Source organism: Lichenostomus cassidix, chromosome 18 (assembly GCF_008360975.1).
Source record: "Lichenostomus cassidix isolate B80296 chromosome 18, HeHo_3.0, whole genome shotgun sequence".
Classification (NCBI taxonomy): domain Eukaryota; kingdom Metazoa; phylum Chordata; class Aves; order Passeriformes; family Meliphagidae; genus Lichenostomus; species Lichenostomus cassidix.
In genome coordinates this window covers 4,668,252-4,740,340 of record NC_139498.1, presented here as the reverse complement: position 1 = coordinate 4,740,340, position 72,089 = coordinate 4,668,252, and the positions used below count along the sequence as shown (strand labels likewise).

The following is a 72,089-nucleotide window of genomic DNA, read 5'->3' as shown; positions in this document are numbered from 1 at the left end:
CTCCGTTTCATAAGGTGCAACACGCAAAGGCAAATTATTGATTCAAAGAATTAGGTAATGGCACTGGCAGTAATGCCATTGGACAGCCATGCAAAATCACATCTAATTTGTTGTGTCACAGCCTAATTTACAGATCAGTGTGGGCTGAGGCACAGACAGAGGTGTCTCCTGCTGCAGAGTGTCAGCAGATGTTGTTTTGGTGTCACACCAGCCACGCTGCATCCCCACCAGGGACAGCCAGCAGAGGATTGTCCCTGAATTCTGCCTCTGCGTTGCCCCAGAGCAGCTGCAGAACCTCTGCCAGCCCCATCCTGAGCCCAGGGAACCCCAAAATTTCAGCACAGGCACAGGAGATGGTTTGGGAGGACAGGCAGGGAGCAAAACCCTCGTGGGTCTCACTGAGCATCTGCTGCAAGGCAGAACCAAAACCCAGGGCTGAGTCCTACCAGGCCAGCAGAGCTGAATCCTTCCCAGCCAGCCCCAGAGGGCTGCACCACACCAGGGATCTGCTGCAGGGATTTTCAGACCAGCTCTTTCAAGAAAGAGAATTCCAAAGCACCAGGCTGGAGGAGTAGGGAGAGTTCCTTTAACTCTTCTCTCATTGCCCTCATTTGATTATCTCTGTTATTTCTCTCTTCCTTTAATGGAGAATCCAGAATTCAAACAGGAAAGATGATAATATAGCAGTAATGAAATACAGGGACTGTGGAGTGTGTCAGACTCTGTGTCTGATTAGACTTTCTGATTCGTGGGCTGGCACTCAAGGGAACAGCAACTGTCTCTTTTACTGCCTTGTCTATGAAAACAGCAGAAGGCTATGTATGCTCATTACTATTTTATGTGATTCTGAACATTAGAAGAGGAGTGCAGGGAGCAGAGCTATGGAAAGATATTTTTAATAATTGTAATGGAATGCCGTGTTTAATTCTTATATAAGCAAACTCTGGATAAGCAATTACTCTCAGTAAAAATATTTGATACTGGGAAGTGAAGCAACAGAGTTCCCTTCTTTTTAAGCCATAAGCTGTAATATAAGGCTGCAGAATTGTGAGAAGCATAGGGAAAGGGAACACATTGCCTATAGACCCTGCTGTGAAAATAGCACTGAAATATGTGCTAAACATGCAGCTTACACTTGGAGTTCACTGGGGTACATAAATGCTCTCTTCAACAGCCACAGCACATTCCTAACCTGAGGATGTAAAGTTGGGCTGCTGTGTAACCCAGCAGGCTTTCCATCCTGAGAGTAAATACTGTCTTCTCCTCCATGGATCTGTACATAAACAGACTTCTCCAAACCTCCATTCAGCTGTAAAGGCTGCAGCATGAAATATTCATGTGAAAAATCTCGGATTAAAATCTACAGCCTTTCACATGTTGTTCTCCACAGTGATGTAAACTTGATTCTGATTTCCTCAGCTCCAGCCTCCCTTTTCAGCTCTCTCCACAGAGCAGCACCAGCTGGAAGGTAACAGCAGCTGTGGTTCTAAGGGCTGTGCTGAACTCCTGTGCTTTCCAAAGAGAGAGAAAAATAAATGTTGTAGGGACGAGTAACACAGACTTCATCAATAAACAGGGTCTGGAAATCTCACTGTTCCCTGACTGGGGAGGGAAAAGGATTGTGTGCAATGAGAGCTCTGAGTCTGGGCAGTGCTGGAGGGGCTGGGGATGCAGAGAGGCACCAAACCCCACAGGGACAGATTTGACTTTTGTTCACAAAAGCACTGAAAAATTCCTGTTAAAAAAAAACAGTTTCAAGGGTGAAGAACTGAGAGATCCAGAGGTGCCTACAAGGATCTATGGGGTGCCAAGGACAGGGGCTCTGCTCTCCCACCCTGAGATGCCTGCAGGAGAGGACTCCAGGTCTGCAGCAGGCAGAGAATAAAAGCTGCCAGGTTTTTGGTAAAACCCAGGGGATGTTGGAGCTTGTGTCACTGAAATTCAGAGGGCACTGTGCTGTTAATTCCCCACACGTCCCCTTGGGAGTCAAGTGCTCTGTATTTATTTATTGTCTCTGAACTTGCATCCCTCTAAAAGGCAAAAGCAGGGAGTGAGTGATAGCAGGTTCTGAAAGCTCAGCACTAGCACTGAGCAGGCAGTGCCAACACGAGTGCAGGGCAGTAATTTATTATCCATTAGGTCTCTGTCAGTCAAAAAGGACTAACAGAGCAATAAAGTCTGCAGTGATCAGCTGGGCTCAGCCCATCCCACTAGCTGGCTATAGAAAGGTCAGGGTGGGAGATGGATGCTTTCCTCTCCTCCAGACACTCCATCTTCCCTGGTGACACATGCAGCTCTCTCAGCAGGGAGATTGGCACATATCTCCTGTGGGTGAAGCCACTGCCAACCCAACCGCAAATTTTACCATTTCAGAGGAAAGAGTACAAAAGTTTTTACATTTTGCTGAAGCATTTTCAGGTGAGGACAAGAAGCTCCTGTTCTGGTGGTGTTGTAAATCCTCCTGGCAAGGCTGATGCTCTGCAGGCTCTGGGGCAGCAGCCAGGTGCTGGTGAGGGAAGTTTCAGAGAGACTTTCAGGGAAGTTTTTCTCTGTTTTTCTGCTATAATCAGTGCACCAGGGCCTGGATGTGAGTCTCCTTGCTCAGGACTCAAGAGGTGCAGCCTTGTTTCTTGTCTTTCACCTGATCCATCAGCCTGTGGGCTCCTCCAGGACGAGGCTCTGATCATCCTGCAGGAAGGATCCTGAAATTCTGGATTCACAAACCAGACATTCCAAGAGTCCATCCCTGGGAAAATGAGAAAACTTAGATTTTGGTCCAAAACTGTCAAGTGTTTAATCCCTGACTTGTTCCCAGTAAAACAAACATTCCTGGAGGCAGCAGGTAATGGGTGTTTGAAAGGCTCCTCTGCAGCAGGTGCAGCTTTCCCAGCTCACTGCCCTAACACATTAATATTTCCAACAGACTTCCCTGAACTCCAGGCAGACAGTCTCGCTCCTGGGTGGCCAAGGAAACTCATTTCTCAGTCAGACTCATTGCACAGCTCTCTCCAAACTCTGCCCACAGCAGCCTGGAGCGCCTTGGTGATGGGGAATTCATCCACTCTGCCACTCTCCATCCTTCCTTCCTCACTCCTCACTGCACTGACACTTTTTACCAGGCTCTGCCTTGCAGCCACAAGTGTAACCAAACTTCCAAGCCCCAGGGAGGGAATTGGAGATGGTTCCAGCATCAGATTCCAGCCCAAAATGCACTTCTGGCATTCCCCATCCTCGCTGTCACTGTGATATTGCACCCATGTTTGTTTGTCGTGCTCTAACAAGCTGTGTGTGAAGAGCTCCTTTTTCTCAGAGGATAGATTAGAGCAGACAGTTTCCTCCTGGAATAAGTGGAAGTTGAATTATTTATTTCCTTTGCTTCATAAGAAGCTTATAGCGCGCTGGATCAAAAGTCAGAAATAATTAAGAAAAAATGCTCTGCATTGAGGGAGAAGAAGCAGAGAGCAGCTGGGAAATGCTGGTCACAGCTGGTCTGAGTGGGGCTTGGGAGGGGAAGGGAATCTCTCTGGTGTTGCAGGATTCAGCCTGGAAGGATGCAGTGATTCTGTGGATGTCTGATATTTTACCTGGAATAATTTCTCCTGTTCACTTTCAGCAGTAAATTCCTGGGTGAGGCTTTTTCCCTCAGTGGAAATGTTCCGCCAAAGAGGTGAAACTCAGGGTAGGAGTTTTAGAAAAGGGGATACTGAGGCACAGAGAAGGAATGACATTTAGGGGCTTGGGATATTTTATCCCTTTTAAATATGGCTCTTTATTTTTAATACATGATTTCTGTTATCTTCTACACAGAGATAAAATTTGGAAATACTCCTTCTCTCTATAAATGCAGCTTCTTCCTTTTTAAAACACCAATTCCTCCCTCAGAGAAGAAAGTCTGCCCTTATGAGTTTCTGTTCATTCATCCCATGCTTGAAGTTGGAATTCTGAATAAAAGACAATATTTCCTGACAATGGAAATGAGATCTGGTTTATAAGGAGTGAACTAACATCCCTTTAAATTAAAAAAAAAACCCAAAACTCCTGTCACTTTGCTGAGATTGAGTTGATTTTACATTGCCCAAATACAGGTTAGATGTGCCAGCCTGGGAGTATTACAAACACTGACAAGTCCTGTAGTTATGATTCTGATCATACATGGAATAGCATTTTCTGAGAGAGATTTAAGGAAAAAGTAAATTTCAGGGACTAAATCCTCAGTAACCCCAATTTCTGGAATTCCATGTGGGAATAAACAGCTCGATATGCTCACTTTGGTTTAAGATAGAAATACATTAGTGTAAAGGTATTTTGAATGAAAAAAATAATCTCCTTTCCCATTTCAGCCCAAGCTGAGTCTGTCCCACCTAATCATACTTTTTTACTACACACAGATCCGTGATTGCTCATAAAACCAGATTCTTTAGGTTTAAAGCCAACTGCTGCTCATGTTTAAGTGAAACAGCACTTTTACCTGAGGTGTGGCAGAAAATATTCCTCTCAACCTATTCCAAATCCTCCAGAGTTTAATTGATGGCTGTGAGTGCTCAGAGATCATCAGGAAAAGGTGAATAAATCTGTGATGATGACTGCCTTGGCTTACCTGTTGTTACTCAGTGTCCTACAGACTCCTCAGCAGCCAATCAGATGAAGAACCTACCCTTGGATTTGGATATTTTTGGGATATTTTTGAGGCTAAAATCCTATAGAAAATACTTGAAAGAGATGTATTTTGCCACAGCTGAGCAGAATGCAGCTGTTCAGAGAGACAGGGATTTTCCAGGCACCCTGAGCCTGTTGGGTACCCAACCTCTATTTAACCTCCCCACAAACTAGCCCTGACTTTCTTGGAGTCCTTTGAAAATCCTGGATCAGGCAAAAACTGATGTAAGCAAGTTTTTTAGATTCTCAGGAAACAGCAAAGCATAGTCTGGATGCTTCAAATGGCATCCATTTACAGCAGGGACAGATTCTGCTGGTTTTTCTCTTCCAGGTAAATCTTTCTGTATATATTCCAGGCTCCAGAATTTATCATTTGTGAACCCCATAAACTACCATTCTAAAATTCCCTGAGTGCTTCCCAGGGCAATATTCTCTGACACCTTCCTGGGTACCCTTGGGCTGGTGGGTTCCCCAAGTTCTGTTAAAGTAGGGCAGTGAAATGTCCTCTCTGCTGATGTTTTTTTGGTTTTTTATCCTTTGAATCAACCTCTCCAGAACAGCCTCAAGCTGCATTGTGAAATCCATCCAGGACATAATGTATGGCAGTAGATGGGATACAAGATTCATTGACTTAGTTGGGTTTAAAAAACTAATCCTTGTTCCCTAAATCTTTGATGAAACGTTATTTTAGCTTGAAATGTTGTGTTGTGTGGCATGTAGTAATTCTTCCTGGGGTATAAAATTTTATTTCTGCTTCAAGCCTGTTTTGGAAACCTTGGCACTTTCAGCTCACTGCAGTCAACTGCCAAGGTCTGAAAAGTCCTTTGTGATATTGGGAAAGCAAGGTGCCCCAGTGCTGTGTGAGGTGAAAACTCATTTAATTACAGACAGGAACAATATATGATAATTTCAGAATTAAAACATTATCAGTGCTGGAAGCACAGGGGTAAATCCTCTGCTGAATGCAATATTCAGAGCAGAGGAGTGAGTGACAGATTCAGAGGATTGCTCTAATCCCAGGTTGCTGGGAAATCAGGCCATGCACAGGTTAGAGGAGCCACCGAGCCCTGGTGTGACCTGCAGGGAGGATTCAGGGCCAGGCTGAGCTCTGAGAGCTCTGTCAGTCTGTCCCACCCAGGGCAGACCCTCCACCCAGCACTGGGGCAGCTCAGCAGCAGGAGAGAGCCTGGCTATTGTCAGGAACCCAACCTTGTTTTATCTGAGCAGCCTCTGAACAGTTGGATCTGCTAATCTGCTTACAGCAGATCGTATTTCCCTCCCTTTGAAAGTACAGTCAAAAAAATAAAATTGTCAGAAGTCTACAAGCTGAATATTTTGGGAACTTTTTAAAGCTAATGCTGTTCTAAATGCAAGGTTGGAGATTTGGAGAACTCTCCTTTCTTGTTTCTGTTTTATTTCCCCCTGAATCGTTCAGCATCACCTGTTTTTGAATTTACAGGCAGATGTCCTAAGCTCCAGGACAGGTATTATCCTTATTACCTTTGCACATTCTTGTTTAATTATTTTTAAACATCCTGACCCATTATAGATTAAAAGTCATGAATGAGGTTAATGTATAATTAATGAGCAAGGGTGTTCATGGTGACAGCTCAGAATAATGATGAATGAGCTGAACAAGAGATCTGACGAGCTGTCCAAGGTCAAATTGCACGTGGGAGTGTTAATGTTGCCTGACACAGCTTTATTTCTTTCTGATTCCCTATTTTAAACAGATTTGTTGTTCTTGCAGAGCTGTTAAGCCATTTAAGGGGATGGGAAGTTGTCCTCTGACCTCTAAGTAAGGAGTGCTCCTTGCTGCTAGTGCTTTATACCATCTGCCACCAAGTATCAGATCCAAAAGCCACTCTTTTCTCTGGAAAATATCCATTAAATTCAGAGGGCAGTTGATCAGGGGGAGAGGAGGGGAGGAGGTAAAAAAAACCCACCTGAAAAAGGTCTTAATTTTTGACTCAAAGTCTTTGATCCATTTCCATACAGCAAATACTACATCTACTGAAATAGTTATTTAGTGACTGTGCAAACAGCATTTCTGACTGATTTTTGTCAAAAACTTTGCCAAAATTTTGGGGGTTTCTGATACCATGAGAGTCTTGCTGTTGTCTCCAGAGAAATCATGACCAAAATCTGTGTGGAATAGTAGCTGACTGGTGAGAATGGTATAGAAATGATACATTGATTTTTGTAATTTGTGGAGCTGAGTTGTCCTGTGATCCAAAATCCTCTCCTGCAATCCAAATCCCAACAAACACTGCAAAAAAAGAAGTTTTGCAGCAGCAGCAATTAATTCTGCCCTTTCTCCTCAGTTAAAGGTGTGTTTCTCCACCAGTAGCTTTCCCTGGAAAACAAGGATGATGGATAGATTGTGTGTCAGCATTGCTGGGAAAACCATTTGTGCCTGCTGACTGCAGGCTTTGTGCCACTGGACCATGGAGCCAGCCTGGTGAGTGCCCTGGAAATGGGCAATTTGTCTCCTTGCCATGTTTTCCACCCAGTCTTAATTTACAGTTGCCTGGGGGAGGCAGGAAAGGTTTTCTGTCTCTCCAGTCATTTGCTGTGGACGTTGTGTGCCACTTAATTTGTTTTCCTTGGTCACTGTTGTCCAAGCCTGTGCTCCTCTCTCAATCATGCTCAGAGTTAACTGAGTGCACTCCCTGTCTTTCTGCCCTCAGCATTCTGCTCTGTCTGAAGGAAATTGCACAAAAGTGATGAAGATTTTACCTTTTTTTGTTCCTGGCCAGTAGAGATTCTGAAAATATTAAGACATTTCGAGCCATTCAGGAACATAAACATGAGCTTCCCCCGGTGTTAAAAATGCAAGAGAAATCCCACAAGCTGTATCAGATGTATCCCACATATCAAATGTGTTAAAGATTGTGCTAAACTGCTAAGAAAAAAAAAATTACCACGATGTATGAATTGCACAAATTTGGAAATTGCTTTTATTTTGTCACATTTGTTAAGTTCAGCGTTTGCATAGATGAAGATGTATTTAGCAGAATATTTATCTGCTGGTTATTGCCCACAAATAGGATTAAGGCAAGCTAGAAACAAACAAAAAAACCCTTTCATTCCCCTAACTATGCTGCATGCACAGTGTGTAAATCACTGCACTCTGTACCTGTGTAATTCTTTTAAAGGCTAAAAAAGAACTGGAAATGGGTAAAACCAGAAAAATACAGCACAGCTGTGGCATTATGCATGTTATATAAAAAGAGGAACCTGTTCAGGTCAATCAGAGCAGGTGAGTTCTGCCCCAGCCTGGAGCTTTTTGAGCATTATGTCCCTCCAGGGCAGGAGTTCCCCAGGTCTGTGTGAGAGGATCAGAGCACACCAGAGCTGCCCCAGCCCCTGGTTTTGAGTTCAGGACCTTCCTTGGGCAGAGAAGCACAGCTGTGCCTTCACTCCATGGATGAGATCCTGGAACACTCCTGCTCTTCCCGTGTCACACATCCCAGCAGGATCCTGAGCTCTGCTGTTTCTGCTGGAAGCCACAGAGTCCCTCTGCTGCCTGGATGAATCCTCAGGCAGCTGCAGTCTTGTCTGGCTCCTGCAGCTTCCCTGGCCATCCAGCAAATCCAGGGAATTCTCTGCTTTGTGCCCCAGTGGAGAGCAGAGCACTGATCCCACCTGGCTGTGCAGCCAGGAGGAGATGAGGGCAGCAAGGAAATGAGTTTACTGTGCTTTCCCAGCACTTTCTGTCTCTCTAATAACCTCATAGATATGAAACTTTGCCTGGAATAAAACACAACCATGTCACACATCTGACATCAGGGGCTAAGTGTCCGAAATATATTTATTATTTTCTCCTGCTGGATTTTCCCTTCTGCTTCCTATATTTTCTTTCAGCTGCTAGGATTGAGATTGACTCAGTATTCAGGTTAGATAAACTTCACATGTTCTTCTTTGAAGGGGTAGTGCTTTATTCATGTTTATTGTTTTCTTGCAGTACTGTTTCCACTACCTTTTTTTTGACCCTTTTTTGCCATGAAGCCTGCTGAAACAGAATCTTAAAAACAAGGAAGACAAGATAAGATACTCCCTTTCTAAGAAAAAATATCCATGAATTCTGGCAAATTTTGAAATGTGAGTTTAAAGAGCAAAGATTTTTCTTATTTCTGAGCAGAGGCTTTCCCACCCATTTGGGAAAGGGCACTTCCTCTGACATGATTTATTGTCATTTCTAGGTGTCCTTCAGTAATTTGCTGATCCAACAGCACCTCCAGGCACCGGATTTTCCCTTGCTTGGGATGAATTGCCAGCAAGCACATGTTTTTCGGAGAAAAAAGAGAGCACCTGTCCCACAGGTACAACCTCACCTGGCACTGTGGGAGTCAAGAACTGATTTTTGTGAGCAGAAACAAAAGTGTCTGACTGGGTGAAAAAGCTGAGTTCTGGGGCTGGGTGGGACTGGTTTAGTTTCCTTTGCTTTCCTTTTCGAAGGGAGTAGAATCAAGGGAGCCACAGTGGAAACCACAATGAGCAAAGGAAGCTCTTTGGAAAGGGAAGGTGGGTGGGCCATGTGGTGTGTATTGGTTGCTAATTCCTTAATTCTGAGCAGAGTTTGAAAAGCTGCTTTGAAGCCTGAATGGCTGATGTGTGCTCATCCTTCTCTTCTGTGCTGCCTCATGGCAAGAAACGTTGATTTTCACTATTCTTTATTGCATGTGAACTTTTCCTTTACTTTTTGTGTTAGAATTAAAAATTCCCTGTGTCACCAGAATTTATCAGTTTGATGCCTGAGCAGGGCTTACCTGAAACAGAGGCTAGACAAAGTTAGGAGAATAAAAAGCAGATTAATCTATTAAAGTCCTTTAAGGTGAGTTTAGGGCAGACAGAGCCTACTTGAGAGGCTATACCCAAAATGGACGACAAGTCACGAGATCTTCACATTTTATAAGTTCTGTCTATTGACATATTGAGCCTCAATTCTCCAGTTACACCTTCAGGTGATGATGTTAATTACCCCAAGTTTGCTCCCCCAATTCACTGTTGGTTACACATTTTGGGGCTCTGAGGCAGTGAAGTGTCCTTGGATTTTCCAACTGAGCAGAGCTGTTTTGTCTCAAATGCTGGGAACAGAGGTTTTTAGCACTTTACATGGAGTCCATACACCAAAATTACAGATACATGAAGAATATTGAAGCTAAAAATCTGAAGGCATCAAGTGCAGTCCCAGGGCCACTGCAGGAGCTCTCTGCTGGGGTTGGAAAAGCTCTGCTCATCCCTCCCACCATCCCAGCCAGCACCAGCCCTGAATAATCCTTCCCCACCCATCTGAGCAAGTTTCAGTCGGGCAAACACTCCTGTTGCTAATTCAGGGGCTGGAAGGCGTCGCTGTCTCTTCCAGCTCAGTACCTGGCGTGTTAATCCGAGAAGTAATTAACAGGATGGAGTGTGACGCTAATGGAGCGAGCGCCGTGCCAGGGCTTGGAAGCACCCAGGAGGGAGGAGAACATGATGCTGGCGTGTTTTCCCTCTCAGCATATGTGCCACAGCCTGGGCTCTGCCTCGGCACTGGAAGCTTGCCTTCCAAGTAACACTTCAGGGTATTATTGTCATCGATGCTGGGAATATCTGCAGCAGCCAAGATAATTTGGAAAGCCCGTGTTGGTTAGTTACCATGGTCACCTAATGTGCAGTGCCTTTGGGAAGGTTTTGGTTGAGGTGTAAGGGAGGTTTTACTGTGCCTTCCGCTGGGAAATAGGGATGGAAAACATCTTTCAAGTAGTATTTGTAGCTCTGCAAATAAAATTCCCAAAATCCAGACCCAATGTTGGGATTTCAAGGAGTTGAGACAGAGATGCAGACGAAGCTGGGATTGCTTGTCAGGGAAATGGCTTCACGTTAGAAAACAAGAGTGGATGTTTTCTCCTTCTCTTGATACTCAGTTTGGAGATAAAAGGCTTAATGTTCAAATTAGACAAGTCAAGTACTCTGTTTGTGTTTGTCATCCTCGGCATTGAGGCTCAGAAGCTGTAGAACATGTGCAGACATATTTTTGCATCACAATTTGTTAAAAACATGTTGGTTTTTGTTGGGGGTTTTTTTGGGTTTGTTTGGTTTTGGGGGGTTTTTTTTACAAGAGAAAAACTAGAGCCCACTTGTTCAGCAAGAGAATCAGCCAATTTTAAGGAGTGGAGGGCAGCTGGAAATGGCTTTGAAATATCCTGCATGGGATGCTGGGAAAGGTAGAAAAAGGGAAATGAAGCCATATTGCTGGTTGGGGTGGTGAGAATGTTCTCAGTGTTGTTTAACATGATTTTCCCAAATCATCCCCTTGATGGTAATTCTTTTTCCATATCTAGTAAACATTCCCATGTGGTTTGTTTCCAAAAAAAAAAAAAAAAACCAGAAAAAGCCCCCACAAAAATATATTTGAAAAGTTCCACAATTCAGTATGGAAGAAAAACCCCCAAATTTTAGCTTGCAGAACAGAACAGTCATTTCTGGGCCAGCTGTACTTGGCAGTTTCTGTTGGAGTCGGGGGAGGCTGAGCTGGTGGGCAGAGCTTGGCAGAGTGAGGCACAAAGCCTGTCTGCAACACCCTCGTTATTGTCCCTGCTCTGTTCTCTCACTAATTCCATCTATTAAACAAATAAATGAGTGATTATGCCAGATGAGTTTTTTTCGTGTGAGAGGATCTCCTCCCAGCATTGCCATCTTTTAGTGGTAATTATGCAGTCATACAGCTGTTGCTTGCAGGCAGGTTTGGAATAATATTTTGATAAGCTGTATAAATCAGGCTGTAAAAATAAATGACGAGACAAGTGTCTAGTCAGAAGACAACAGAGGAAAGAAAAAAAAAGCTGAGGATCTGGAATATGGAATACCTGGAGAGAATGCAGCCAGTGCTGGCTATAACTGAGCTGTGAAGTTATATGATTATAAAATAGAATTATAGAATGGTTTGGATTGGAAGGGACCTTCCTGCCATGGCAGGGACACCTCAGGCTGCTCCAAGCCCCATCCAACCTGGCCTTGTGTGGCAAGCACAGACCTTTCCCATGAGAATTCTTTTCTCTCTTCTTCCTGTGTTTTATAAACAAAGATAAAGTTTGGATGTTATTAAAAACAGTTTCTCAGGATGTGGACAGTTCAGGCCTGGCCAATCAGGCCTAGGGGGAGGCTTCGAGCTGACCAATCTGGGTGACCTTTGAAAAGTCTATATAAGTTGGAATTAAATAATAAAAGCTTCTTCTTGATGCTACACTTTGAACCTGGACCTTCTTTCTCTGCTAGCGGCTCAACAGCGACAGCCTTGGACATTTCCAGGGATCCAGGGGCAGCCACAGCTTCTCTGGGCACCCTGTGCCAGGGCCTCCTCACCCTCACAATGCAGATTTTCCTCTGTAAATCTAACCTGAATTTCCCCTCTTTTAATCCGAAGCCATTCCCTGTTTTTCTGTCACTGCAGCTCCTGATGAAGAGCTCCTCTCCAGTTCCCTGCATTCCCTTCAGACCCTGGGAGGTGTTCTGAGGTCTCTACACAACCTCCTCTTCTCCAGGCTGAAGAGCCCCAAATTCCTCAGCCTGTCAAGCCTAAACCAACCAATTAAAGCTTAAAAAAGGAATTGCACAGCTGCTGAAGTGTCCACACCACAGGCAAGTCAAGTATTTTTAATTTCTCTGCTCAGCCCCACAGTGAAAAGTGGGGGGAAAAAAATTCCTGCTGCAGAAAGTCAAGTAGATGTGTGATGTTTTGGAGGACAAAAGCAGAGCAGCATGAAAATTGAGAATCCCAGACCTCCAACAGTCCCAAACTCACGAACTCCACAGGCAACACTTTGCTAAAGCATTGACTCATCCATTTGGATGGAACTCCTTCCCAACATATGGTCTGAAATGGGTCTCTCCTGTAAATTTCATGGAGTTATTTTCTTTATGGCTTTATTCTCCTGAAGCCCAGTAAAAATGCCTGTTCTCTGTTTATTCTGGCTATTTAGCCTGGCAATTATGTAATGTTCATGAAACAGAAGCAGCACATAATTTTTATGGTTGGTAATATCTCTCCTCAGCAAAAAGCTGCCCACTTGGAGGAATTTTCTTCTCCCAGGATGCTTTTTTGGTGATGACTCTTTGGCAAAACCAAAGTGCTGCAGCCTGGAGGGAGTAATTTTGGAATTGATTGAATGTTCTCTTCTTGCTTATGAGCATTCACAGCTTCCACTGCTTCTCTCCCCTGTCTCTCCTTTCTTGTCCCTGAGGTAAATGGGAGATAAATGTCTAATTTTGGCTTTTAAAGCTGCCATGTTTCTGGATGGTTTGGGGTTTTTGGTGTTGCTTTTTCTGGGGTTTTGTTTTGGATTTTTTTTTTTTTGGTGGGTGTTCTTCTTTTCAAGAGATAATTGAAGAGACCGCAGGTGGGGAAAAAAAATAAAAGAATTTTGTGTCAGTTTAGCATTTAGAGGTATGGAAAGTTCATGGAAATTTTCCATGTCGTGGGTTACAGTGCAGATGTGTCTGTACCATACAGCTGTGATTAGAATATCATGATGTTTTTGTTTAAAACCATGGGGCACTAATAGAAGGATGCAATCCCAGACTTGTCTCATTTTCATGTAAACTCACAGCAGCTCCATTGAAGCCAAAGAATAAGCACCAGTGAAAAGAAAAAAAAGACAAAGGAAAATTAGGAGACTTTCTAATGAGAAAAATTTACATCGGAATTTTAAGAAAATATAAATTAAGCGGAGGAAACAGTTGAAAAATCCCAATTATTAGGCTTGTGTATGGAAAACAGACATGGATGAAGAGGCAACCTTTTTTTGAATGAGTATGGAGGTTACAGGGATAAATATTTATAGGAAAGGTGTGAATTATTTATATGTGTTCCAAGATAGCAGAGTATAATAGCATCCTTCCCCTGGATTTGCTGCCCTGTGAGCTGTGGGGATTGCAGGCTCAGTGATATGATATCTGCTATCAGAGGATTTGTGTTTGACACCAGGAGATTGCAGTGCAGGGAGGCAACAGCCCCGTGGTGGAGTTCCTGTTTGGAATTCCTGCAAAGGCCAACAGAAGCTCCCAGCTCTGAGTGAAGAACATCCAGAGCCCCATAAATCATCCATCTATCGTTATTGTGCTGCAGTGGCAAATTATGCTGGGTTTGTCTCTGCAGTTAGACAGTGCAACAGATGGCAGAGATTTGCACAAAATTCTTGGCAAAGCACAGGTTTGGAGTTTGTAGCTGAAGAGTTGGTTGGGATGCACTGGAATATTGGTACCAAATGGGGGGGAAAAGAGCCCAACTTTTTTTATAACCTCTCTTCCACTTAAAAAAATATAATTTGACACATTTGCCTAACAAGCAGCGCTGTTCCACCAGCAGGTCCCATTCATGTTTGCACTGTGCTGGAGAAAACTGCCAGCCTCAAATTACCCAGGAAGATCTTTCCAAAGGGGAAATGCAGAGCAGGGAGGAATTAGCCCTGTTAGGACGATTCAGGAAATTGGTAATGGGACAGACACATGGTGTTTGGCTGCACCAGGCTGGCTCTGCTCTGCTTTGCAGATTGGTGATTCCCAAATCTGCCACTCTGAGCCCAGCAGGTGCAAAGGGAAGTTAAACCATTGTTGACCCATAAGGGGAATTATTGTGGAGATGTCTAGTCTAAACACAGACTGGTCCAAAAAGCTTATTTCTCATCTTTAATTCATCGCTGTGTTGCAGTCACACTTCACACTACAAAGGCTGTAATTACGTTGGCGTTTAGGTAAAAATTACAACTCTTTTTCAGTGCATTTTAATACATAATTATCTGTTAGTTAATAAAGCTGAACAGTTACGTGCTTAGAGGCCTTTTTACTCCAAAGGAGTAATTCTGAATATGTGCACCAGTAAAATCCAGGTTGTACAACAAACCCCTGCTGCTCCCATGCTCATTCCCTGTTATCCAGTGAGGGGAATTGGGGCTAATTTTCCAAGTCAGTGCAAACTGTTTACCAGCAGTGCAGTTTCCAGTGATCTTCCAGGGTCTGGAATATAATTTAGTAGGGAAAAAAAAGTAATTTTTAATCTCAACTAGAATTTTATATTCACTTTTAGCAGTGAATTAAAATGATACTTTTCCTAGCATATAGCTGCAAAATGAAACATTTTACCTTTGCAGTCGAAAATATTCAAAATAATGTATTCAGAGTAATGGAAAATAAAATAATTTTAGGATGATTACAAGAATCCTTAAAGCTTCCTGGGGCAAATGTGCAACTGGAATTCTCCTCTTTTAGCTGAGAGTTTAAAACCATTCTGCTGTTTGTAACACAGTGAAGTCCCTCAATAAAAATCCATCTGTCAAAGGCAGGACAGACACTGCCCATCATCCCCTTCTCCACCTTCCCTGCATGTTGGACTTCTTTTTTTGGTTGTTATTGCCAGAGGCTGGAATAATTCAATTTGATGGCATCACAGGAGTTTCTGAGGTTCATATGGAATCATCTGGTCTAATATGATCCAGCTCGATTTCCAAGGGAAAAAAACCTAATCCTCAGACTTCCCTTGTTCCATTTTTATCACCAACTTGCTGGGTAAGGCATTTCTCAGCAAGCTGGCTCATTTTCCCCTTTATCTGGTAAAGGAACATCTTGACATGTTCATAGGAACAACTGGGGGAGGACAAAAACCCCAAAATGCAGAAGGTGACTCAGCTGGGTGATGTTTTCCAGTATTGTCATGAACTCCATTAGGCACAGCTGATTTCTCCAAGGATTTGTATTCCATTTAATTTGAGTTCTTGCCCAAATGTTCAGTACTGTAGTTGAGGTTTATGTTAGGGACAGGGGGAAAACAACAAAAAATCCCAAATGTGTGCACAGCAGATATCTAAATGAGCAGATATTCCATGACAAAAACACTTCTTTTTGATAAAGTAATTTTAGCAAGAAACTATTAAAACTGCATTCTTGTGCAATTCAAGGCATAGCACTGAAAATTGTTCTTTTGTAGGGTTGGCTTCTCTAAATCTGTGTTGGTGCTTAAACCAGTCTGATTTTTGGTTGGAAAAGTGGGACATCCTTCCTGTTTTCTGCTGCTTTTTAACTTGAAAAAGCTGCAAACCACCCTTCCTTCGAGCAGCTCCTAAAAAATGCGACAGAAACGAATCCTTGTTTTCCTTCAGAATGAGTCAGTTGGGAGAGAAAGATTAAACAGAAATCCTCAACCCTCTCCTCTGCCATAAGTGGGTAACCAGATCAAATTAAACAGTGTGACACAGGAGGGTTTGGGGAATAAATTTGGGTCAGCAGATGAATCCTGATGCTGAAGAGAGCACAGAGGACTGCAGGGCCACAGCTTTCCCACAGCTTTGGGGCTGGCAGAGGGTGCTCTGGATTTTACTCTTCAAAGGTTTCTTTGATGGGTTTCCTTCTAGGAAATCAGATTCTGCCAGACCAGTGGGTTCTGGTGCTGCTTTAATGACTGTTTAATTTTCCTGGCAAGTGCTCCAAATGTGACCCTGGGAGGGAGGGAGGGGGGAAGAGAAAGGGAGGGAGGTGAAGAAGATCAATGAGTTTTAATTTTCTCTGACGTGTCTTGGGATAAAAAATTAAATCTCCTGGAACTGAATTTGTTAAAATAGGAATTGATACTGCTATTCTTCATCCTGCAAGGCTTTATTTACTACAAGAGTAGAAAATCTATTTCTTCCTATTATGGCAAGGGTTCCATTTTTAACCTTATTTCCTAAAGGACCAATCCTTGTCTCTTCCTTCATCCTCCACTCCTCTCCTCCCTGATTTGAGTACATTGAGCCCAGCCCAGCTGACTCTCAGGTACTTTGTGCTTTCCTCAACTCCTCTAAATAGTGTTTTCCACAGTAGAAAACTTCCTGAGGGTACCAAAATCCCCACTAACCAAGGGGTTTGCTCAGCTAAGGTTGAATTTGGGGGTGCTCAGGACTTTCCTGGCAGGAATTGTTCTGTTCTAGTCCTGTCCCTAAGGAAAGAGGGATGAGAAAAGCTCTGCTGCTCTTCTCTCCACTGCATGGAGGCTGCAGGGGCTGAATCCCTCCAGCCAGAGCTGGATAAAAGCTGGAATACATTGTCCAGTTCTTCCCCAAGCCAAAAAGGAAATAAATCTGTTGTAAGTGGGTAAAATTCTCTGAGATGAGTGCCTGGGAAGGAATAAACTAATAAAAGTGGCTACCCTGAGGAAGAATACTTATCATTTCTGAGGCTGAAATGCTTTCCATGCTTTAAAGGATGGGGCATTTTGAACAACACTTAAGCTAAATTGCCTGGTTTATAATATGAGATGGTAAATCCCATCTTCCTCACAAATTAAGTCCATGCCCTGAGATATGTGAAGCAGTTAGCTTTTGAGTTGGGTCTTGTTAGGTCAATAATCAAATAATATCTTCATATCTTTTTTTCATGTTCCAGGATAATTATGCTCATAAGCATAAATATTAATTTCTGCTCAATATGTATGCACTCTGGAGTCTCTAGGTGTGAATAACAATATCTAATTGCAAAAGCTAGAATATTAATGAATTCTTTCAGATAATTTTGAGCTGGGTGTGCTACAAGTCAGCCATGCCAGCAGGAGGGTTTTCTGCAGAGCTGTGAAATGCTTTTGGAAGTTTCCCTCTGGCCAGGAGGATATCTCAATGTTCAGCTGCTGGCATGAAGGAAGAGAAATAGCAAAGGGCTTTGTGTGACCAGGAAGGCTTTATATTACTGAACCAGATGTGTTCTGTGCAGTTAATTCCACCTCCCTAACAACTTGATCAGTATCTTAAAAGCAGTAATTTTCAGAATCATTACAAGCTGAGCAACGCTGAGATAATAATGTTTATGTTCTGGTAAATCAGTGCTGTTCTGACAGTGATGAAATGTGGATTCTGCTCCTTTCTGTCATCACCCTGAATCTCCAGAAACTTTGCATTCTGTGGAAAACAGCAAGGAGAGCAGTGGACATGATTATATTCACTCATTTGCTTCGTAGCAACTGATAAAACTGCTCACGTCAGTTTGGGGAGAGGATCCTGAAACTAAACCTGCAGGTTTTAAAAACCTTCAGATGCCACCCCATCCAGGGTCAGCTCTGGGTGTTACTGCTCGCCTTTGTGTTTCTAGAAATATGCAACTCATTAATTTGCTAATGAGCAATGCATCTGCATAATTAATAGCCCCAGCATGTGTTTGGTCTCTCTCTTCCCCGAGTTCAGCTTCCCACGTAGAAAAACTCGTGAGGAATCCTACAGATTCAGGCACTCTGTAACCTCTGGTTTTGAACTTGTGAGGCTTTTTTCTGAAGCTCTGCAGGATCCTCCCTGACTGAACTCCCAGTATGTTCATCCTGGCTGAGTGTTTGAAATCCCAGAACAGCAAAAAGGTGTTTGTGATTTGGTAAATGCAACCCAGGCCAGGCAGAGATCCCAATCCCAATCCCAATCCCACACCACTCCCTGGCTGCTCCCTGCTTGGCACTCCTGCCCACATTTGTTGGGCTGATGCATCTTTAAACGAGATTCATGGATACATCATTTATCTGCTTTTTCTGCTGGAAGAAACATTAGGGGAAAAAAGAGATTCCTGTGCTGTATGTAACCAGAAATAGATTAGTTTGAGACAGAGTGAGCAGAGTGCAGAGAGTTTTACAGAGAACATCTGCTAGTTTGGGATTTTTTTAGCATTTTTCTTAAATATCCTAACAACAGTGGTTACCTGATTTCAAATTGAGATGCATCAGGAGCACCAGGCTGCTCAGCCATTTGGACCAGTAGTTTAACTGGTTTAACTCTCTGTTTCCACTTAACTCTCTTATACTGTTCACCAAAGGCTTTGATATTTTTTTTTTCCCCGCTGACATTTTTGCTCAAATCTCTATTTCCCACACCTGAGTTTTGTCCCCTTTTTGCTGTTTCCTGGTTGAGTTTGGTGGCACCCAACTAGTTAATCAAGCCAGGTCACAGTGTTTCCAATTTCTGCCTAAATGCCCCAAACTTTTTTAACAAGGACTTATTGGTGAGTTTACAAACACATTGGCTCCCCCAGGAATATCTGTGTTTTCGTGAGAATATATTCATGCAGGAGCAGCCACTCCCCAGCCATTTGTGCAAACAAAACATGTTCCCTTGAATATTCATGAACAACACGGGGCACAAACGGCTGAACCAAGCAGCTGCTCAGAATTCAGGCACTCGCTCTGTAAACAGAGTTTTTGGCAGCGTCTGACCAGCTCTAGGTAGTGCTGTCAGACAGGAGCACAAACCAGCTGAGATGCTGACAGTCCTAACAGCAGATTAAAAACCAGAAGTAATCAACGATGCATTTACATGCCCACTAAATCTTACTGTGTGTAAAGGCCAGTGATGGTTATGAGCACAATTCCACTTTTTTATTCATCTCTTTGATGGTGAAATGCACTGAACAAATAACACATCTCATTGGGAGCTTTTTCTCAGGCTACTTTGGCTGTCTCATCTCTTCGAGTATTTCCTTCATTATCTTATTTCCATCCTGCAGTCTTGATTGCTGGGATCAATTAGTTGCTTGAAAATGGCTCTTGTATTTAATATTCTGCTGGATTTCCTGGTCTTTTTCCACCACTGGTGTCAGTTGTTTCCAGCAAGGAGCACAATGATGCCCCAGCACTGGAAGAGGAGCAAAAATCACATTTTTGAGTCGCTGTTGTCTCGTCTGTCTCTTGTTCAGCTCCCCAGAATGATGCTGTTCTGCTCAGAAATGTTTCAGCTGGAGAAAAGCAGAATGAGGCTTCTTATCAACGAGCAAAACTTTCCAGGCTGGGGAAGAAAGTGAAGAGGAAAAACAAGAGTTTGAGGGCTGTGATGAATAAAAAGGCAGACAAGTTCTGAAGAGTAGCCTGGAAACTCTCCTCAATTAATTCTTGAACTGCTGACTTCCCCAACCAATTTAGTCATTCATCCATGAAGCTGAAAGGACTTGGTTGCTGTTTATGTCTAGGAGAGTTGTGGAAGCTCCTTTTTGTTGGTTTATTTTTTAAATCTGCATGTAGTCACTCCACCTGCTGTGGGCTTTTTGTGTGCAAAAGTGCAAATTGAAAGTTTTTTCTGTGATTTCTGGAGCTGTGAGTGCAAAACTCTTGGAGAGAAAAATTTAATTCATTGCCCTAAATTGAGCAGATCCTAATTTTTGAGGTGTGGTACAAACAGAAATAAAATGCAGTGTTGTTATCTGTTGGAAGTGCCATGATTCCATCGGTGTGATGCTGATCTAATAATGGCATTTTAATAATTTTTCAATAACCAACATGCTCTGTTGGCTTCTGCAAAATGTGGTTTCCCCATACACAACAATAGAGAAAGAGAACTGTAATTATTTTTTTTGGATTTACATGAAGCCAAATTAATCATATTATTCTTCGTGTGTATTTTCTAAAATAAGTGAAAGACAAGGCACTGCCTGCATCTCACTTCTGATCCTCTGGGCTTTTTTTCCTGCCTTTCAATGGACTAATCTGTGCTAAATAGGAAAATGTTCTTGCTCCATCCCCACTGTCCATTTCCTGTGGAGAACCCCACATTTTTTTGTTATTGCTCAGTTGCCCTGTGCCAATATTCCAACAGCAAGGCAGATGCAGCACTAACAAGCTGGAGATTTGTACAAAATAATACAATTAAGTTGCTTCTGCTCATGCAGTTTGCCACATTAAGTAAACATTCGCGGGAATTATTCAGAAGAAGGTGGAATACATTTGGAAGGGGGAAAAAAGAGCATATTTGCATAATGCAGCGAATTTCTCAGCTTTTGTGCCCCGCTGAATGTAGATGAGATATTCATTTAAGGAGTTTACAGTTCTGCATCCATTCTAATATCTGTTTATAATAAATAGCTGTGACTGGAGTAGGCAAGGAGGAAGGTGATCTCCACAGCCCTCAGGCATTTAGTGCTACCAGCAGATGATTTTTTGCCTTCCCTGTTTATATTGAAATGAGGTGTTTGCCATGGAAACCTTCATGTTACAATAAACCACCACGTTCCAAAGGGCAGGCAAGCCTTGCAGTGAGCACCAGGAATGTGTCATCCAGTGCTTTTTTTTCTGAAATGATCTGCTCTAAATGGGATTTCTTCATCTTTCTGATTGACTTGATGAGGATTGCTCTGGCCACTCTGGTTTTGTGGAGAATGGGAACTCCCACCTACAAAATATTAACTTCTTTTGAATCCTCTTTTCCCTTCAAATTCCAGATTTTTCTGTGAAGGAAAAGCCTGAAAAAATATTTTGAAGCAGGTGGACCTCTTTCTCATGGACAGCAAGGAACATTTTTGCTTTTTATTTTGACTTCCCATAAGACAACATGTAACTGAATATTAAAAAATACAAAATTGCAATGTGAGATCACAGGACCCAGGTGAGGCACAAAGATCCATCCAATGCTTTCTTCTACTCACTCCTCTTCCTGCTGCCTCACACCTCACTTTGGAAATAGTTTCTTTCAGAAAGTATTTCAGTATTTCAAGAAGGGGGGAAATGGGGCTTTGCTGCAGCCAAAACAGATGAATAAATTAAAGCCATAAGTCTTACAGGAAGCAGTTTAATAACCAGTGTGGCAGACACTGCTGATGTTAAACCCTCTTTGAAGTCCGTTATGTAGTTAAACTGGGATTTCACATCAAAAAAATGGTATTTACATTTGCACACGCTAGCCCAGCTTTTGTTAGCAGCCCTGGAAGATGAGATGTAAATGATCTGAGGGCAGTAATATAAATGCAACAGTCTGAAGACATTTCTCAAGGAGGCTATTACAAGACTGGGGAGAAAAAAAAAAAACTATTCAAATTCCCAACCATGTTCTGATCATCCAAAGCATATTTCCAGATGCCAAAACAATCTCAGCCAGCAAAAGTGCAACTCATTTGCTCAAGCTTCCCATTTGCTGAGCTTGCCTAACAAGACACTTGAGACCTAAGTTTACATTTTTACAATGAAAATTAGATGGAATGATGCAAAACCCCTTCTTGATGTCTCTTCCCTTGGTGTTTCTGCTTCTCTGACTTTGGGTGGTTTAACTACAACATCTGCATCTTCCCCAAACTCTGGGCTGCAGTGTTGTTCTGATTACTGCTGGGGGGGAAATAACTCTGGGAAGTATTGGGATTTTAAGAGAATAATGGGGAAGATCAGGAGTTTACCATGTTGTTTTCCCATTTCAAATCCTGGACGTGGATTGGGTGAGACAAGCATGGGTGGATTTGTTGTCTGTCCTTTAGGTTAAAACTTCTGCTTAGGCCCAGTCAGGTCTTGGGTAATGTATTTGATTTTAGGCATCAGGATTTAAGAACCTGAGGTAGGAATTCAATCCTCCCCAGCAGTGTGGGATTCACACTGGGCTCTCCCAGATTTTGGAGGATGTTTTCACAGCAGCCCCTGATGTTTGGAGGATGTTTTCACAGCAGCTGGAAGGGAGGAGGGTACAGCCTGATCTCTGGGGTAATCATGCCAGCAGTTACTCTATTTTTCCCCAAAGCCTTATAGAAACATCAGTTTATTCTCACAAAGGGCAGCCAAGATGAGTGGGGCCTTGAGAGAAACTCAGAAGAATTTGCCTCACACTGATTTTAGCTTCATTGGAAAAATCTTAGTCTTTACGTTATACTCTAAATACCTTGAAGTCACCTGTTATATTGGCTATTTGCTTTTTTTTAGGGTGAAATCTGATAATTGAAGCACCTAAATAAATTAAAATTTCTATTCTGTGATTTTTTAGGATTTTTAGACTACACTTTTGTTTCTTTTTTTTTTCCTCTTTTTTTTAGTGCACTTTTATAATCAGTGCACCTTTTTCCATTCTGGGGCTGGGTTGGTTTATAGCCCCACTCCATCCCTTAGAACAGTTTTTACACCAGAAGATACATCACAGTTTTCCATAAATACCTTGATTAAAACCCTGAAATGGAGGTTCCTCGCATACTTTATGAGGACCTTGAATTGCATCAGATGAATAGCCCAGTGATTGATTCTGATCACAACCCACACATTAAAGAGTTTTTCAGCACTCTAGGACTTGTACAGCCTTTCACAGGGGCTGTGTGTGTGTCTGTTCCCTGAAATGTTCATAAACTCAGCCTGACCTCAATACAAAGGAGCAGAGCACCAAAAAAAAGTGTCTGTTTGGGTCAAACTCATTCTGTATTGCAGCAGTGTGAGTTTGGCCTCACAAAGGATAGAGGCAAAATAGAGGGATTTTGTCCAAAATGTATTGGAAACACAACTCAAGCCAAATCCCACATCCACTTGTCCCTGTTTGAAAAGGCAGTGCTGAACTGTGTGGAAAATGTGGGGAAATTTTAATTTCCACAGCCCAGTGTGTCACTGAGCTGTGCCATCTGCAGCAGTCAGCTCCCCAAAATCCACCCTGCCTACAGGGATGGATGCCATTGCCATAAAGCTCCTTTTTGGTGTAGCTCTGGTTTCACCCAAAGTGGTAAAACCTCACTCTGTTAGAGGAAATTACCTCGGAAATGGGGAGCAATGATCCCCAGTGGTTTGAGAGGAAAAGAGGTTGGGATTTTCAGCAGCTCACAAATGTTAGTGCTTGGCTGCCAGCCCTGGGCATTGCACTTGCTCTGGACTTTTGGAAATGTCATTCTCAATGCATTTATACTTCTGCGTTTCCTGTTGGTCAAACTGAGAGAATTTCCACCTTTTAATTGTCAAGACGAGCTCAAGCCCATAAATACATGTGGAAATCCTTATTTACAGGACTCTGTAATGCACCCATAATGCCTTAACAGTCAACATAAAACATAATGGTCACTCAGCTATTTTCAGAGAGCAATCCATTGCAAGAGGCTTGTCCATTTGATCAAATTGAAACATGGTTTGAACGTGAATTTGCTGCTGGCTGGAAAGCTGAGCAGCTGGTGGGGAGAATTTTGGCAACATCCTCCTGCAGCTGCTGCTGCCACTGAACCTCTTGGTGCTGAGCAGAGGTGTCACCAGCACTGGTCAAACACCAGGTGACTGCTGGTGTCATTCCATACCAAACTGGGTGGGTGGAACTGAAGCAGTTGGGTAATTAGAGACACCATTAAATGGCAAGGTGCTGCAAAGGGGGGAATGTCCCTCTGGAATGAGGCTTGAGGAGGTTGATGCTCCTTTCAGAGCTGGCATTTAGGAGAGGTTCATCTGATTTATCTTCAGTGTTTACTGAAGGAGGAGAGAAATCCTGACCTAGAAGTGCTCTGTCTTTATTTCAGCTGGATGGGGTTGGGGATTATTTCAGGTCTTACCACGCAGCTTCAACCAATTATTTCAATTTCAAGGCTATAAAAAATGTAGCCTAATTTCTACAACACAGGCCAAAGTAATTTTTCTTTAAATACATGGACATCAAGGGAAAGCAAATTATGTAGTGAGAGAAACATCATTCTGACTTTCTTTGATTTCCTGTGACCTTGAGTTAGACCAAAGGATCCTACAGCTCTTGGATTCTGGGACTGGACTCTGAGTCCAGTTTTGTGTTCTGCCCCCTGTTCACTGCTGACACACAACTGACAACTTTCAAAAATGTTCTAATGTACAAATTCACATCTTTGCTGACTGTTCATCTCTAGTGGAAGATAGCAGTCATACATGAGCAAGTTAAAACATGTCCTAAACCTTCTTTTTGTCTGTTTGTTTGCTCTTCCTCATTTTAATTTGCAGTGAGTCTTGCAGATTCTCATTTTCCCTCCTTGGCACTTCAGCTGCAGTATTTATCAGCTTTAGCTAAGTGAAAGCCAAATACTGGGTAAAGAGATCCACGAGTCATATTGATCTCCTTTCCCTGTCAGTGCTGGGGGATGATGACAAAATTGGAGCAAAATCAAATGGCAATTTGCAATTGTCTTGCCAAAGTGTCTCTGTCTCAGCCTTGTCACATGTAAAATGCCAGTGAGATTTTAAAGTGTCCTAAGTGCCACATCACCTTCCTGCTTGGAAGTTCCTCCTGTGATTTACTAAAATTGGGCATCTCGTGAGATGTTTATATATCAAAAATGAAACTGACAGCAATCTTCCTTTTGAAAATCAGAATGTGAGTCTTCACGAGTGATATTACTATTTATCTGACACAGGCTGAATGAGAAGCAGCTGAAAGGATATTTATCCATGCCAAGAATCTCCATCAAGGACAGTAATTTTAAAAGCAATGGGCATTTGCTGTAAATGTCTTACAAGAAGTTAGAAAAATTGTAGAAATCCTCTGTTAATCCATTGGTGAAAACAAAGATCCTAACCACTGCTGCTGGTACCAAGAGCAGGTTGCTCTGTGGCACATCATTATTCCAGGAAATTAATAGGGGGGGAAAAAAGAGATCTATGACATCAAATTTCTCTGAAATCAGATTCCCTGGAAGCAACACTGCTTTCTTGGAAAGACTGGAGTTTGCCTGGAAATGAAAAGACAGCACAGGAGAATGGTATGCCGGATTTTTAATTTTCTTTTTTTTTTTTCTTAGAAGCTAATGGCTCCTTTATAACTATGTACTTTCCCTGTGGCAAACAGTAAAAAATAATTTGGTGGTTTGACTATTCCTCATGTAGCTCCTCTTCCCTATGGTCAAGGCAGTGTTTATACAAAGTTATTTCTTCCCTTTAAAGAAAAAAAGAATTGAAAGTTTTGTTTATTTCCCAAACATTGAAAACTTAGTGTGAAAGTGTGTTTCTCAGGGGTTTATTTTCTGACCTTTTTTCGCTCAGGCCCTTTTTCCAGCTCTGATTTTGCTGTGCTCTGTGCCAGCCTGGAGGCTGGGCTGTGCAGGCAGCAGATGGAGCTGGCTGTGCTCCTGCCAAGGGCTGGATGGGAGCACCAGGCTCTGGTGTTGCCCACCCAGAATGGCACAGCAGCTGCCTGGGGGGCTCTCCTGCATCTGTGCTGACAGACCTGCCAGAATCCCCGGGATCTGGAGCAGGATTTGTGTCTGAGTTTTCATGAGCACCAAGCTGGGGCAGCAGTGCCTGGCTAGGGGGGTTTAGCCAGTTTGGGGTGCACAGAGCTGGGCTGGAAGGAGTGCTGACAGGCACTGAAGGAGGCAGGAATGGTTTGGAGTGAGTTCAGAAATTCCTGGCTCTCTCACATGGTGTGGGAATGTGAAAATCCATTGATGAGGGGGGAGTTTGGGGAGATTTCTAGGGGAAGGAGTTTTATCAGCACCTGGCTGATAAACAGGAGGGAGAGAAGAGGATTCCCATCCAGTGTGGGAAGCAGGTATAGAATTATATATAAATATTATATATATGATAGATAGATGATTGATAGATAGATAGATAGATAGAGAGATAGATTAGATAGATAGATGATAGATAGACAGATAGATGATGATAGATAGATAGATAGATAGATAGATGATAGATGATAGATAGATAGATGATAGAGAGATAGATTAGATAGATAGATGATAGATGATAGATAGATAGATGATAGATAGATAGTAGATAGATAGATAGATAGATAGATAGATAGATAGATTAGATAGATAGATAGCTGGATAGATAGATAGGCATTTCTATAAAATCTGGAGTGTTTGCCAGCTCAGCTCTCACCCTCATCCACAGCACCATTTCAAACAATTGCTCCACATTTTTTCCTTTTGTAAGGCTTTTCTCTTAAGGAATAAACAAAAGTTGAAGAACTCCTTCTGGAAAATATTTTTACCTCTCCATTTTATTAATCTAGCACTAGCTGTCTGGCCTTTTGTTTCTGTTACAAACAATCCCTAACATTTTCTCAGGCATTCTGAAATGGATGCAATAAAGGTGTAGCTCCTGCCCTTTGGAAGAGACAAGAAACCATTTCTGTCTGCAGCTGCATCTTGCCAGTGAAGTTAAAAATGCTTTGGAAGCTTCTCCACAATAAAAGTTGAAATAATTGCTCTGTTCTGGGTGGTTGTCCCTTGTTGTTCTGGTGCTTTTACTCTCAAAGGCCAAACGGCTTTTGGAATGATGAATATTTTGCTCCCTATTTTCTTCCCTAAAATTCCTGGCAATAGTGTGTACTGGAGGTTTCTGAGATGACCAAAAATGTGTTTTCCTGATGACATTTACATTCATTTTAAGTAGCCATTCTTGGGATATATAGGAAATTATGAGAACACATAACTTACTCTTTTTTTTTTTCCTGATGGTGGTCAGTCCTGTAAACTGGGATTAATAATCTGGGGTTTTGTCCTGTTCCATGTTGCACATTCCTTGTAGTACATCTTTATGTTTAAGAGATTCCATTGGTCGTTCAGGTCCAAAGAGTGTGGGATGAGTTACTTTATACTGTTCATTTCCACTCCCCTTTGATTTCAAAGCGAATTCTGAGGTTCTTAGGAATCACTTTTCATTCCCACTTTGCTCATTCTGAGTGAATCTCCTGTCCTGGCTTTGACTTTAGGTGGATGAAGGGTGACCATTGCATCAGCTAAATGCACTGAAGCCACATCAATATGTTGTAGCAAATACAAACCACTTACAAAAAAACCAAGTAACCTGAGGGTGCTATTAATTTTAGACTGAGAATGCATCAAGGAATGAAGGCTAATCCATTAAACCAGGATTGTTTTGCTATGATTCTAATGTAAATCAATGTCAGAAAAGTAAATATATTAGCAGCAATTAAGCAGTTTCACCAAGAGCAAGCCAAGGTTTGGGAGGTGTACTCCTCATTCTAGTGGGTTTGCAATTGTTTCTCTTATTCCTCATGCAAAATTAATCAGCAGCACTGGAAATAATTCAGTTCTAGACACAAAAAAACCCAACTCCCTTTGAGACTCCCCAGATGCCTACCCAGAACTCACAGAAAAACCCCAGAATTAGGTAATTATGTACGAGAAGAAAACACTAGAAAAGTAGTCATAAAACAAGAATTAATTTTATTTCTTCCCTGAGAGTTCTTCTAACTACTGGTCCAGGTCAAAGCTATAGGAAGGAGTGAGAAGTCAGAAGCATCCTTTGAATTTTTTGCTGGTTTTAATGCATTGCTTTTAATTTGCTTTTTACCAAAGAGCTGTTGCTGTGAGCCTCTCCCCACCTGCCATGGGAATCTGCAACCACAGCCCCCAAGCTTCACAAGAACACCTACTGCTTTCCCCCTTTCTTTTATTTATTCTTTAGGGAGAGATGTTTTCACGAGGAAACCCTTATTTTGAGTATTTCCTTTTATCAGAGTGTTTCTAGCAGTTTCCCTTCCATCCTGATGCTGCAGCACATCCAGGCAGAGCTGGGATGAAGCTCCAAAGAGCCAGAGCCTTTGGCTGGCCACAAAGGCAGCAGTTTCCTTGGCAACTGCAACACCAGAAAGGTCCCAAAACAGCACTTCCACCTGCCTGAGATTTCCTTTTAATTTAGGAGTTTGCACATTGGCTTTGCATGGAGAATTGGGTCCCATCTACGGGCTGTATTCCTAACATGAGTTGCTTACAGGAATAATGTGATTTTTGCATGTGAATTCATCCTTTGGGCTGGCTGGGAAGGCTGTTGGCTTAGGGAGGGACAGAGATGCTGCAGTGCCACGTGGTGGGATTTGGGAAGGACATAGAGCACTTCAGCTACAGAAATTAAAGTGCTGCACGGGAGTAAAGGTTCTGTCTGGAGAAGAATTAGTTTGCTGCTGTGTGTGTGTTAGAAATTATGAGATCAGAGAAACTGCCAAACCTGCAGAGATCTTTGGGGTTTTACTAGATTTGTGAACTTTTAAGGTGAAACAGCCAAAGAGAAGGGTGTTGAATAACGAAATACAAAAACTGGGTGGTGTGACAATATGAACCCAGGGCTGTAATTACCCCAATTAACACAGAGCAAGCTCCTCAGCCTCGCTGCCAAGGTCCCAGAGGGATGGGGACTTCATCAAGGGAGGCTCTCATCCCTTCTGGGGTCACTGACAGCCCTGCCAGGCAGGTTTTGGATGGAGGATGTGAGATCACTGCGGATTTTGTGGATTTAGTGGGAATTGGATTTAGTGGAACTTGTTCAGCCCCACGCTGGGAGGTCACCCATGCCTGCCACCCACATGGGGTCTGCCCACAGCTCTGGGAGGATGAGAAATGAAACCTGCTGGTGGTCACTGCAGGGGCTGTAGGTTGCTGTAAAACCTCTGCTGTCCAAAGGGTTGGGAAGGGAAGGGATGTTGCTCCAGCATGGGGAAATTCTGGGGCCAGCAGAGCCCACTGGGGGACACTGGGGACCATTCTTGGGCCTCAACACCCCACTAGAAAAGCTGCAAGGAGTGACACAACCAGAGGATGCCCTGAGTGCTCAGCACTCTCAGGAGGCTGACTGTGTGCAGCCCTTCTATTCCAGCTCACTAATGCTGCCATTTAAAGCCCAAATATGTTTGCTCAGCTCTTAGCTCCCAAATATCATCCCAAAAGCTGCAGGTGAAGGGAATTGAGGCCCTGCTCAGCTCCCTGGGTGCAGTGGGGATCAGTCCTGGAGGAGAAGCAGCTGTGGCACACAGGTGACACCAATTCCCCCAGACAGACCTGCCAGCTGGGGATTGAAAAGAGCTGCAGCAAGGAGGGGTTGGGGCAGCCTGGGGTGCTCTGGAACTGAGCTGGGAGAGAAGAGGTGCAGGGGATAACCCTGAAATTCAAACAAAGGGGGAGCAGAGCCTGGCTGGGTAGAGCTTTGCTCATGGTTATCAGCTAGGTCTGTGGGACAAAGCCTGGAACCAGTGTTTGCTGATTGCAGCAGCTCCTCACAGGTATGTTATTGCTTTTCTGTTCTGTATTTTTGGTTTGATTTTGTAGAGCTGTCCTGCCAGGGAGGGCAGCATTCCTCAGCTGTGACTGGGGCTGGTGCTCTGCTGATGCCTCTTGGTGCTCTGAGGTGTTTGGGACTGGAGAGCACAACAGGGTTTATTCCTTCCTTGTGTGGACTGAAGCTTACCAGGATATTTGGGAAAGAGAGACACCACCATTTTATTCTGCTTTTTTTTCAGGCTCCTTCTCCAGCTTGTTGTGTTTTGTTGAAGGTCTTTGCAAAGGTGAATTGTCTGTCCCAAGACTGTTCCTTTCTAGACTGTGTGTGACCTACAGATTTATCAGTGCCCAATTTCATGAGCAATTATGGTTTTTTGTTGTTGTTCTGTTGGGATGAGGCTTTCTCCTGGGTAAGAAATGTGTCTTTGTGCAGCACATGGCTATCTCCTAAGTAAAGGATTTTCAGTCACAGCTTTTATCACAGGGAAATAAAATCAGAAATCATGCTCTGTGTTTATTTTATAAATCTCTGTCTAATGTGTCCCTTTTTATGAAGTGCACCTGGACAGAGGCTGTCTGTGCTGTTTATCTCTCTGTGTTTTGCTGAAAGGAGGCAGCTCTCAGAGGTGCAGGTGCCACCCAGAGCACTAAGGGTGATAACTAAAGCTAAGAGCTGTGACTGTCCCTCTACCAGCCCAGTTCCCAGCAGCCAATTAATATTTCCTGAGCTGGAGTGGTGAGACTCAGAGTGCAGCTCTGTGCTGAACAGGGAGAAAAAGAAAAGTTCTCCCCAGCTGCAGCAGCTCTTTCAATCCCCCTTTGCCAGAAATCTGATTGTGACACTTGTCTGCCTGGCAGGGCTGGGTCCTGCTAGAATGGAGATATGTCCTGTTCAGGGACTCTGTGACCTTAGTTCTGCTGCTATTCTGGCAATAATTAGTGCATCACTCATTGGTAACTCTTGGCAACATAACTGGGTTTTGGTGACTGAAATACAGTTATCCCCAGAAGGGGATTTTCAGACTACAGGTTTAGGTGTGGATGGAGGGGAGGAGACATTTCTGATTTTCCAAGCCTGTGCTTGGAGAATGCTTCTAATGGCAGTGGAAGTGCTCTGCCAGCAGGGGAAAACTGTGAAAAGGAAGTTCTCAGGTGCAGGAGGAGTCAGAGCTGTGTCTGCTCTCCTAAGCCCTGGCTTGATCATCCTCTCCCTTCCTGGTCACCCTTGTAAGAGCATTTATTATTTTCATATCTGCTTCAGTGGAACTCGTGAGTCCTCAAGCTAAATACCAGAATATTTGATCTCTGTATGAATGTCTCCCTCTGGTTTCCACGTCACTGAAATGCTGCAAACCTGCTGGCTTGTTGGGTTGTAGATCTATGGATATGTGAAGGGATAAATCAAGATAATAAACAGAGTGACAGCAGCCTGAGGAGGGAGCAGGAAATGCTCAGCCCAGTGGGAGGGACAGAGACACAGACCAAGAAATAAAGGGGACATGGAATTGTCCCCATCAGCAAGTCTGCTGTGGTTTTAGCACCTGGAGGGTCAGAAAGGGCTCTGTGCTGCTGCCCTGCCTGGGGAACAGTGCCCACCTGCAGCTCCCAGCTCTCTGGTTCTCCTCTGGTTGGGTCCCTGAATCCTCTGAGAGACTCTGAAGGTGTCCTTTGGAAGGTTTCCCTCCTGGGCTCACTGCAGGTACCCTCAGCTGCTGTGTTCTCTGGCTTGGGCAACTTCTGTGGCACTGACCATCCTTCAGGCCTTGTAATTTAGATAAAGGGACCAGTCCATGCTGCTGGAAACTCAGCGTTTAATCCTTCAGAGGAAGCCACCATAGTGGTCACACATCTCAGTGTCGAGGGGACCTTCATGGTGAGACACAAGAATGGTCTGGCAGGAGCAATTAGCACAATGATTTATATATTTTGGGGTTTAAAATCTTTTTTCTATCAGTGTTTGAGCTTTAACCACGCTGGTGATTCTTCTCCTCTGTGAAGAGCAGGTACAAGAAGTCTTGTGAAAACATTTGCTTTGTGTCATGTACTCACAGCCCACTTGTTAGTGCCACGCAGCAGAGAGGCTGAAATAACATGTTTTTAAACCACTGAGAAAAATTTTGTTGCAATACATAAAGCTCTTGAAAACAAATCTGTTGCATGGAAGTAAAAGCCACTAAATCAATGCTGTGCTCCTCCACTTAGCAATTTCTTTCTATCTTGTACAGATACAGAGATAAACATGATTTTAAAAGCCAACAGATACATGAACACTGCGTGACAACCCAAAATATCTGTATATTACAGAAAGATAATCAGCAGATCAATAAGCCTGTCTGAAATGGTTGTCTTGCAGCAGTATTGAATTTCACTTTTTGCACCAGTCAGTGTTTTCCAAAGGGCTAAGTTTCCAGTAAAGCAGAGTCATGCCACGACCAGTTGCTGGGCCACTGCTTTTTACGGCTGAGCAAGAAGAAACAATCAGAGCAGATCTATCTCCTAATTATCAGGGAACTTGATCTGAGTCCAGAGCTTATTCATAGGAGGCCAGCCAGGCTGTCTGAATGGAGAAATTACACATCTCAAACGACCTTGGCTGCAAACCATGGTGCCAGTGACCCTGCTCTGCACTGAGAGGAGCTGCACCATCTGCTGCACAAGTGCTGTGCAGAGAAGGTGTCAGCTGAGGCCTAAAAACCACTTTTTAATCCTCCAAACAAGAGAAAACAGAGGGGAGAGTGCAGCCCTTCAGTTCTGGCTGCTTTGTTCCACATCCTCCAAACTGGGTATTTCCTTTCCATCCTTGGAAAGCTGAGGAGGAGGAGGATGGATCTGAACCCTCAGGATTTCCTGCAATTCCACACCTCAAAGGGTGCAGAGCTGATAGAAATCCAAGCAGAGTTGGCTTTAAATCTGCTTTTAGGGCTGATAGCTCATTTGAATAAACAGCAGATGGGCCAGAGGCTGTTTGTCTGGGTAATTCTGTGCTTCCCAACTCACAATTCTGAGCTCTGGTGAAGATCTGCATGGCAGCATCCAACAGCTGGGATGTTCCTCAGCAAGGAGAGCTTGGGAAACTCCAGCCAAAGTGGGGACAGAGGCAGGAGGGTGGGTTTGGTGCAGCTTGGACAAGCTTTGGGATGTCTAGAAATAACTAAAATTCATGTAAAAATAAATTATTTGCTAAAAATTGCGCTGAAGAGTGGAGTTTCAGGTAGTTTTGCAAGCACCAAAAGAAGTGGCTGGGAGCTTCTGAGGCCTTTGTTTTATGGCAGTAGAAATGGAGATGAGAGTTCAACATAAATTGAGAAAGGACATTTAATTAGTAAAAATCTGACTAGTAACAAATCAGTCCAACTAATGTGTTTTAGATTTCCTACTTGGAGACATCAACTAGCATTGAAGTTTCATTAAACATGACTAGTTTAATTATTTTGTCCTTAGTGAAGAGTGTTAATTAACTTGGCTATGATAAATATGCATCTGAATATCATTTGGAATCCCTACAGATCCTAATTACTCTTAAAGACAGAGGTGTAGACCTCACCATAATAACTATTTTTTTAAAGTAAGGATTTCTTCAAGGATACCAGCAATTCCAAAGGTGAGTAGTTTTGGGTTGTTTTTTGTCAGGAGGAAAAAAAAAAACAGGAGGCAATTTTTGCTCAAAATCTGAGGTGAAATTACGAGGGCTCTGAAAATAACCTTGAAGTGTGTATCTCACTCCTAGCCATGGGCTCTGCCTGTGAATTGGAGCCAAATGAAAATCTGCAGAGGGAGATTGGTTAACTGCTAACCATTGTAGCAGCTTTGAATATGTAATCAGTGCGTGTGGGAGAATGGCATTAGCGACACTTGAAGGGGAGCAGAAAGGAGGTGGCAAAGCCTCTTAGGCATCCATCAGGCCTTAATTTGGGGCCATTGTCTTGTAATCACGGTGGAGGGAAGATTTTCCCCCAAAATCATGTGAAGATCCTGCATTTCTGGTGGCTTGGAGCTCATGATCTCCCTGGCTGTTGGCTGTTCTGTGACTCTCTTGTGACTGAGTGAGAGGGGAAAAAAGTAAAAGAGCTTGTTCTGAGAACTTTTCAGAACAAGTAGAATAAAAACTTTTTCTTTTAATCATCTCTTTGCATTTCCCACCCAGAAAACTTTTACTGGAACAAACCTTCTTGCATCCAAGTAGATGAACAATTGATGCTGTTGGTTCATCTGTTCCACAGTTTCCTTTCTTGGCTTCTTGACAAGAAATCCCAAATCAGAGTGGATGTAATAACGAAGTCAAGGTGTGCTAATTAAAAATTGAGTCAGGATGGGTGTGCAAAGGTGTTGCACGGATTTGCTTGGGTTTTTTATTATTGAGATCTTTGTGTCAGGATATGGTACTTTGTAATCCTTGACCCTGTCAGCTAATCAAACAAAAGCATGCCTGTCTCCTAATTACCAAAATAATTTCCCTTGTGGGTGCAGATGTTCCTGTAAATCTAAGCTAAACATTGATGCAATTCAAGTGCAGTTCAAGTTTCTGAAATTTACTTTGGAATAGCAAAATGCCACAGCATTAAGTGTTTAAGGAACTGTTACTCCATGACTCAAATATTTCATGGTTGGGGTTTTTTTTGGTACTAAAAAAGAGTGTTCTGCATAAATTTTAGTATCACTACTAAAAATAGTGCTGTGGCCATGATGTGGCCAAGAAATACTCTCTGTATTCAAACGAGATAATTATCAGCTGAAAATATAAGATTGGTCTGGGGGTTTTTTGGGGTTTTTTTGTCTTTTTTTTTTTTTCCCCATCAATGATCTATCACTGGAGCCTCTTAAAATTGCAATAATACAAGGGACATGAAAAGCAAAAAGGATCTAAGTGCCTCGACTTACAATGGTAATGAGCACAACAGTTTGCTGGAGTAGCAGTAAATCAAATGTACTGTAGCTATAAAAAGCCCATCAGACATTTGGATGTGATCCTGGGCTGCTCCTGCACCAGAGGAGCTCTGCATACAAATGAGGAACATCCATGTTGTGTTAGTGAGGATGGAGAGATGATAATAGGAAGTTGTTTCTGGAGAACTGCTGAAGCTCAGCTTCCTTCTCTTGGCACCAATGTAGGGCAATTGCATTTGGGACAACATCAATATCAGTTAGATGGAGGAAATTCAATGAGGAAGGGATATGGAATCATTAGGAGTATAAATTGTATTAAATTTAGATTAGAGGACTGTATATTTTAGCTTCGTTTTAATCTGATTTTTTTTCCCTCATTATTTTTCACTTTATGCTTTATTACTTTTAACATTTTTTTTCTTTCTTATGGTCTGGCTAATGCTTATGGCTCCTTCCTCCTGCATGCTGAGCTTAATAGAATTCCTTAAACAAAGAAAGCTCTTGTAGAGACATTCAAAAATCAATGTACTGTACAGAACACTGGGCTGAAAAATGAAGCAAGATGGACAGGATTGCTAGTAGATCATCTGAATTTTTTTTCAGGAAAAATTCTCTAGATTAAAGTAATATTTATGACTCAAACTGCATTCAGTCCCCAACCTCATATCTTGTTCTCCACCTGTAAAAGCAGAAAAACCTTCTTTTCCCTTTACTATGTACATCATATTGTTCTAATTTTTAGGCTTGGTTTCACAGTGGGTGCACTTTAATTGGCATTCTGGAATCTAGGGGTTAATTCCAGTGGTTATATCATCCTGACAGCATTTAGTGTTTCCACTTGGTATTCATGGATACATATTGTCAATATTGATGGATTTTTCTCACCTGAGCATTCTGTTGGGATAAAGCTGGGACTACCTGGTCCTGTCTGGGGTGATTTTTCCACAATGTCCATAGGTTAGATCTAGTAGGAAAAACCTCTAAAAACAAACATGATGGCTCCTACAGATTTTTGACTCTGATTTATCTCTGATATGATTCTAGACGTTGTCTTAAAAGTGGAAATTCCCACTATCCACCCGACCTTAGCTGGTTATTTTTCCAACACGTGCAGACAGCTAAAACAGCCAAGTAAAATTGTCGCAATTGAGTGTTCAATTCATAGATTAGTATGTCAAAAAGTAATTGTTGGAAGGTGTTCCTGCTGTATCAGGTAATGTGAGTCTGATTTGATTTAGCCACAAAGCCTCCCTTTCCCTGCAGTGCTGGCTTTGGAATCTTTTTAGCTTCTCTCATTTGGGAAATGCCAGTAGACAAAAGCTGGCACTTTAGGGGGGGACATGAGAAAATATCAGGTGTAATATGGAGGTGATAAATCTGCTGAGGTCTTTAACAGCTTTATTGATTTTTGTCTGGTGATATTTCTGTCAGGAAGAGACACCTAATCCAAGTTAAAGTGGTGTTACATATAGCCCTAGCAAAAATAATTATCAACTCCTTATCTGCAGTCAGTGTATTTATGTACTGAGTGAGTTTAGGTTCTCTTTCCCTTGGAGGCTGAGGGAATGTTGTTTGTGTGCTTTTTATTGGGAAATTAATGTGCTCTTTCCATGTTTGTGGCCCCACAGTGATGAATGGGAGCCAGGTGCATTAACCCCACAAAACACTAATTCCCAGGTGGGTGGAACATCCAGGAACTGAAATCAGGGAGACAAATCCCCTCACCAGCTGATTTCATAGACATCCTTATGGATTTCCTCATATTTAGTGGAGCCAGAAGAGATCTCAGGGTGCCCTGAAGCCTCAGGGATAGCTGAACCCCCAAAACTGTGTCATTTGCTTTCAATGGAGTTTTCCTCAAGCTTTCACCAACTTTTTGATTCTGGCTCCAGCTTGTCTGAGCTGGCAGGGAACAGCAGGATTGCCTCTCCATTTGTTCTCCTGTGACACTGGAGGGTTTATTCCTCAGTCATGTTGTTAGCACCTGATGGACACAGAGCAAAAGGGGACAAGAGAATGTCCCAGTTTGTCTTTTCCTGGTGACCCTGGCCAGTGCCAGCAGGTTGTGGGGGACAGGTGAGCTGAGTGCCTGTGGGACACACAGCAGGGAAGGTCAGGAGCTCCTGACTTTATTTCTGGAAGTCAATATATAATAATATATTATATTCTATAATATCAAGTTTGTTAATTGCATTCTCTCTACCACACTGGGTTTTTTTGCTGATTATTAGTAGTTGTTTGGCTCTCACAGCCAGATGAGCTCTAATTCAGCCTGTGTTGCATCTGACAGGATTCTTTCTTCCAGCTGGGTATTCTGTAACAGAAAATATAGGCTTATTTTTTTTCTCTTTCAAACTCCATTGATGTTATTTAGTACTAGAAATGCTGTTACTCTCCCAGGCCTCCTTATTTTCATGCCAGAGCTAGCTGGCAAGGATAGATACCTGTCATGGCTTAACACACACATCAAAATAAATTGAAATGGGAACTTTGCCATTCCTGAGGAATGGGAACTCTTGAACAGAGGCATTCTCATGAACAGTTTAAAATAACTAAAAAATAAGGGGAAAATAAAGCTCTCATCTGTTAGGCTACATAAAAGAAATTATTAAAAAACGCTGAAGTTTGATTCTTTTTGCTGTTGTTTGAGGTGGGCTGGAAGGAAAGCTGACCCTGTGTTGGAAACTGGCAGAATCAAGGTACTGCCACCAAATCCTGGTCTCCAAAAAATACTGATTCCTCCAGACCAAACCTTGCTGTGTTTATGAGCAAAAATAATGAGAGAAATTAAGGGAGAAGCAGTAGTGCTGCTTTGTAATGTCCTCATTCAGATTCCTTTCACAGCTTTTTCTAAAAATAAATAAATATTTGAGGGGAAACTTTTGGGCAACTGTGTGTAAATTCTGTACCACTGAGATGGTTTAGAAGTGTTCTGTTTGTAAGGAGGGGAAATAAAAGTGGGATTAGGATTATCAAATTACTGCATAACTGGCAGAATCTGAAACATCGGGAGCAAATGAAAGTAATGTGTCCAAATCCTAAAAAATGGCAAATGTACTGAAAAGAGGAAAATCTAGACTGTCAGCAAGAAAACTGAAAAAGAAGGGGGAGGACCATGGAGTGGTTTGTTTTGAAGAGACCTTAAAGTTCTTTGACCCCCCTGCCATGGGCAGGGACAAGTTTTCACTAGGTAGTGTTTATGGCTTGACAATAAGACATTTGGGGGGAAAAAAATTGAATTAATCTTCAGAGATGCCTGTTATATGTAAACATGGTATAAAAGTATGAAAATATATATTAATATAACAGATACACACATACAGTGAGCAAATACCTACTGAAAAAAAAATTAATCTATTTGAATGGGTTGGTTTTTTGGTTTTGGTTGGTCTTTTTTGGTTTTTTGGGGGTTTTTTCTGCAGGGAGCTGTAGGTTGACAAAAACTGGAGCATAAATCTAGGGGAAACAAGTGAGAAGAGATAAAAATGCAATGCATTTATCCCATTTATTTAAACCTGCTAATGATAGTGGGTGCTTCTCCCTGAGATGCTGTTAGTAAAGTGAAGGAAGGAGCAAAATTATTTTGCATAAATGAGTTGCAGCTTTGGATTCAGGACACTTATCCCCCTCTCAGGTATGTGCAGGACACAGTGAGCCACTCCTCAGTTGAATATTTGAGCTTTAATGCTGAGGGCATCTGAGGCAGACACCTCCAGTCAAAACTTCCTGTGCTTTACATAAAACCCCTGGCTGGATTCCCGGAGAGCACATTAAATGTTTCTCAGGTGATCTGTCCCTGTGGTACCTGGGTGGCTCTGATGCTGTAAAAGTGCCTCCTGCTGTGTTTAACCTCCCCAAGCCCATGAAGGAGACAAGAGTTACCAGATTTGTTTATTGATGAAGGATATTCAGCATCCCTTGAGTTCCCCTAAAACACTCAGCCCACAAATAATCTGATTATTGCAATACTTAATGCCCGATATCAGGCTTGGCTCCATCCTTCTCCTGAGAAGGGAGGGAGCTCTCCTGGGGTGATTCCTGCCCACAGGAGGAGTGCAGGGTCCTGGTGTGGCACTGCAGAGCAGAATCCCCAAACTAGGACCCAGAGCTGGAAAGCTGACACCCTGCTGATGGCACTGAGAGTTTCTCTCACTGAGAGAAAGGAGACCTCTGTCTTTCCCACTAAATACCCACTAAACACCCCATTTCAAGGCAGCCCAGCGTGCAGCCAGGCTGTGGCTGTGTGCTGGTGGCTTGCAGAATTGAGGGTGTTTCTGCCGAAAAGCAGAGCCCTCTTCTGTCAGCTGGCACCAAGACCAGAGCTTGTCCCTCTGTGCCTCAACAATTGGATGGAAACATTGCCAAGCACCCAGAATTCACCCGTCACAGGGCAGTGATGCACATCTGCCCTGCTGCATGGCACTGCTTCTGTTATTTAGCCATTAGCTGCTCCCAGGGTCTAACCCTTCCCCTCAAAATTCAGTGCCAACATTTTTGGTGCTGCTGTTTGTTTAGCAAGCAGCTCGAGCAGTGCCTGTCCCTTTTACGAATTTGAATTGTTAATGGGAGCATTTGAGCTCATTATACCTCTGAAATGTTTTCTTTGTTACCAGTAGCTGACAAACCTGCACACGGTGCTCAAAAAAAAACCAGCAAGTGCTATTTCTAGGATTGTGTTTTCTTCACTGCTGTGCACAACAATATGCTCTTGCCTCAGCTAATGAAGCTTGCCTTTAATGAACACAATTAGAGCTAGGCAAACAATGCAGAAATATTTTCCCATGAATATTCATCCAGAGTCTTAAATGAATTCCCTTCGGTTGTGTTTGCACCCATTCATTGTGCTCCTTGAGTGAAGTTTTCCAAGATTCAATCTTTGATGCTTGAGTAATGAGGAAGGAAATTGAGTTTCAGCTCAGGGGTTACCTTTGTATGGTCCCAGTCATTATTTCCAGTGGGGAATTGCATTTCTGCAGGAATATCTGGGTGGGGAAGGAGGGATGGATGAGAAATGTGCACCTGGGCACTGGCACAGGGAGTTGGGACCCAGGTAACAGAGAGCCAAAAGTAGGAATTCTGGAGGAAAAAAGGCAGTGAAGAGGTAGTTTCAACTGGTTACTCCACGAGTGGAGCAGCAGCAGCTAGGGACAAGGTTTCTGTGATGGTGGAGTTTTTTCTTTTCCTTTTTTTTCTTTCTTTTTTTGTCTTTTAACAGCCATTTCAAGACCCTCAGGTGCTGTCAGTGCTGAGCAGAGCCCTGACCGAGGCAGGTATGCACACAGCACCTTGAGAAGCAACACTTCAGATTTCAGCATTCCCATAGCAAAATAAAATCTAAAACTTCTGAGAAATGCCCCTGAATAATCCCAAGCAGTGGAGAAAGCTGAGGGGTTAATGATCTGGTTTTAGATGTTTTCCTGAAGAGAAAAGCAGCAGCAAAATGAAATCAATTACAGACTCTTTGCTAAATTCTAATTACATGTAGCAGTGTGGAGGAGAGCAGAACCTCAGCTGAGGGTTGTAACATGCATGCAGGACGTGTCTTGTAAGAGTTCAGTGGTTAAATCAGAAAATAAGTAAATACAATAATCAAGATTAGGAGAAGAGGCTTCCTGGCCAGTTTCACCAGCATGTTTCAGAAAGACAGTTTTAAAGAGCTGTCTATCAAACATTTCCAAGGCAAATGGTCACTGATTGATGCCCAAATCATCTCCATTTCTGGAGTTTGAGGGCTTGGGAGAAATATTGAAAGATAAATGTGAAGACTTAGACTTAAATAAAGAGAGTTGTTATCTTGAGGGTTTTAGGAATTAAAGTTTAAAGCCAACCAGCTGATGTATAAGCCAGGTGTGTAAAAGCAGATTATTATGCATTTCCTAGAGAAATCTCCTGCAAGGTCACTTCAAGTTATAAACCATTTGGGGTTTTCAATTTTACACTATTTCTTCCAGTCCTTGAGTTCAGAGACACTCAATAAATATGATCTAACAAAAAGGTCTTTTATTTTGCATGTGTGGTAACTGAACAGAAGTAGAAGAGCCTCTATGGTGCAAAGCTTGAGATAGTTTTAGATTTCAAGGTAAAGAGCTGCAGAAATCCTCTTACTGCAGAGAAATTGTTAAAATGGGAAAGTCCAAATGTATTCAGAGGACACTGCTGAATACCCTGGTGTTTGGTTGAGGTTAGTGCAGCCCTTTCCTTCTTGTTTTGTTCATTCTCTAGCTTGGTGCAAGCATGTCTGTAAATCAACAAGACTGCTGGAATCACTTTTAAATGTTCCTTGCATTGCAACCTTGCCACAAGGTGGTTTTGTATAAAAGCTGCTGCACTGCTCTCCCTCCTCAGTGGGATTGTTGGGAAGGCTGGTCTCTACTTTTGTGCAAAAATGAGGCACAAAGCTCCCCTCTGACCAAACTTGGGGCAGCAGAAAATCTTTGAGGTTGATAAGAATGTCTTTGACTGATTTCCAGCTTCTTCTGTGTTAATTCCAGCCATGATTTCCCCCTGGCTTTTCCAGTATCAATAATATATGCTTTCCAAGGACCTGCTCCAAATGGTTTTCCAAGGTCCAGGGTGAATACTTAGAATTAGATTCACTTGGTGTGAAATACTTAATATTTACATCACATTTGTCTTCATTTTCTCCCCTCTGGTTCCCATTTAGGAATTTCTGTCCTAGTTAGCCTTTCCACTTGGTGTCAGCTCATTGTCAGAGGAACAATAGTGAAGTCTCCAGTTGAGGCAGTTCAGCAATAAACAGTGGGTGGAAACAGCAGTGGTTGAGAAAATGCACTTGAGCACAGAGGATTTTCCTTGAGATTTGCTTTTAAATAAAAGCTCCAGCAAACTCGTTGCTAGATCAGCAGCTGCTCTGAATTATGTTCTGGGAAAAATGACTTTTGAGAGAGTCCTTGTTGCCATAATGAGAAATCATTTAAGAAACAGACACACAGAGATTGTTTTTCCTATGGGAAATGTGTATTTGACTTTGGTGAGCTCCAAGGGTTTGTGTTTTGTTGATGACAATAGTAAAGGACAGGATGGTGAGTGTCCTTCTAACACTCTGCTCCAACAGAGAAATTGGAGCACAACCACCAGGACTCAAAATTACTTTTTCACTACAATTCCCTTTTCCTGTGTTTTGCTGTTTCAGGGTCTGAGGCTGATGGTGATGAGGATGATGGGCACTTTTGAAAACTCCTCTCCACCAGAGTGGTTTCAGACTGCTGCTTTCTTGAGTTAGTATTTCCTTTTGTCACTGGTGCTAGCTGGATTGCTCTGAAAGGAAATGATGGCTGCAAAGATTTGTTCCACAAATCATCAACAACCACCTTCCTGTCTTGGACATGTAGTGTCAAAATATGCACAGCATTAGTAACTAATTATTACTTTCTATCTAAAGCTTCAGCAAAAGCTGTGAGCTGTGCTTGCTGTGTGCGTTTAGTATATAAACACTGTGGTAGTTTGTGTAGTTACAAGTCACCACTTGTGTACTCCTCTCTCTAATCAATGAGCATCCTTTGTTACAGGGGTTTGTAGAGCTCTGGGCGTATTGTTGGAGCAATGTGAATGATAAATAATGTTCTGTGAGAACAGGAGGATAATAATGCACTATTCAAACCAGCAGCTAAATCCCTGAGTTTAGATTATTCCTCTCCCTGTATGCAGAAGGAATTGTAACACCTGGTGGTTCAGGAGTTGTATTCCTTCCCTTTCTCCAGCAGGCAGAGAATACACCAACCTGACTGATATGAACACTTTTTTCAGGTGTTTCTTGACAGCCTGTGGGGTTTGTGCAGCATCCATGCAGATTTTGGATTTGGGGGGTGGAGTTGAATGACTCAATTTGTACTTCCATGCAAATCAAATCAACTTCACGTGATTTGCAAACAGCAAAGGTGAGGCATGGAAAGTTTCCAGAGCTTCCCTCAGCTGGGATGAAGAATTGCAATTTCAGTTCCATGAGAAACTTCTTCTGTATCCTGGTGCCTCTTTTCTCTCCTCTCCACTGAGATTTGTGATGGCAAACCAGCATTTCTGGAAGCTGCAGTCTGGGGGAAGAGCTGCTGTTCATTTACTCCCTGCTCAGTGGCTACTTCTAGCTCTCTTTTCCTAGCAATGCTGTAACTTTATTGAATTTTGTGTTCAGGATCTTCCAAATTTGGGTGCTGCTCAGTTGTGTTGTGTGGAAACCACATAACTCTTTGAATTGACTATTATTTCAGTGCCATGAATTCTCTTTTGAAGGAGACTTGTGGCCTTTTTGTTCCTCACTTGGTGCCTCTTTGCTGTCCCCCTGTTAAGGGCTATGAAGGCAACTAAACAAGCAGATCTGTAAAATGATGGTTGCTTTCCAGCAAAAATTGACATTTTTTACTTCTGCACAAAAGCAGTGGTTTCCATAGCAGTGTTTTCCAGGACTCGGGTGAATACCAATCTCTTTTCTTTATGTGTAATTGAATTTTTAAACTAATTATGCTTCTTTGTTTCTCTGCACTCTGTTTGGTATTTTCCCTGTGTAATATTTTAGCAAATTAATTAATTGGTCAACCACAGCTGTTCTTGCCCTTTGTAGTGTATTGACCTCCTAATCACTTTTCACAGAAGCTTGGGATTTGTTCCAAGTGACACCTTTCTCAAGCACCCACCCTTTTTTTTCCTTTTTCTTTTCTCTTTTTGCCCCCAAATTGATTCTTTTCACAGTAAGGCTATAGGTCGCAGCGTAATTTGAAAAATAACTTTCAGAAACAGTAAGTTTCAAGTGAGTGTTTGAAATGAAAATGGGAGTGTTTGTGGCTTTCTCTTTTAATTCATACTCAAACATCTGCACTGCTGCTAGTCTTGAATTAACGCTATATCCTCACATACTGTATTTTATATAAATATATAAAAGTATTAATTCACTTTCAAATGTGTTAATATAAATTTTTTTCTATAAAGTAACAAATGTAAGTCTTTCCAAGTCAGGATTTGGAAGCATGTGGTCAGGGGTGGCAGGAAACTGTAGTCTAGTCTAAAGGGTGTCCCTTTCCACATCTGGCTAAAGAGCAGGAGCAAAGCCAGATGTTTGCTGGAGAACACTTCCAGAAGGAAGCCATGCTGGCAAGGCTGGGATGCTCCTGGGTGATGTGCAAGACAACTGCAGCTGCTTCTCTTCATTTCCCATTTGCCTCCTGAAGGGCTCATTAACATGGTTTTTTCCAAACCCCATTAGCACCCTTCCCTTCCCCCCACTATTAATAAAGAGTGTTACTCTTTATTCACCATTGTAGCTCTGCAAATATCTATCAGGGCTGGTAGAGATGCAATGAAATCACCCTAATTAGCCATTAGTGTTCTACATATTTTATTTTTCTCTGGTTTCACCTCAGGTGTCAAAAACCAGGGCTGAGGTTCTCCAGGCTGAGGCTGTTGAGAGTGTTGAGCACAGGTCAGACTCTGCTGTTCTGCTCCTGAAATGAAGCTCCTCTGTCTCTCTAATTAATACAGGCAGATTTACTGGAAAGATAATTTCACAAAATTCATATGGAGCCACTGGAAGATGCCACAGACGACTCAAGCGCTCTGCCAGCAAGCAGCATTTTTATTCCAGCTAATTACTTTTTAATGATACTATTAGTGATTGGAGCTCACTGTACACAGCACACTCCAGCTAAAGATCCCAGCAAGTTTTACCTAACAGTAATGTGAAAACCCACAGAATATTTAAGATTTGGGTGAGAGGGTTTTTTATGGGATTTTTAGACACAACTCACTGGCTCATTCTCTGCTCCCAAATCCAGCAGTGTCAGAGCCACGAGCTGGAGCTGAAACATTGCCTGGCTCCATGCCCTGATCTCTGATGGCTGTTTTATTTCAGCATTTGGCTTTGTTCTCTCCAGGTGCTGTTTCTCATTGTCTCCCAAGGACTTTGATGCCCCAGTTGAGTCCTGTGCCTTTCAGCTGAGCAAGAAATTGCTGCTCTGGCAGCATTTCCAGTGTTTGAATCTGGGCATGCAAGAAGAAATATCCTTTCTGCTTGTCTTCTGCACAGATGCTTCAAATTTAGGCTTTGTTTCCAACCTGAAGTCACGTTTAAGACACATTTACACAGAAGGAAAAGACAAGCTTTGGGATTTTGTTTTTTCTGCTCACAGGAGAACGAGATTCAGAAGTCATCAATTCCAAAAATTCAATAATTTCATTGTAAATCTGTGGCTGCAGTAGGTGGTTTTCCTTGCTCCTTAAGTTATTTTGTTTATCTATCTGCACTTGAGAGATAAACTATAGGGAGAGGATTTCAGCAATATGTCGTTCCTCTTAACTACTTGTTATCTTTCATATTGAAAAACAAACCCAAAAGAGAATAAAGAAGCAAATCAGCTCTTCCCAGAGAGCAGCCCTTGGTGCTGGTCAAAGTTTGCTAAAGGCAAACCCAGGCTGTGGCCACATACTGATCATACTGATCACAGGAGGGAGGGAATTCTGAAACAAGAGTAATGTTTTAAAGCTGGTAAGAGTTCCTTTTTCCTTCCATCCCTCTTCAAACTGGAAACAAGGGATTAGAGCTCATTACTGCTTAGTCAGAAAGATAAACCACAGTGGAACAAGCAGTGCAGATTCTGGAGGTCCCTGTGGGTGAGACTGTCCAGGGTCTGGCTGCACTCTGACTGGGGGTGAGACTGCAGAAACTCTCAGAAACTGAGTTCTTGATGATTTTCTCTGCTTTGGTGGGTATTGCCAAGTGAGTGGGTGGTGAGGCACAGTACCCAGCATTCATTCTTTTTTTAGAGGCTGCTAAGCCACCTAAGTACATCATTTCTGCTCCACAGCACTATAATTTGCCAATATTGTTTGGTTTTTTTTTTAATTATGATGTTTTTAATAGTCATCTCCTAGCTGTGTGAGCTGAGCTGCTGTACAAATCTGTTATCCCTCAGATCCCAGCCCTGGGATGCTCCTCTCTCCTGGCTGATGTCTGCTGGTCACTAATGCCAGGTGCAGGTCAGACAATGGGGCAGAAAATGTGTAAAAATCCTGTGGAGCACATGTCAAACATTGCATCTTGGGTGTGCAGCCCAAATTAGGGTTAGTATGTTCTAGGGCATAGAGCTACACCATGTTTGCCTTTGGAAATGTAGCACAACTCCAAACTCTCAAAAAAGTACTTCAAAGTTAGTGTTTACATATCAGGATGCTTCAGCCCTCATCTGCTGTAGAAAATGTCACAAATGTTCTGCTAAATGTAGATGCAGTGCTGTGTGAGCAGAGATTCCTGTGCCTCACCAAGGCTTCAGCACAAGGGCTGGAATCCAGGCAGGTGAAGTGACCTGGGCTAGCTTACATTTGGTAAACCTGGATTTTAGTTTAGTCTTTCAAGGCAGTTTGCCCAACATTAGTTGGGTTTTAATTGCTCCACGTTTTTAAAGCAAGCAAATCTTGAGAGGAGCATCTGTGACAAAAATGGAAATGTCAACCCTGTTGAAATTCAACAGCCTGACTTTTCAAGCCTCTCTGTCCTTGAAGGTGCAGTTTTGCTCTGTTTCACCAGGTCCAGATCTCATTAGTTCACATGGAATCACTTTCCAAAGTGAAGGGCGGTTTGACCTCTTCGTTGTCATTATTCCTATTTTCTCTGCAGTTATCAACACAGATCCAGCTGGAAAAAACATGAACCTACTTTAATTTTCATTGGCAGCTGAACCATCCCATGCTTCTAAGGGGGCAAGGCCCAGTGAACACATTGCTTGTCTCTCTCTTCTATTTTATTTTTAATGTCACTTGAATGCTACAGACACCTCAGTAGGTAATCAGGATATCCTTAATTAAAAAATCTACTTAACTGGGACATCTTCCAGGGAAATGAATTAAGCCTGGTGGTATTTAATTATGTTGCTTAGGGAAGCTTTGGTGTGTCTTATCCACAGTTTCATGGACTGTTTGTTGGAAACTCTTCCCCTACTCCAAACCCTGCTTTTCTGGGGCAACCTCCACTCATCAGAGTGAGTGGATGCTGCGTTCAGCTTCTCTTCATTGCCACTCTATATTTGCTAGAACAGCTCTTTGAGCTATGTGCAAAAAAGTTTGGATCTGGCCAAGGTTAAATTTAACCCTGGAGAGAGAATTTGGAGGATGTGATGCATCACATCAGTTCTCAGGGTGGCTGAGGGTGAAGTTTTGCACAAACTCCTGTAGCTCTGGGATTTAGCTGTGCCATTGTACAAACTGCATAAGATACATTTTTATTTCGTAACGCTGTTCCTCACCACCTAAAGCTGTGTAGATCCTGAGCATCGCTTGGTATTGAGTGTTGGGTGGCACTGCTTGGTCTGAGCTCTGGATTGGGTCAGAAGGTGTGCAGCTCTGTGAGACACAAACTCACAGTTAGGTCCATGCCTGGGTGTTTCCTGGAGCTGTGGATTGTGTCCCAGGATGATGGCACACTGCTGGAATGGAGAGCAGGGGAGGGAAAGGCTCAGATGTACCACTTCTGATGCTAGAGCCACACGTGTGACAGTGAAAAATGAGAATTTGGGCATTGGTGCTGCTGCCACAATTAATTAGTGGTGTCCAGTGTGAACTGTTGGGTGTGATGACCATGTGTTTATGTTAAAAATATGTCATTGCAATAGAGCAGTGTTTTGATTAACTGGGTCCATTTTCAAATGAAAGCATCAAACTTGCAAATCAAGCAGTTTGTTGTTAATTGCTGCATTTTAATGTCTCTTATAATAAAAGATATTGTCTCTCTGCATAATTCAAAACATTAAAAATGCTGAACTAGAATGTCTGGAATATCTGCCAGCATTAGGAATTTTTAGATAGGTGCAAAAATTAAAAAAAACAAAAAACCTGAGCTTCCCTCAAATTAACACACAAGAATCTTACTGATGGAAATGTTATTTGTTAACTGAGATGTACATACTTAGAACAAACTTTGAATAAGTCTTGTGGCATCCCTGCTTGCCTAATTTTCAAGCCTGCCTCCAGCAAAAAAAACTTTTTTACGTACCCATCAGCTTGTGATATTTAATTAATTTGCATTCTCTCGCTTTTTAAGGACAAACTGTGCAGTCAATTTTGACTAACAACTCCTAGTTTAAAAAGTTAGCATTTGCAAAATCAAACACCAGCAGCTCAGTAATTCCAGAGTCATTATTTGCACGAGGAGATTCCTCCTCTCCCCAACGAGAGAGAGCTCTGCTGTACAAAAAAATCAAACACTGCAACCTACAGCAAGCGCATGTGAATTAGGGAGTGGAAAAGATCCAAGATTAGTTACACACCAAAGTAAAGCCAATTAGGCTGTTTCATTTCCTGGTGAAGAGTAACTAAGAGCAGTTAAGCATCACAGCAAATTTTCAATTAAGTCCAAGAGTTACTTTTCTATTTCAACAGTCCCTTTTGGTAGCTGGCTGTTATAATTAGTGACATACCTGGCATTTTAAAGACTGGCATGAATAATGTAAAGGCCTTTATGTCAGCCTTCCAGTGGTGCTACTTGGGTTTTATTCTTGATGACTGCGTGAGATCAGGTTTTGTTAGTGCTTCAGCTGCAAAACTGTGCTGCTCATTTGGAATGTCCTGCTACACTCAGTTCAATCCTAATTCGGGGTGTGCAGAGGGAGATGTGCACAGATTTCATATCTGTCAACTGCTGAGCTACCCTCAGGGGATTCCAGACTGCCAAGAGGAGCTGCTGTTCCCCAAAAATGAGTCTCACAGCTGGAGCTTGCTTTGGGTCAGTGTCAGCACCCAAAAATCCCTCTTTCCACCTCTCCCTCACACACCAGCTTCTCTGGAAATCTGTTGCTCATGTCGATGTGGCTTTTGGGGCAGAGGCAGCCCAAACCCAGTTTAAAAATTGGGTTTGTATAAACCAAATTTAAACTGGAATTCAGCTAGCCAAAGGGCAGTTTGACCAGGAATGAATTACATTTGACTGATTTAAAACTTGCAGAACTGCTGAGAGTAAAGGAAGCTGGAAGTCAGGCTTGGTCTGTGCTGCTCCATTTCCAAGCAGATGCCTCCTGCAAGACATTGATTTTTCAAGGGAATTGTCCCATTGATAGGAAGGGCTGTCCTGACATCAGGAGGTTTGAAAAGTAGCTTGAAGTACATTCAGCCAGGCAGTCAGCCAGGTTGGTTCATCCTTCATTAAACAGAAAACCACATTTCCCATAATATTTGTATGAAACCATTAACCAAGCTCAGTGTTTTGTGCTTTGAATTATCTTGAAAAGCAATCTACCTTTTAATCTTTCCATTCTGGCGTTCAAAAGTTGCATTCAACTCTGCTTTTGGAGATGAGGAATCGCAGCAATTCCTCTGGACCTGGCCATATCTGGAATTTTGCTTGAGATAAAATCCCATCAGACTGGTGGGCTTAAACCTTAGCCAACCCCCCTGAGAGCTGGGGCAGCTTCTGCTCCTGTGGTCAAGGTTTCTGGCAAGCAAAGAGCACAAATGCAGAATGAATTTGCCTAATTGCATCTTTGCTTGTGCACAAGTGGTGCATAATAGATATTTACAAATCAGGCTGCTTTTCAGACATCAACCCAGTTTTATGTTTGGAAGATGGAGCTGTGCTAATTTCATTTTCTACTCCAAAATGAGAATGAGTAAAATGAAATGAGGTTCAGAACTGATTCTGTACAAACGTTTCCATTATAGTTTGCCAAAAACAAAAGAAGTACAGGTAACCTCATTTGTTTGGTCTTCATGGATGACATCTGAAATTGTTTTATTTTTACTTTGGAGCTTGTGGTACTGGATAAAGCAGATGTGCTCTAACTCAAAGCAGAGCTCAGGAGGGGTTTTGGTCATGGAAGGTTTTTCTACAGCTGGCTTGGACTGTGCTAGCTGGGGAGCACAAAACTTAAAATCTTTAGGTTTAGCCCTGGGTCTGCTAACTATTTACCTGCTTGTTGCACTGGAAGTGTTTCTGAAAACAAAAATGTTTTTGCAATACTCAGTGTTCTGTGCTGGATTGAAAGGAGGAATAGGGGAGAAGTGAGATTACAACTATTGGTTCTTCTAAGAGTCATTTTAATTTTACTCCAGGTATTGATATAAGACATTTAACTTAACAATGGGTCTGGATTTTCTGCTTTGCTCACAGCCTTAATTTGGCCTTTGAGGGGGTTTGACAGAGGTGATCAAATCCTGGAGGAAGGTGAGGAAAAAAACCCCGAGCCAAACAGACACAAAATAAATCAGCAATATAATCTGAAGTATTGATCTTTACTGTTTGCTGGCTCTGGAGCTGCTTTGGTGACCCTGGCTCTGTTTCCTTTCTCTGTGCTCAAGCAATCAGGTTTGATTTGCACCAGTGCCTGCCAGCAGCACCTCTGCACTGTGGTGAAATACAGGACAGGGACATTCTGAGACACTCACATCATCTCCTCTCCTCTCTGCTCATGCTCAGGCTCCTTCCCCTTTGTTCTTGGCCTCATCCCATCCCTTCAAATTTTACTGACCCCAAATCTCGCCATTTTTGCTCAGGAAATCAATTCTTTTGAAGGCATCAGAGAGTCCTGCTGCTGTGGATTGCCCTTTCCCCTGTTGCAGAGTGTGAATAACTCCCCTGGAAGAGGAGCTGCTGAGGCACAGTGAGGTCCCAGGGTTTAATCCAGTGACTCAGTGCATTGTGAGTTAAAAGGCTTTTCTCCAGAGGGGAAAAATGTTTCAAAAGTTTAATACTTTGTAGAGATAAACTGGTCCTTTTAAAGTCATTGTTGTCTTGTTCTGATACATCATCTCAGAAGAAATAATTCGAAGTGCTTTTATGTCCCTCTCTGTGCTGCCTGCAAGGGAAATATTTAAAGCAGGCTGATGCTGTAATCCTGAATTCAGAGTGAGGACTTTGGTGAGGTTAGAGCTCACACCTCACCTTTTTTCCCCACTATTTCTGTCCTGTGTTTTCATTTTATTTGTCTTTTTTTTTTCTTCCTTCAGATTATCCTAAGGTTGTAGGAGGTCAGAGCAAACACAAAGTGGCTTTTTGAGAGAAACAGGGTTATTCAGCAAGGGATGATGTAAAGGGACAGAAGTAGTTCTGTGTGGAACTTGTGGATTCATGAGGTGCTGCTGTTCCTCCCCTCCCACCCAGAGACAGCAGTGGGAATGTTTGAAAGTGCCCAGAATCAATATTTCCTAGGATATCGTGCTAAAAAAAAATTTAATATCCAAATGAGAATGAAAGCAAAGAATTGTCAATCACCTGCAAACCAAAATTAAATCACTTTTTGGTCTATAGTAATAGTTAACATCAGCAGAACAGCTGTGCCAGAGAAGAAATATCTGAACAGAGTTACTTGAGGAAAAAAGAAATTCCTCTCTCAGAAGAAACCAAACTGAACCGCTTTAATCTTTACTAAATGCTCTTCTTTTTGTCCTGAAGGGAAGTTGCCTTGAAACACTCACCTGCTGGGGGAAGTGTGTTTCTAACAAAATATCCTGGAAGGGGAACTTTTTGTTGAGAAACCTGAAAGGATTTTAAAAATAAATATATATATTTAAAGATCATAGTCTTGCTGTACTCCTGCAGTACAGGAAGAAGCTGCAGGTTGCCTCAGTTTGAGGGAAAAACATCTCTCCAAGCTGCTGATCCCTAATTTGTGTTCCCTGGGATGTCCCACATGTCCTCCTAAAGCCACTGGCCTTGATCTGAGCTGGTTGTGTCCCCTTGGTGCAATGCTGAGTCCTTCTGTCCCTGAAATGACCAGAAAAACGTGGGGAAATGTGACATTTTGAGTTACTGTGTTCTGTATCCATCTGAGCTGAGTTTTCAGGCAGGTTGTTAATGCCATGTGTCTGCATGCAGGGACTGCCCTGGGTTAGTCAGAGTAAACTGGGGAGAGTTTTTTTGTTTTCTCCATGGCTGGTTGTGGCCACAGGTTGAGAGCAATGGTTTGCAGGCATGGGAGCAAATTTGCAGTGGTTAAAACAAGCAGAGGGTGGAACTGAGAAAAGCCTGTGAATGAAGGATGTGCATTTAAAATTCAGGGTACCTAAGGTGGTGGTAAAACCTGAGTGAGTTTCCAGGGAATAATGGACACTGGCATTATTCTGATAATCACAGAGAGGAAAACATCATTGCATTTTCAGACTTGGGAACTGACAGTTTTTACTTTTGATTGGGACTTAAGAACCACAGCTGATGGTGTTTCTGACCTTTTTTTTGCACTGGAAGTTACCACACACAATAAGCTTTGAGAGCTGCAGAGTTTCACTTTAAAAGCTAAATCACATTGAAATTGTGGGGGCATTTGATAGCCCATGGAAGTGTTAATGTTATTTTTCTGCTGTTTAAATGCCAACCAGGAAAAAGCTGAGGCAGAGACTTGTGGATTCCCACTGAGCAGCCCAGTCTTGGTTTTTTTTTCCTCTCTCTCTTGCTCTGGGCAAGGTACAACTTTCTCACTAACTTGCTAAGAAGAAAATTGTTTGGGAGGTATCAGCCCTAATTAGAGGACTTGAGCTCAATCACAGTAACAGCAAAATGTTAATTGTGTAGTTTACACACAGTGGTTTGGGCAGGCCATGGTTTTAGGGGTTTATCAATGAAAATTAATCTTGTGCATTAGAAAAAAATATCTGGACTAGGAAATAACTGCAGAACACTCCATATCATGCCATAGCACTGAATGTAAAGGGATCTGAACTGAGCCAGTCCTGATGAACCAGGTCAATTTTTCTGGGTAGGACATGTGAAAAACTAAATTCTGCTTGAACCTGGACATGTATTTGGCTGTATCTAGCAGCGTCTCTTTGCTCAAACAAATACTTTAGACAAGCCCCTGCTTTCCCCCTTTGATCTGGGGACTTCCAGGGGAAGTTGCTGGTCAGTAAGGATGAATTGTACAAACTCTGCTCCTCAGGCATCACCTCCAACCTCCCAGGCAATATAACATCACCAGGGGCCAAGCAGGCTGTGGGATTGAATTGGATCTTGTCCTCTTGCTGTTCTCATCCAGGTAATCAAACCCCAAGTGAATGTGAGCCTCTGCCGATATCTGTGCTGCCAAAACACCCACGTGGCTCTGCTAAGAGGAAAACTCCCTTTCATTACAGGTTACAACTTTTCTTGGTTACCAGCAGGTTTTTGCTGGAAGTTGAAAATAAGACTCAAATTGCCAATGTGGGCCCTGCTGCTCTGTCTTGTTCTCTTTCCAGATCTTTCCTTGAATATTAGCTGAATATTACACTGTTTAACAAGGCTGGCACTGTAAATATATCCTTTATTCCCATGCAAACAGCTTTGAAAGAAAAAGTATGAGACAGTGATAATTAATAGGAAGGCAGTATCATATCTGCTAATTCCACTTTACTTTTAGCAGTTCTATTGGAAAAGCAGTGAGCTTTTTATTTTTGTGACAAAGCTTGTGACTTGGCAGCATAATTGGTGCAAAATAGACTGCCTGGACAAGCTTGATTTTTAATAGGATCTAACTCCAGGAGGTAGGAATGTTGCACTGTGCAGAATCTAGTTTGTAAGAGTTTTTGGAGAACCTGAAAAGTTTTCAAAAGTGATTGGTGAATCACAAATCAAAGTCTCCTAAGTGCTGTTTTGCATGATACAGGTAAACCCTAAATAATCTGTGCAGGGCAAGTATGGAGTCCAAGTCCAGTTAGACACAGATAATTCTGTTTCTGAGATATCCCTCTGATCAACAGAGCCTCTAATATAATCTCTAATACAGAAATTTATATATCAAGCAGGTATATAGTTGTGTGCAGCCATTGCACTGCCTGCTTGTCAAATCTTTTGGGGGTTCCTGATCAGAGCAGAAGGGAAAGGTGTCAGGAAATCCTGGAGCTGGAAGGAGAAATTTTTCTCAGTGCATTCATTTCAGTTTAGCTGGAGATTTTTCTTTTTTTTCCTTTTTTTAATCCTTACCTTTTTTCCTCTCCTCCCTCTCTCCCCAATCCACTCACCAGATGTTGAGAGCATTCGCTGTCGTTCCTTCCCTCCCTTGAAAGGCTCAGGTGCTCAGTGCTCCTCTGAGCTGTGAATCTGGGAAAGCCCTTTGGAAATAGCAGCTACAACATGCTAACAATGGCTGCATCACACGATGTGCTGAGATGAAAAGGAGATCATTTTCTGATCTCTCTTCAGAAGGCACTGGCGTGTCTCTTGGCAGAACTCATTTGGATGTTGCTCTCTGTAATTACTGAGTGCATCTTGATGCACACAGCAAGGGCTCCAAAAGGCTGCACCCAGGTTGTACAGACAACCTCAATTTTGGCATTGCCTGGCAGCTTTAATAGTGTTTGCCCTTAAGAAATTATTTATAAGCAGTTTCCTAGAAGAATATATTTTCTTGTTTAACTTGCAGCTGTTGTTAAACAACATGTAATTGTTGGTCACATAAAACATCAGCAGGGATGGAGGTGTTGTCACCTGAGCTGCTGACAGACCAGCCATGGCTGCAGGTTTTCATTCCAGGATTGGATCCAGGTTAATTGGAGGTACTCCCAAATTTTGTTCCTTTGATTTTTTTTTTTGGTGGGGTTATGAAAAATTACTTTCACAGCTTAAGCCCAGGAGTCATGAATTTCTTTCTTTGCAATACACTTATCAAATCTGAAGAGTTATTTTTACCTCTCACCTTGTCTGTGGTTTCATTCTTTAAATGTCTATCTGAAATGTTTATTAGTGCAATCAGCCCCCTTCCTTCTTGGAGTAATTAATTAGAATAGTCCTCATTATTTTCTTCTGGAGGAACAAGAACATCTTTGAGTAGGTAGGAACCAAGGAAAAATGAGATATCAGATCAAGACCTTCTTCTGCACTCCAGTCACACCACGTTCACACATTTACAATGTACACAGCAGTTCTTTTACGAGCAATACAGTAATAATTCAATGTGTAAGCACATATTTTCTCAGTAGCAATATCTAGGGCTTAAAACTGAAAATATGGCTGCAGCATTGCCTCTCTCTATTGCCTTATATCAGAGAGATTTGTCTGTGCTGTGCAGATCCTGCTTCTCTAAAATTTGATGGTTGGTAAGTGCAGTTCTGTCTTGATGTCTCATGGTGACAACAGCCAAGATCACACCAGTGATTCCTGGATAAATGGGAAAAAAACAAAAATGGTGGCTGCAGGAGAAGCTGTGTGATGGAAATGCATTCGGTAGCTTTATGCTGCATTGTTTAACCTGAATTCCTGAATGGAGCTTTCATCATTTATGATGGTGCTGCACCTCGTCTGGTGCAGGATAAGGGGGGAGGATTGAGCTGGATCAGGATAACATGGGAAGGGCAGGAGAGGAATCCAGGAACTGGAGGGCTGAAATCTAGAGTTTAGCCTCGTATTTCAGTTAGGACTTTTAAAATTACAGCACTTGAACAACAAAGAAAAATAGTTTTGAACACAAAGCCTGTCGTGTCCTGGGAAGAGTTCAGCCTAAGGTAATGCAGCATCTCCTACGTCATCCCCTTTATCATGTGTAATCAATGTTAGACCTAATGCAGCATGACTTGGCAAGTGATTAAGGACCTGGTGGGGACATTAACAATGTAAAACTTTATTTGCATTTACACTAATGATTTTCTAATGAGAGTTTTATTATATTAATGGAGACTGCTGAGAGGAGAAGGGAAAAACAGAGCTGAAACTCCCCTAATGTCTTTCTTTAATAGAGCACCCTCTGCTAGCACTTTGTTGACATAGGTGCTTATTTGCATCAAGGAAAATATGGGCATTTGGAGCTATTAATTATGGAATGGTTAATGCACTTGGTAATTATTATATTAATTGAGTTATTTTAAGAGGGGGTTTATGGAAAATTTATTTATACAATAATTCAGAGAGGAGAGAAAAGTTTTTAAAATAGCTGCACTTGTATCTTAATTGGTACCACTTCTCAATAACAAAATATGGGATAAAAACACCTGTGAGAGCAGCTTATCTTCAGGCAGATATGTCCAGGAATACCATGAACTGCTATCCCTGCTCTGTTGTTTCAGTGAATTATGAAGCTTTTTAACCAGAACAGAAACCTGGCAAAGGTTGAGCTGTTGCCTGCAGAGTCCAAGCACTGCAAAAGCTCCAAGGAAAATGAACCAGCCCTGGATGTGAGTCCTGAAAAGCAACATCAGCTGCTTAGTACCACTTCCAGGTGTTGCCTGAAGATGAAATTTGAAAAACAAACAGAAAAACCCTGACCAAAAAAACTCCATTATTGGGATGGAGTACGCTTTATTTGAAGCAAATTTCATCCAACACTAGACAATAATAAGAAATTAAGAAGTATCTTGATGGAATTCCTTTGATTTTTGCAGTGCAGCTCTGAAGCTGCCTTCACTTAAGTACCTATGCCAGAAGTTTGCATTATTTTCATGAGATAACTTTCCCAAAACTCTTCTTAAAAATAAGAGATCAAAAAATGTCATCTTTCTTCCTGCTGTGTCAACTGTAACCTTGGCATGAAAAATGGAGATATTAGAAAAACACAAAACCCCTCTGAGAATACAGTAATAGATTTGATTATTTAAGACAAAAATATTACAAAATCTACCAATATTGTTTTCATTTTATTTAATGGCTTCACCTAAACTGTCTTGCTTTGATTTCCCTCCTCCCCCTCCACTTCCAATGGACCAGCACAGTTTCTACCAGCAAGCTGGTTTTCTGTATTTTCTGCAAATGATTGGTTACAGCAATTAGGTTTCTTGGCAGACAGCCCTAAAAGTCAGCTTGCTTTCAAGAGACTTAATTCCCTCACATCGTCCTCTAACACACATGACGAGACCTGTATTAATTAGTATTGCTAGGAGCAGAGCTGGGGAATTAGGGATGCAGTCAGGCATTGTGGGACCATAAGGTTCCCCAAAGACCCAGAGGTTTGGAGCATAAATATCTCGACAGAGGCAGGTAAAAATATCAGAAGCTCCTCCAGGACCCTTTCTTTTGAAACAGGCAGTGCTGGGCAGTGAATAACAGGGGTGATGCTGTTGGAAAAGACATTTCAGAGGGGCTGTGAGTGACTTGGGGGGGAATGGCAGGAATGGGCTGGCTCTTGAGCAGGATCTGCAGTGGCAGATAGCAGGAGCTGGAGAGGAGAGAGCCCAAAGCCCAAATTCTTTAGAGGTTCTTTCCCCAACAGCATAAATCTCCATTCAGTGCAGTGGGCTCTGAAAGCTGTAGCTCAGCTTCATCCATGACATCTATGATTTATAGCTCTGAATCAAGTATTCTCTGGGTGTATCTTCCAAGGACTACCAAAGTGAAGTCAAAGACAAGAGTTGAATTCAGAGGTGTTTTTATCAGGCTTTAGAAGAAAAGAAAGACCCTCACAACACAACTGAATCTGCAGGAAAGAACTTTTTTGGGCTCAGTGGATAAGAATCCTCCATTCGCAAGTTTATTTTATAGATTTTCACATATGAAACAATGATTTTAGGCAATGACATGTATTTTCAGAAGAATTTAGTCGCAGCATAGAACCGCTGCTGGACTGAGTGGAATTCTGGAAAGGGTTCTGTTGAAGTAGTTCCTTCTTTTTGTGCAGGCTGATCTTATTATGGTGAATATTATAACAACAGGGCAGCATGAAGGAATTCCCCCCAGCCATGTTTAAGCAGTCTGTTTCAAACTACAAACTTCACTTTTTGTGAACTTGCAACACCCTTTAATTAGGCTTTGTATCAGACATTATTCAGTGGCTTCCCTCCTTACAGGAGACTTAAGTGAGAGTTTTCCTGCACAAGTTGCCTGAAACAGGTCACAGCCCAAAAACTTCAGCTTTTCAGTTCAGTAAAAGTAAATATTTATGGTCCCGAAAAATGTATGTTGTCATTTCCCATCTGCAGCTCTGTATAAACAGAGCATTTTAGTGGAAATGCAAATGCTCTTTTTCCTGCACTTCTGTGAACACCTGAAAGATATATAATAGCAAAGTGCAGGGGTTTTTTTCTAAAGGATTTCTTGAAATCAGTTTAAACTTCTCTAAAGATTCTAGCAGGAGACAGCTGAAAAGAAATGAAGAAGAGTTGTGCCAAGGAAATTACATTACTGTCATTGTTAATTTGCTTTAAATATCCGTGAAAAGAAGTAGTCTATTCTCTGTTAAAATTTCCCATTGGCTTACAACCAAGTGGTGAATATTATATTTTATAGACTCTGACATGAAGACTCTGTTTAAATATTTATCTTTTGAACAGCTATGTTTACAGCTAAAACCTTCCTTCAACTCAAACTTCAGCACTAATGTGATATATTCTCCTTCTGAAGCTGTCTCAGGTGAAAATACATTAGCTGGTCAGGTTTTATGAAGTTCTTCAGATTACTTGCTTAAGTGGAGGTTATTACTTTGGAGGTCAAGGTGAAGATGTGTGTGATGGACCACATTCACCCTTGGCTGGAAATTTGGAGGAGCCATTTGGACTTTACCATGGCACATCATTCCATATTGGCAATATTGTGTGCAAGTTTCACTGCTGGGTTTTGAATGAACAGAAGAAATCAAGACCCTGTTGGTGAAAACACGTGCCTGTGCTTCTGGCTCTGAGATAATTAAGCCAACAGATTAGTTTTCTTGCTTTTCTTCTCTTCAACATCTGTATTTTCCAAAGTGCAGAATGTTTTGTGAGCACCAAGAAAGAGTTTTGCCAAATAAGAGGAGTGCTGTCCCCTCTGTGCCACGTAAAGGAAGCACTGAAAAGTGTCTGTGTCATAAAAAGGAGCCTTTAAATTTATTGTGTCTATGATTGTGGTTCGGGGAACATGCTGAAGCAGAGATAAATTTTGGTGGAGAGTCAGTTGGGCCTCATAAAGATGCCACTGGGAAGCCTGCAACTCTTGAGCACTAAACTTGTTAGTGTTCTAATATCAAGGGAAGATATAAATCTGCTGCAGGTGCTCATCCACCCCGTGGTGCACTTGAGTCCATTCACCAGTGTGGTTACACTGCCAGCCACAGGGATGCCAGAGGGATTCAGCAGGATGATGTTTGGTTTGAAAGGAGAATTCCCAGAGCCAAGTTCAGCAGAAGGGATGGAGTACAGCCCTGGGAGGTTTGGCAGGATGGCACAGGGATGGTTTGAGTTGTGGTTGGTGTGCTGGAGGATGGTTTAGCAAGACAAACCCAAGCCCTTTGCATTTCCACACCTCAATCTCCAATCAGCCTTTGCCAGCTGCAATCCCAGATCCTCAGGAGCAGCTGGGGGACTGTATTGACTGTCTTCACCTGGAACAATGAAATTAAAATGCCTTTTCTACTTAGGCTTCAAACTCTGCTTTTGCATGCTGAGGCATTTTTCCCAGCTGAGAATGTTTGAGGTCAAATACTCACAAGATTTCTTTTGCATGTTTTTTATTTTGTTCAGGTGAATCACCCTGTTGAAACTGCTGGGTGAACTGGAGTATCAGCATGTACCAATGACTGCTCTGGAAGGCAAAGCCTGACTTTGCTCCAGGTTTTTCATCTCCACTGCTAGTGAAACAAATTGATTGATAGCAATTAGTCTTATTAATAGCACAAATGCTTGCCTTACTCTGAATGGGTTCTGCAGGCTTTGTCTGATTGAATTTGTGTCTTTCTAGGTTAATCAAATATTTCAGAGGAAGGTGATGGTGAATACTAAATTCTTTGGGTCTGTCAGTATTCTGAACAGCTGTTTCTAGCTATGCAAATTCACTTGAGCTGATGTGCATGTATTACATGAGGTTTTTATTGCCCAGGTAGATTTTTATTTTTTGTAAATGCATTCTTCTTGCAATTAATGGAGCTCTTAGTAGGTGCTTTTGCAGGAAGCAATGTCCTTCACAGAGATACCAAAGTCATTTCACAAAGGAAATTTTACACTTGAGGGAGATATGGAAGGACACCTCCAGCCTGATGCTTGTAATTGCACTAAGTACTTTTTTCTTTTTGTGTATTTTTAATTTAGGTATTTCTGGATTTCAAACCAGTGACTATAAACAGATCTTTCTACATGGATCATATGTTTTTTTCTGGTCTTGAAAATGCTATTTTACAATATGTCTTTAAATTGCATGAGTATGTCAAAGTATATTTCAAAATAAACAGTTTATTCAATAACTCCTGAGGAAAAATAATACATTTGCTAGATAAGAATATGTGAAAGTGTTCCCTGGTTGACATCTCAGAAGTGTGACATTTTAAGGATTGTAAAGGTGGAATCTAAGTAAAGTCACTTTTGATTAGAGGTACATTTGCTGTGGTGGTGCAGGTGATTTTGGAGAAGAAAAGCTGCACCCACTTATGTCAGCCCAGAGTTTAGAAGCAGAATTAAATTGTGATGTTTTGAGGGAATTTTCCTTAATTCCAAATGGCACTTCTGCTTTTGATGGCCAGCTTCCTAAAATGAAGTGCTACCATGGAATGATGCTCAAATTCCCTTTTCCATCCCAGCTGCTTTGGCCACTGCAGAGCTGTAACCTGAAAACACAATTTCCCTGCCTTGTTCCCACTCCAGGGCTGGATGTGGCATTGGTGAGGATATTTGGATCCCTTGTTTGTATTCTGGGTTGAGGACCAGCAGATGAGTCCCTGTTTATCTTAGAGGCAAAAATTCCAGCCAGACAAGCCAGAGGAGAACAGAGGGTTTGCTTCCCATTGATCAAGGATTGCACTGAAATGACATTCTTTACTTTTAATAAGTTAAGTAAGAAAATAATTTTATTAATCTCATTCAGCTTGCTTTGTTTCAGCAAGCAATAAAAATTATAAATAATTAAAGAGCCAAATAAGCCACGTGCTGGTGGGTTATTAATGCAGGCCCAGGGCACATTGTAAGTCATGATCTCGAAGGCAAATTGACTTTAATCAAGGAGCCCTCATTAATTACTTAGTCATTCTAAGCCCTTGTCTTTGCTATGATAATATCAATTTTTTTTTTGTTGTTGAATTTGGCTTCGCATGAGCAAACTCTTATATTTTGGGGACAAAAACAACAAACAAAAACCAAAAAAAATAGAAAATCTGCAGCATATATTTTAATTTAATTAAATGTACTGAGATTGAGGCTGTTAAAATCCCCAGCCACAGCATGAATCCTTTCAGCCTCAGTGCAGAGAATTTCACATTTTTTTGAATTCTTTTCTTTTTAATCATACAACATTTTGTTTATAGTGCAGGCCAATGGCCACTGCTTTTCCTGAGATACCTTCATATCTATATGTATGTATGCATCTAAGTGTTGTAGCACAGATATTAATCTTCCTTGTAATCTCCCAGGTCACTGCTCTCATTTCATATTTTATTCTGATCCACTTGGAGAGCATTGACAGGGAGCTGGACAGATTAGCTCTCAGTGGGGCAGCCTGATACAGCCTGAACTTATTTGAAAAGAGAAGAAAAGAAACCGATGGAAATACTTCAAACTCATTAAAACTCCCAGTGCAGCAGCTGGGCTTGAAAGAGTGGCTCAGGCTCTTAGAGGAGGAGCTGGGACATTTCCCACATTTCCTCTGGTCACTACAGCTGTGCTGTCATTGTGGATTGAAGACACCAGGGGTGCCACTGGTGATTCTCTTATCAGTGCAGTGTTGGAAAGGGATGGTTTATATCCAAAAAGATGCTGCTGCTTTGCTGCTGCTTTTTTTTTTTCCTTGTAAAACAGTCACATTGCTCACAAATCTCATAACTAGAATTTTTTTTTAATGTCAGTTTAATTACATTTGAGAAACTCAAGGGAAGCAAAGGGGAATGACTTTCAGGAAAGCCTGGTTAGGTGGGCTCAGTGTTCATAACTGAGGGCTCAGTACCTGCAGAGAAACATCTGGCCGCTTCTTTGTGGTGCTTAACTAAGAGTTTAGCTCTTTTGATGACCTAGCCCTAAATTCACATAACATGCTAGCGTTCATAATTTTGTTTTAACTCACAAGGCAATTTTTTGAAGCTTTCCTTTTCCTCCTTTCTCTCTCACAGCTGTCAGCATTCAGGCAGTGGAGCTGTCCAAGTTTTATTGTATGTAAGACTGAGTGGGGAGATGCTGGTACAGAGGGAATGTCACCTGTCTGAAATAGGTACCAATTCCTGCTGCCAGGAGCCTGGAATCAGCGGGGCCTGGAGGCCAGCTGGAGTATCTTACAAATCAGCGGGGCCTGGAGGCCAGCTGGAGTATCTTACAGAAAGATTAAAAGGCAGAGCATTTAGAATTGTAGCTAAACAAGAATAAGGTTTCTTCTGTCCCATGAAGTCACCCACAGAGCTGTGGTGCAGTACAGGGGAAAACCTTTCCTTCCTCCTTGCAAGCACTAGGACTGCTTCAGTTTAGCTGGCAACAGGAAAAAGTCAGGAAGAGCAGAAACCATGGAATACTGTGTAAGTTAAAATGGGAGTCTGGCTCAAAATTAGGAGTCAGGATCTTACCAGCTGCATCCGAGGGCAGATCAAAGATTGTGCAGAGGAGAAAAATAATTTATCTGTCACGAAGACAGACTGAAACTCAGTGAAGCAGCTCAGAGAGAAGCAGAGCAGTGGATAATTATCCTGGAGCAAAGACACAAATGGAGGAATGATGAGAAAAGTTTCCATGGACTGTGATACCAATAAAGAATTAAAGTATTTAAGCAATATGTGATGACAGGCAGTGCATATCCAGAGAAGTAGAGCATGCCTCAGGTAATGCTGTAAAGTGTCTTGACAGCAGGTTCACTTTTAGATTCCTCCAAGTTTTACACATTTATCTATCAATCTCGAGTGATTTTAATCACCCAAAAAAAGCACTGCCCAGAGTATCCTGAGAAAGAGCTTGAGACAAGTGATTAGAAAAGGGAATCTGCCACTCTGCCTCCTGTGTTCTGCTCCCATTGTCAGCCTAAAATACACTGCACCTTTACACATTAAAAACTGATTTCCTGGGGTGCACCTAATAGATTATTCCTACCAGCCAGGAGAAAAGGCCAGTACCATTTTGTTTCAGATTCTGCATAAGAGCAGAATACATGGCATGGTTTCCCACAGGCTAAGAATGTGTTTGAATGTTGGAGCTGAAGCACAGTTTCCAAGTGCAGAATCAAGGAGGAAAAAAAGGAGATGTTATTTTGGGAGCATCAGGTTAAGTAAAATCAGATTCTTTATGAGAAGTGTTTTGAGGATATATTTATCCAGGAGAGAGAACATGGAAGATGATCTAGAAATAAAGCAGAAATGTGTTTAGAATTTGAGTTTCTTCTGCAGAAAGGAGTTAACTCAGCCTGTGCCTGATCCATGGCAATGCTGCTCCACCCCACAGAGCAGAGGGTGTCCACTCTCATTACAATTCCATACAAAAATTACAGACTCAGGAACAGGAACCTGCTTGGGCTCTGAGCTTTCTCTGAATGCCTATCAACCAAAACTACTTTTTCCCCACATCCTGCACTCTCCCCCTGTGCTGCTGCTCTCAGGCATCTCCCAGGTAGCCACAATCCAAACTGAGCAGCCTCCTCTCAGGGCTGGGCTGGTTTCACTGCTAAATGAAGACAAGCACCTGACAAAACTGTTAGCACCATGACTCGTAGCAGATGCAGAGATGCTTATTCATTCAGAAGAATGAATTCAGAAGAGGCAAGGTTTGTAATTAGCACTGGCTTTGACTGTGTGGGCTGCTCAGGCAAGCGTCTGCCTCAGAGTGGCTTTGCATGAAAATCAAACCCTGCTCTTCACTGCTGAAAAACTTCAATGCAGCCCAGGGAATTTACCCAAGCTTGTGATGGGGATTTTGGCAGCTGGGCTGAGTGGTGTTTGATTCCTGCTCTGTGGTTGATTTGGGGTAAATGTTGGTCAATGTGGACAAAGAGGGTTCTTTGATATGTACAGCCAGTGGATCTGGACATGTGTAAAAATAATTTTTGCACGTGGATGGTTGCAAACACCAAACCACAGTGAGGACCCTGCACTCTGAACCTGATATTGGTGATAAACAGAGTGATGCTTAAACCAGGATCTAGGCAGATATTTAGCAAAGCAGAAAGGGTGGAGTTTAGCTGAATAGCAGTTTGCAGTCCTTGCATGCAAGGTACAATAATGTGGTAAAATCTTGCATGATTTCCTGAGTTTGATCTTTTCCATGCAACAACATTCAAAAGACAATGATGAATCATATTTTTGGAACTTTGCCTTTAGCAGGGAAAAAATATTAGGTCTGCTTGAAAAAAAGAAAAAAACAAACCACAGCACGTGGCTCCCTTAGAATTCCCTCCACTTTACTGGAGTTGTTACAGCCTGGTGAACACTTAATAATAGACAAATTGGTAAGTGAATTGGATAGATAGAGATCCTCTTACTGACATCCAACAAAGCTTTAAAAACCCTCCCGACTTCAGACTGTAATAAAAACATCAATGGAGATACACAGGCACTGTGAAACATATCTAAAGTGGGGTAGACTGGACTATCTCACTTTTCTGAGTTTCTAAGGAATCTGCATCCTCCCATGCATATTTTACAGCTGTTTTGACAGCCAGTGCATAAACATACAGAATAAATACAGCTATCAGCTAAAGAGTATCTCTAGACATTGTCATTTTCATTCAGGCTGGCTGATGATATACAAAATAATCACAGAAATATATTTAGTGCAAGTAATGCTGGTTGCTATGGTATATTACAAGATTAAAAGCATCAATTCCCTCATGTGGGGAGAAGACTGTAATATGCAGATACTTCAGACAAGTGGGAAAAGCTGTCACTCTGTTTGCCAGTGGAAATGCTTCGCCAGGAAGGTGTTGTCTTTAGCTGCCTGATTGCACATGCAGAGGGAACTCCAGGGGCTCTGGCATCTCCAGAACTCAGTCCTAGATGGTTTGTGCTCATTGCCACCTTCCAAATGTTACTGCAAGGCTTCTTTCTATGAATTCCTTATTGTTTTATGGAGGATGCTCAGAAATTCTTACATGTATTGCTAATAAACCAGCCTAGACTACTGCAGAAGATTCTGGTACTCCCAGTTAGTATCTCAGGTGTAAACAATTGCTCCCTAAAAATGTATGAATGTATTTAATGCTGAAAGGATTCTCTGTAAAGTTGGGACTTTGAGGAGCACAGCCTTGGCAGCGAAGGGCAGAGCAGAAAACAGCTAGGATGTATACAGATATTTTTCATCTTTTCGAATGGAGGGAAGCCAAGTGTTTGAGAAGGCTTCCATAACAAAATAAGCAGTTATGCATGAGATTCAAAGATCTCACATTTATTCTGACCAGATAAAGTTGTTTTAAATGTTGGCACAGAAGAGCATGAGTTAGTGAACAACACCCAGGAGCCATGGGGTATTGTTCTGTCCCCAAAGCTTCATTAACATTACTTTAAGAAGTCCTGCTATGTTTTCCCAGTTACAACAAATGCCTGCTACCAAAAAAAAAAAGCCAATTATATTCATACTATGCTCTAAATAGTTGAGAAATTCCATAGAAATTGTACTAAATAATTTGCTTATGCCCTGCAAGCTTATTCTGTAATATTTACCCCAACAATGCAAAGACAACATGGATTAAGTCTCCATATGAGCAAATGTACAGGAGAGGGGGAAAAATCCAGAGCTGCTTGGATTGCCACTAAGAACGTAAATCATGTTTTTATGAATAATTTAAGATGACAAATCACGCTGACTTTTAGCTGGCTGTGGGCACACTGAGACATTCCTCTGCATCCCAGGAGGTGCAGGCTGTTCCCTGTTCTGTGGCAGACTTTCCTCTGTGTGTCCTTTCCTGTGGTTTGAATTATTCCTCCTTGAGGGAAGCTGCTCTCCCCCATTTCCATGTGCTGCTGGGGATAGGAATAGTCTGAACCAGGGACACAGAGCAGGTCACAGCTATGATCCCTTGTGCACCTGGGACACCTCTTAAAAAGGAGTGTGAGCTCAGGAAACAATTACTCTTAAAAATTACCTCCGCCCTGAATGGAAAAGATTTTAATTTCCATCTTTTTAATGCTTATTCCTGCGCTATTTATAAGAACTTGTTTTGCAATCCCAGTATTTTATTAGCCATAATTACTCTGAAATGAGCATTGTTGCCCTTTACATGGGCTGTATGATACACACAGCAGAACATACTGAGCTGCTTCTGCAGTGAGGCTGCACCAGGGCTGAAGCTGGCGTGGTGGAAAACACAAAACTGGGATTTTGTTCCCCTTGGTCTCCAATTTCTTCTTTTTAAATATGTAAGACAGTCTTGGAAGTGCTCTGTGTGCATTGATCAGGGCAATAACTGACACATCTGGCAGGCTCAGCACATCCCCATTCCCTGGAACATCTGGCTATGAGCAGGTAGAGCACAGAGCACCACCCAGCCCTTCCCAATTATGTGCTCTTGCAGTTTCTAGAGCTGCAGGTGAGAATTTTGCACTTATTTTGCACTTATTGTGCACTTATTTGCACTTATTATTATTTAGCAGACAGTTCATGTGCATGTAGAATCATCATCCAAAATGTGATTTTTAGATCTTAAGCATCTTACTGTAATTACTGTACAAGCCTCTGACAGAATGATTTTTTAAAAAAAGAATAAACCTCCTGGATGCATTTGGGGGCACTAATATAATAGTGTGAGGTTGATATTAAATGCACAAACATATTAGTAAACTGAAAGCTTTAATTCTTCAGTTGGGTAGCACAATCTGTTATCCTAAATTAAATTTCCAAAGGAGTATTTTTTTCAGATATTACATACTTCATAGCTGACAGGGACACTATCTAATTAGCTGTTTATATGCAAGACATACCAGGGGATAATTAGAAACATGGATTATGCAAAGGCAATCAGACTGGCAGAGGGCAAAGGAAGCTAGCATATTAAATCAAATTTGTATATATGCTTATTTAGTTTATCATGTGTCATTTCGGTTGTATTTCCTTAATGCTTCATTTAATATGTTGTTACACATATTACTGTAATCCACTAATTTGTAAGTTAAACGTGTGCTCTCCTCAAAGCAGTATTTATTGGCCCAATGAATCAGCAGAAAAGGGTTTAGTGAAGGCACATGTGTTTCCTGCCCCTCAGGAGATGCTCTGCATTTGTCTCTGGTCACACAGGGGCTCTTCTTATCTCACACTCCATCTCTGCACTGCCAGAGCAGTGGGGAAATGAGGGGATTTGGCTCCAGGTAGGCAAAGAGGTGGGAATGGGAAAATGGGAAATTGTTCTTTTCTTGAGGCAGCAAGAGGAGGCAAAACACGTCTGATTTCAAACGGGTGAGGAGAGATGTGTGTTTGCTAAAGGTAAAGATGTTCACAGATCCTACTCTGACTAATGGGAAATGGAGGTCCTAAATCAGCTCAATCCCTCTGTGAAGATTTGGGATTTAATCACTATTTTACCCAGGACTGGATAGAAATTCTATGGGGTTTGTTTCCCCACCTTGTGGCCATCTCAGCCAAACAAATGTTTTAAACAAAGGGTTGTCAGGATGTGTTAGACCTACAACAAATACTCATATACTGATGCAAATCAATAGAAGTTTTTCTAAACTTCTGAAAATTTGACTAATCTAACTGTTTCCATTGACAAGGCAACACTAGAACTGCTGAAATCCAGATGATGCTCCTGCTGTTGGGTTTAAAAGCTCTGTCTAATCTGCTTTTACTGCATTTATTAAGCATTCAGAAGTTGTCTCTCCAGTTTGTGGTGAAAGGAGGGTCAATTCTTTTAAGGTCTAACTGTAGGAAAATCATGTAACAAAAGCAAAGGACAGCGAGAGATATGAGTAATTGTGTCTAGAGCGCACATGAGACTGGTGAATCTTTATCTGGGAGGAAAGAAGAATCTGCATTGTCCTTTGTCCTGAATGACACTTAAAGTAAACAATGAAAGAAAATGCATTTTTGGTGGATTCAGTCACTTTCTTCAAGGAATTCCTGCTGTTCCCTTTCATTTTCTTCTGCTAAAGTGGGGCTAAGCACTTAGGGGTTATTAGCACTGGATCTTAGGTAGCCACCAGCAGCTTTTTTTTCTCAGAAAGAGCTGATGTGATCATGGAGGAGTCTGAGTATGGCTGACATTGAAATGGCATTTGGAAAACTCTTCAAATAAGATTACTTCCTCCTTCCATCAGAATAGTTCTAATCTCTGTAGATATTTGTAAATTTGGGTGAGGAGCAGCAGAGGTTCCCCTTTGCAGCTTGAAATTCCTCTGATAGTTCCTATCTTGCAGTAAATTTCTCATGGGAATTGGTGGTGTGCTGCTTCTGACACAGTGAGCTTCCAAATCATCCCAAACTCTCCCTTTATTCATGCTCTAGTCCCCACTTAAATAATATTACTGGCATATGAACCTTGGCATAGCTGAATGCAGAATTTACCTCCCAGACTTTTGTATGCTTTTAATATTTATTCATTGGTCTGTTCTAGGAGAATATTTGTCATCTTAACTGGATTTCTGGATGGGAATCAATGGATCATTAGTTTTAATTATAATATATCAATGTCATGCTGGTACAATTTATATCTAATGAAATTAATGTCGGTGATATACTGTACTGCCATCACTAAATTCTTCATGATAACTATAAATATCGAAACCTGTTTTCTTTGTTATTCACAGGCTGATTTATCCAGTACAGTCCAATCAAAGAGACACCATTTGCAAAGTGATTTGGTATTAATGTAGGGTGAGGTGCAGCTGTATTGGCCCACCTAGCTCGGGGAGGGGAACATCCAACAGAGCAAGTTAAATATATATTTATATCTTTTTTTTTTTTTTTTTACTTGCATATATATATATATATATATATATGATGTGTATAGATGATAAAGGGTTGGACTGGGAATCAGGAAATTGAGTTTTGTTCCTGATGCTGATACTGCATTGTGGTTACCCTTTTAAAAATCATTTGCATCTCAGCATTTTTATTTGTCAAGTTGCTCTCTTTGTGAAATACCTTGACATAAGCAAGAGGAGCTGCTATCTAATACATATTTGTGGCTGTTAATAACTGTGTGTTTCCTGTCAAGCTTGTTTGACTAGATCAGGCCTAAGAAATTCAATAACTTCCGAGGTAAAGCCACAGCCATGGAGCTGCCTGAGTGTCTGCAATGATTGCCCTCCTCTCACACATCCTGGAATTAAACTAGCCCAACCCATTTCCCTTCTGCACGACAGCACGAGCAAATGTCTAAATAAATGGGCTGAGCTGGTAGCCACTGAGAGATAAAGCAAAACTGAGTAAGGGTACAATAAGTCATTTCTATTATTGTCTCACAGATGGTTCACATTTATTTGATTGGTTAATAAGAATAAAAAAATCCAGATTAACAGTTTGCATGAAAGGAGAGTAACCAACAGTATTTTACTGTTTAAAGAAAGCATTTCTGAATCCATTCAGTGCCCACCTGCAGCACCACTTGCACTGACACCAGAGCCTAACCCTGGTGCAACAACAAAATTCAAAGATTTTTTCTGCAGGTAGAGAAAATGGTCATTTTGAAACCTGATTTACTACAGAGTCCCATGGAATCCTAGTCTAAACACAGCTTCTTTGTAATTGATGATTTATTTGATTTTGAATCTTTTTGCCTTTAGTTTTTTGCTCTTGAAGGCAAATTAATTTTAATGTGCTCTGTAAGAGTAGTTTTATGTCCTCCATTAATGAAAACTTCACTTAGTTGGCTCAGAATATCCAAATCACTTTGGCAGCTACAAGTATGGAACAAATATGGCATAACTGTGGTCATGTTCATTTCCTGAGTCTTCCTGGGAGAAGTTTGCAGTTTTCCTTTGCTGAGGAATGCTCACAGTGAATTTTTTTGTTGTTTTCTTTGCCGTACATGAAGTTCTTGCAAACATCTCCAGCTTTGCCTTTCAAAGTTTCACAAAAGATTCAGGCACAGTGGCTGTGAAAAAATTTGATGTTAAAGAGTCTGTGGCTGCACTTGCTCCTTGTCCCACTGTATGAAAAACCCAGTCCCTGCTCCTGCTCCAGGACTGGTTTAAATCTGCTGATACTGGAATTAAGACTTGCTCTGAGCTTGATCTGTCTGGCAGTGCTGCTGCTCCAAACCAAATCAAGACAAACAGTTAAGAACCATGACACTCATTCTTGTGATGTGCCTTATTCCTTCACTTCTACCTACAAAATATCCTCTCCATTCCGTCGCATTCATCATGTGTAGATGTACTCTGTTATGGTCAATAATGCAGTACTTCAGACACCTGATTATTGAGAGCAAGGAGAGCTGGCATTTCTTGTTGGCAAATGGAATTTCCTGCTGTTTGCTTCCTCTTCTGCTTAGGTGAAATATTACAGCTTCACGGAATGGTAAATTAAATGTCAAATATAATTTGGCATCTAAACCATGAGGTCTGTTTCTGTCCTAAGAGCAAACCTGACAGATGCCTTCATGTACTGGCTGTATGGAGAGCTGTAGAGGATGATAAATCACATTTTAGTGTGTCACCACAAATGGTTCAGCATAACTTCTTTATGAAAGTTTAAGATTTTTATAAGTGCTTTAAAAAGAAACATCTTTTTATACAGCTAGTCGAGTTAAGCCCTGAAGCATCTTTAATTAGCTCCTACTCTTTTTTTTTTCTTTATATTTTTATCTCATAACCATGTAAACATGTATCTGGAAGTGTGAAGTGCTTGGTTGCTAAGGGTTTTGATCACAACATTACCATGGGGAAAAAGCCACAATTCCTTAAAAACTGAGCACCAGTAACACAAGGTACAACAGGAGAGTGACAACCTGTGTAAGGATCCCAGAATTCTCTACCTGAATCTGACTGTGTAGGAGGAGTAAAGCCTAACTAGAGTTTGATTTCTGACATCACAAAGTGCATTTCAACTTTTTGCTGCCATGACTTCCATAGGGCTGTCAGTGATGTGATTTCAGGCATTGCCTCACATCCTTGTGCACATGCAGGGAAACACCTTAAAATGCCCAAAAATTTGTTATTAAATTGTTGATGGGAAAAAAAACCACAAACCACAGCACCTAAACCTTGGTGTCATAACACTTATAAAACATAAAGAGTACTTACAATGAAAGAGGTGTCCTTCTTGAGGAAGATAAAATTGACACACAGTTGGACTTGATGGTCCTAAAGTTCTTTTCTGGTCTAAGTGGTTCTATGATTCTGTGCCATAATGGTTGAAAATCAAGCACATGGTGATTAACTCACCCACAAACACATTTGCTATAACAGCAGCAGAAGTGCTTGAAATGATGTCTGTTCAGACAGAAAAATGTCAGTGGGTGGCTGAACCAACAAGGACGTTTAGAATTGCTGTGAGCTGCCCAGCCAACCAAAGCCATCGTGTCTGGGTGGATCACAGAGGACTCAGTAATGTGCAGAAATCCTGAGCTATCTAATCGGTGGCACAAATTATTTTTCTTTAGCCACCGTTTATTTTGTCATTGTTTTCTCAGCCTCCTTAAGCACATGTCAGCATTGACCATTAGAGAGATAAAGGAGCCTGAGTAGATCAGTATCAGGCTGCAGTGCTGTCTTCAGTCTTTCAAAAGAGAGAGATTAAACCTCTCTGCTGGCTCATTCATGTGGTAAATACGATGAAGGAGGAAAGCAGGAAGTTTTATATAGAATGGATAGTATTTCCAGATCAGAAACATGGGAGTTAATGCTTTGGATCAGTGCAGTGCCTGTGCAGCTCATATCTGTCACAGAAAGAGTTTATACTACTGCCTTCAGAGGAAAACAACAGGCAATTGTAGTCTGAGGAACTCTAGGGGAAAAGTTTTTCCCATCTTCCAAGACAGGGTAAGATCTATAAACTCTCCCTGAAGCACAAGAGTTTAAATGCACTCTGGAACACTAAAGGGCTGAGGGGTTTTGCTTAAATTTATGATCACAACAGTAGATATTATTGATATTCTTGCAAATATCTAATCTTTGTAACTCCTCATTCGCTTTTGGACTCTCAGATGCACTGAGTCAAGAAATCCCTCAGTCTGACTGTTCATTTTTTGCCATCAGTTCGGAGAATGACACTTGGTGCTGCTAGAAAGAGGAGTGGGAGCTCATCAGCTTTGTTCAGGCTCTGCAAAATAGTGCTCCTCAGAATATCCTCCATGCATTAGCCACGTTCATTGCCAGGCTGTGGATCCACAGAGGGAAGGAAAGTGTCATCCCTGGATTTACAGGCAGGGCAGTGCAGCACAAGGGATCTGCTCTGTTCACACAGGCCAATGAGCTGCCCATTGCACCGAGTGATAAACATGACAACAAACATAACTTACCCAGTGGTGTGCAGCACTAAAGCACTGCATTGGGGTTCTTTAATCTCTGATTTTTATGCTCTGTATGAAATTAACAGAGGAGCAGGAAAAGCAGTGAATATGATGCTGATAGATTGCTAATCATCAATACGTAACATACCAAACAGATGTGACTTGGGAGAGTATCAAGTGAGTATCTTTTTTTTTTATTCACATTCTTTCTAGCTGCCCAAACGTGATTGTTATACTGAATTGCAGATTGATATTTCCTGGCAGCATATTTACATAAAAGGAAGTTCTAACAAAAACTTTTGCAAGAAAAATTCTCAGTGCCCGCGACTGTGTTTGCACTCATTTTAACTCTTTCTCTTGTGACTGGATGGGTTACTCCAGCCTTCCTCACAGCAACTGATTGGCGACTCTCCTCCCTTTTGAAGGGATGGAACATAAGAAGGTGTGTAAAATGGAAGAGGCTGTTGGAGTGCCAAACAGTCACGAAAGAATATCTGGCCCGTGGTGTGAAGGCTGCTGCAGGTGTTTAACCATCTGTATCTCTCCAAGAAGGGAAGGTTGCTAAGTGACCAGTGCTACTTATCCAATTCTGAATCAACCCAAGTGTTTAGTTCTGCCTCTTTCTGCTGCTGGGAGCAGTTGGGTCCTGCCTGTGCTCATGTCTGTGAGTCACGAAGCACAGGAGTGCAGCCAAAGCTCTGCTTGGCACACCACTCCAGCCAAGAGTTCCCCCACAGGTTTTTCTTGGAGGTTGCTG

At 41.9% G+C, this 72,089-nt stretch overlaps 1 long non-coding RNA gene across 2 annotated transcripts; it reads left to right on the top strand.

Moving 5' to 3' along the window:
• The first annotated feature begins 44,526 nt into the window (after positions 1-44,526).
• LOC146429504 (uncharacterized) lies at positions 44,527-50,961 on the top strand. 2 transcript variants are annotated; one of them, XR_014855581.1, is made up of 3 exons: positions 44,527-44,698; positions 49,690-49,834; positions 50,444-50,961. It is a non-coding gene; the product is annotated as an uncharacterized LOC146429504 (long non-coding RNA). The 2 variants fall into 2 exon arrangements; XR_014855580.1 differs by lacking the exon at positions 50,444-50,961 and having other exon boundaries at positions 49,690-49,919.
• The last annotated feature ends 21,128 nt before the right edge of the window (positions 50,962-72,089 follow it).